Source organism: Tyto alba, unplaced genomic scaffold, assembly GCF_018691265.1.
Source record: "Tyto alba isolate M040663 unplaced genomic scaffold, T.alba_DEE_v4.0 Super-Scaffold_6, whole genome shotgun sequence".
Classification (NCBI taxonomy): domain Eukaryota; kingdom Metazoa; phylum Chordata; class Aves; order Strigiformes; family Tytonidae; genus Tyto; species Tyto alba.
In genome coordinates this window covers 17,169,082-17,241,170 of record NW_024881327.1, presented here as the reverse complement: position 1 = coordinate 17,241,170, position 72,089 = coordinate 17,169,082, and the positions used below count along the sequence as shown (strand labels likewise).

Sequence of the window (72,089 nt, the reverse complement as noted above, 5' to 3'; positions counted from 1 at the left end):
TCACAGATACTTAGCATTGCTAGTTGCCCTACATGCCATAAGCAATCTCATCATGGCAGAAGTGCCACCACCAAATGCCTTATACATTTGCATGCTGCTGTTCTCATCCTCCAGAGCCCTGAATCTTGTGCAGTCACAGGTGTGCAGAACAGCACTGCCTTCTACCAAATCACTTTCCACAGCTGACTAGGACTTGCTATTTATATCTTAGCAGCAGGATATTATCTTCACAGGAGCCTACATACAATTGCTGTAAGAGATAGATTATTATATGCATTATGCTACAATTATATTCTGTATATTAACTTTTTTTCCAGAGTAAATATATCCAAAGAGGAACATGTCATAGGCTTAGCCTATAGACGCATAAAACTGAGTATTCGTAGTAAATCCATTAATGTGAAAGTTTTATTATTAACACGCAGTAATTCTCAGTAAAACTTTCAGAAGAGCTCCACTTCTACCAGACTTGCACTGCATGCAGTTTATATTGTAAATCGTAACAGCACTGTTAACAGACTTGATTGATTAGGAAAATTGAGTGGCAGAGTTTAAGTAGATTCAGGAAGCATGGTATAGATCTGTATAAATTTTCATACTATTTTGTTTTCTCTTTCCTCAGCTGGTAATAGAAATTCTTTCAAGCGGAGTAGCCACAGCTGTTGTCCTTACATACTTGGCAGTTTTGCTTACAGTAAGATTAAGTTACCTTGAATCTGCAGTATTGGCTTTTACTTTGTACATTAGAAATAAGAAATGCTCTAGATACTGCAAATAATACAGTTAGTTTACTGAAAATCCTTAGGGCGTAGACATATGTTGTGAATGTAGCTGGAGCAGTTTGAGAAATTACCACCCCCAGCTGTTTACTACCACCCCACAGCTGGAAATTACACCCCACACACAGCTGGAGCACCCTAATTGTCCATATGGGCACTCTTAGTTAGTTCTCATGAAAAGCAGACAGCTTTGCTCCAGCCACCTTCAGCGAAACAGAAGAAATCCTGGCAATGGGATAGAATAATGTGGAGATGGTAAAATCCTTAATAATAGAGCAGAAAAGGCAAAAACTATCAACATTTTGTTGGAAACAGACAGGAGCCTAGTCTTCTCATTTGCTCGGGGGCTGTGTTTCAGCCAAGATCAGACCCTTTGTCCTCGCCTAAGCTATCTTGCCACTATGTCCATGTTTATATCCCAAAACTGTGGTAACAGTCCCAAAGCCCTAAAAATCCTATCCAAGGAGAAATCTGGCCTGCAGAACTGTGTGAAGTGAGAAGTAGAAAGTAAACATGGAAGGGCACTACAGCCACAGCCTGCAGGGAGCAGCACCCCTTCCAGCCTGGCTCACAGCCTTACTGCCCACTGTGGATTTCTTCCACTTGGAGTGGCATTTCCCCCTCCAGCTCCAGCCACCTCACAGAGATTTGTCAACTGTATTTCAAATGCTTACTGCCTGGGAGAGTTCACAGCCCTCACCCAGGCACTCTGGCTGAAAAAAATATAAAGCAGATGGAGAATTAGTCCTGTGGAGAGAGGGACTCACCAGAACTTTTACACTGGAAAGAGGGCTGCTCATACCAGTTCACGGGAAACATGGAGGTACTGGGAAAGGAGAGCAAGCTCTAAAAAAAATCTGGTAGAATAAACAGTTTTCTCCCCTTTATGTTCCACTGCCAGGAATACTTCTTGAATCAAATGCCCTAAGACATTGCTCTTCCAAAAACTTAGAAATAGGTGTAATACAGGCACTGCCATCCAATGCCTGAAAGTTACAACATTCATATAGGCTATAAAAGACATACATTGAAATAGAATCATAGAATGGTTTGGGTTGGAAGGGACCTTTAAAGGTCATCTGGTCCAACCCTCCTGCAATGAGCAGGGACATCACTGACATGGATGAAAACAAGTATCTACATTTCTCTTTTTCTGAGACAAGAAGATGTTCTGTAAATGAGATCCCTCAACCTCTGTTTCTGAGGCTGTTTCACTTCATTTAAAATACAGAAATAAATGTATGAGCCTGCAGAGTGAAAAGGATTCGAGAGTCTTGTGGGTACTATCTTCTCTTGGGAAACCTGCATTTCAGTCAGTGCTCCCATGAATATTTACATAGTGAGAAAAAGCTCCTAGAGGAGAGATTAAGAGACTCCACTGAGAATTCCCTGTTTGGGATTAAGCACCAGAAAGGCATTTACGCACTGTTCATTGCTGTCAAGAGTCTATAGTACATTGACTTCAGAGAGGAAGCCAACCGAAGACGTTCCCATGCTCTCTTCTTCCCCCTCTCATTCCCTCCCCCATTCACACATCCTTAGGTATGGGGCAATGTTACTGTGAGGCCATACTGCTATAAAACAATTCAATTATTACCACACAAGTAGAACAAGGACAACAATCACCCTCAAAGGTGGTGTTTTGACTGCAATCATTTCACTAACCTGACAAATAACATAATCCAAATCAGCTGTGAGAACATGAAGAAAGGCTCACAGATTTGCAGTACACAGGTGGGAACAAGTAGAAGGAGATCACTTTTTAGTACAGAAAAAGGTAGACAGGAGGGAAAAAAGAGAGAAGTGTTTATAGGTCTCCACTATAATGAGACTGAGCTGCCCCTGGGCAGCTCTGAGCCTAGATATCTGAAGACTATCAGAGGCAATTTAGACACTTGAGTGAAATGAATTTCATTTGTAGCTGCATAAGTGTTAGACACTCAATGTAGCAGTAAGTTACAGTATGTCTAGGTTCCCTCTACAGTCTATAGAGAGATGAAGAGCATTTCATTTCATGTACCTTAGACATCTGTTCAGGATAGAATGAATCATGCTCTGCAAGAGCATGACTGTCTACAATGGCTATAAGAGGAGATAAAATACAAATATTTACATTAGGCATTTGATATTTGTATTATTGAAGTTAGATGACTCCTAATCCTAGGAATTCACAGTAAATGGCAGTTTCATAGGCGCCAGGCTTGTTTACAGGATGGTCCCTCTCCTTTCAGGTGCCCTTTTCCTTTGTGTGTGTGCCCCCAGTCTTGCTTGTTATCAACTTCTAATGAAGATGATGGCAAAAATCATTGGTTTGCAATATTAGTACATGACTAGAGATACTGACTAGACCTCCTTTCTGAGTGGTAATAGCTACTATAAAACCCAACTTCATTGTGCACATATAGTTACAGTTGTTTTTCCCCATGTAAATCACATTGCACATAATTACACATATTGGACTTCAACTATCCTTTTACTGTTCAGTCACTTAATACAGGGGGAACACTCTGCAGCTCTCTGGCACTGCCTTTCATTTTTATTGCCTTACATATTGTAGTCTTGCCAGTAATTTTTTTCAACTCACTTCCTTCTCCTTTTCTTCATTGTTTATGGATATGTGAAATAGCAAAGGTGTCAGTAAAGGCTCCTATGGATCTCCACTGATAACCTTTTACCACTGTAGAACAGCTCATTTAGTCCTACCCTCTTGTTTCTCTATCGTTCAGGTAGCAATCCACAAAAGGACTCTTCCTTCTTGCCATAGGGATAGCTTTGATTCTGTACAAGCTTTCAGCACAGGGCCTTTGTTAAACACATTTTGAAAACCCAAGCACAGCACATATACTTGGATATAGCAAGTTGAATCACCCTTAGCTATAGTACATCTGTGAAATTACTCCCATGTTTTATAAACTCCATATTATCAGGGTGCCTAGGAGTGTTGTAGAGAGTGTATTTATGGTTAACTCATCTATAATGCAGATTTATTCATTCAGTAATACAACTTGGCACTCAGTATTTTCTTTTTTAATAAAAGTGTCCCATAATATTTCTTATATTTTAATAAAATAGAGATTGTGCAAGTAATCTTGTCTCTCCCAAAGTCAAAATGGGCCTCATAAAAACTGGCACTTAGATGTAGATTATACATTATACTGAAGATAACAGATGAGGTTATCAGTTGTTTTACAATTACAAAGGAAATGTATCGATAAAAACTAAACAATACAAATTAAACTGATTCTTGTCAATAACACTTGGCCATGATGGGTCCCTGCCTGCCCACCTGTTTATATTAATCTTTTAGGCAGTATGAAATTGACGGCCTGTGTTCCACTTGTAAAATAATTTTATTGATAGACTGTGCTCTAAAAGGTTTACATTTCTCTTTTGCTTCTATTTTTTAAAGAGCTCCTCCAAAGGATTAATTTTTTAGCAAAAATTCTCTCATCTTACAGTATGACCTTAGCAAACCATACAGCAACGTGTGCCTACTGTGCCATCTTCAGGATATTTCAGGAATAAAGTTATCCTGGATTTTGCAGTCTTTCTAAACTAAAGGAGGAGATACATATTTTTTTTTATTACTTATTTATTTATTTGTTTACTTGGATGACTCACGTCAAGACTAAGAAGTGCAATTAGGAAAGTTTATAAAAATAAAAAAATCTGGTTTTATCACAACATAAATCAGCTCCTTCTTCTTCATTCTGAGGAAAATGGCCTCAAGCCGCTACTCTTAGTTGAATTTTCATTCTGTTCCCTAACATGAGGAGGTGATTTGACTCTTGTATTTCTCTGTTTCAGTAGAATTTATTTGTTAGAAATACACAGTACTCTTTTCTGATCTGAAGTAGATAAAGCATTTGCTTTTGTTTTTTGTTCTCTCATTTTGCAGCACTGAGCATGGTGGAAAATGATATTGCACCACACTGCTTTGGTGAATGGCTTCAATTTTATCATTACTTTTTGATACTTCAGTGGAATATTGTTTGGGACTGAGCTGAAGCTTGCTATCTGCTGTTTGTGATTTGTGTACACTCTTTAATGCCAGCATCATCAAGTCTTGGCTGAAGCAAATGTGATTTCTGCAAAATGTATTTCTAAAGGTACCTTGACTACAGCAGGGAGTTTTTTCTTCTGATGTAGGAGTAAGGAGTATGAGCAGCCTGTACCTTAAGATTCAGCACAGCTCTCATGACCTGCAAACCCTGACCACATAGGACTGCCTTTCATTCTTGTGCAAACTCATGTGAATTAACAGCCTCTGTATGAATGGGAGCTATGAATACAGCAGGATCTAGCAAGTTGTAGCTGTAGCTTAGGGTGAGCCAGTTATTTTTACACTTACAAATTAATATTGTTAATGAACTACCACAAACCATATGCATTTAAATGCACTGACATTGTACTTGTCTGGCTCTCCCACATGCCGAAACACATCAAACGTGTCCTTTCTTGGAAAAGAAAATCTATTCCTCATGAAGAGGCTGCAGTCTTGGTAACTTGCAGCCTCACACCTGCTTATAGAGAAAAAATGTCAATTTTCTAATAAATGGTGAGAAAGCAAGACGCTCAGAAGGAACCACCAGGTTGTTAGTGGAGCTATGCCGTGACAACAAAAACATGGCATGACATGAATTTCACCTTATGCAGTTCAGGGAGATAAACAGAAACAAAATCCAGTCCATGTTGGAAAGGTCTATTTCTCAACCAACACATTAATGGTCACACCTGGAATTTCTATGTAACCTCTTTTAACATACAGCAAAGTAAGAGCATTTCTTCTGAGATGATCCTAAACCAGTTCTGTGATCAAACTCCACCACACCACCCTTTTCTACCTATGAAATAAACCATGAATTCACACTTTCTCTGAAGAAAACCCGTCATGCCTTCTGAGAAAAAAAGCTTTATATTAGACATGAAACCAGTTCAGCTGAAAATGGAGGTGCTCAGAAACATGAATAGTCAGGTACCACAGACCAATTTTGTTAATTTGATGAATTATGGGCATACTGCCAAATCACAGCTTTGTTTCAAAACACTGAAGGTAAAGTAGTCAAGCTACATTGACCTTCCTAGCTGTTTCAGTCAAATGAACAAAAAAGAGCAGGGAAAGTCAGAGAGAAGAAATGGTATTGTTCATTCCCAGATAGATGGCATCAGAGGTCTTCCAGCCTTCCTTTCTATTCCTCCCCCCACTACTAAATCTGCTTTCAGCAGATTATTAACTCCACAGTGCAGAAAAGAGCACTCTAGTTCAGTTACACAAAAATAAGACAGACATCTTGTGTCCGTAATCACTGTTTCACTTCCTCTCAAATATTTCCATAATTTATAGTATTCATTATGGATTTGCTTGAGAATTGGTTTGTCTGTGAAAACCTGAGTGATTTTTTGTCTGAACTCACATGTGACACCATAGGATGCTGATTATATTGTGTGGGATGCACTGGGAACAGCATATCATCCAACTGAGTCAATTGATAGTGCTTTAAAGTTCATGGGAAGGAAAAACTTATCACATCTCAAACATGAAGGTCTTCTGAACTGGATTTTACTAATATATCTGGTGTTACGTTTAAAGTGGTCCAGCTATAGATACATAGAGGTAGGGTTTCAAAGTCTTAAGAGATTCTAAGAAACTAGTTTGATGAAATAGAGAACTTTTCAAATCATCTTCCTATCTCATCCAGAAAATGTAGGGGATTATCTCCCTACTCTGTTTAACCCTGTTTTCTGAAGCTCATAATTAAAGAATCTCAGAATAGTTTGGGTTGGAAGCAACCTTAAAGATCATCTAGTTCCAACACCTCCCTGCCATGAGCAGGGACACCTTCCACCAGACCAGGTTGCTCCAAGCCCCGTCCAACCTGGCCTTGAACCCTTCCAGGGAGGGGGCAGCCACAGCTCCTCTGGGCAACCTGTGCCAGCGCCTCACCACCCTCAAAGTGAAGAATTTCTTCCTAATAGCTAACCCATATCTACCTCTCTCAATTTAAAGCCATTATCCCTTGTCCTATCACTACATACTCTTGTAAAACGTCCCTCTCCAGCTTTCTTGTAGGTCCCCTTTAAGTACTGGAGGGCTGCTATAACATCTCCCTGAAGCCTTCTCTTCTCCAAGCTAAACAACCCCAATTCTCTCATCCTGTCTTCATATGAGAGGTGCTCCAGCCCCGTGATCATCTTTGTGGCCCTCCTCTGGACTCATTCCAATACATCTATCCTTTTTATGCCAGGGGGCCCAGAAATGAACGCAATGCTCCAGGTGGGGTCCCACGAGAGTGGAATATAGGGGGAGAATCAACCCCCCTTGACCTTCTGGTCATGCTTATTTTGATACAGCCTAGGATACGGTTGGCTTCCTGGGCTGCAGACATTTCCAGGTCATGCTGGGCTTCTCATTAACCAACACGCCCAAGTCCTTCTCCACAAGGCTGCTCTCAATCCATTCTCCACCCAGACTGTATTTGTGCTTGTCATTGCCACAACCCACATGCAGGACCTTGCATTCAGTCTTGTTGAATTTCATGAGGTTTGCATAGGCCCAGCTTTCAAGCCTGTCAAGGTCCCTCTGGATGGCATCCCTTCCCTCCTGCATGTCAACTGCACCACACAGCTCGGTGTCATCAGTAAACGTGCTGAGGGTGCATTCAATCCCACTGTTCATGCCACCAACAAAGATGTTAAACAGCGCTGGTCTCAATGCCAGCCCCTGAGGAACGCCAGTCATCACTCGTGAAATGAGTCATGAGCAAAATGAAATGTAATGGACTTGATTCTCCAGTCACACCAACATAAATCTGGAATAAGTCCACTAAAAATACCTAAACTATCAAAATATAAAACTAAAAAAAAAGCAGTATCAGAACCCAATTGTTGTAAGTGAATCTTAAATCTCAGTTTTTCTGTAAAGAGAGAATACAACAATACTTAAAAACTTACTATTGTAAACAAGTAAATGGAGTGTTTTTGACAGGGACATTTATCTTCTACTTTTTATGTGTGAACAATACCAGTATTCTTATTATTACCCACTTATTCTACATTCTCAAGTGTACATGGACCACCTTTTGTTAAAAGCAATCGACACTTCATTAATTGTTACAGCCATCTTCCTTACAAAAAACATAGTATCTGCTTTACCTGTTTAACTTAAACTAACTACAATGAATCTGACTAGTCACTAAAAGTACTAAATTACCTGATCATACACTGGCCATCATATTTGTTACAAATCCCAGCTGTTAAAAAAAAACTTTATGAAAACAGTTGTCTACCTTCTACGTATTCAAACAGTTTAGACTTCTGACTGTAAGATTTGATTATCTGCATTTATAACGGACAACTTCATCTGCATGATGGATGCAATCAGGAACAGCTAAAACACCTCATCAACTCTTACCTTAAAAGAAGGAGTACTCACTTTATTACCCATATTCATAATGTTCATGAACTCCATAGATGAAAGAATAAAAATAGATGACTGTATAACATATGCACAATGGTTCAGGCTGAGAGCAAAGATGGGAAAGCTTTTCTCATGCCAGAAAAGTTCGTAAGTGTGTGTAAGAGCATGTGTACATAGACTGTACATTAATCAAAATATCCTCACATTAGTCACTGTCATCATTCACCAACCACTGTTTTTTGATTTATTATAGTGATTTGTTTTTCTTAAGTCTGAGAACATTGACAATTTACACACATTGATGCCGGTACAACTCCCACAGAACTTTGTTTCATATACATTATGTTCAGGTCTGCTTGCCTCTCAGACAGACACTGAAAAACATATGAAAAATCTTTATTAAACTAACTACTATTTCTTAAATTAATACATTCTGCAACCCCCCACTTCACATCTAAATACACATACTGTTCATAAACACATAGTGTTCATAAATACATTACTTTTTGAACAGTAAGAGAAAGGAAAATCTTGGAGGAATTTACACCCTAGACATCAAGAAAATAAAGTACAAAGTTGTATAGTAGATGACTGCTATAATACTGCTCCTAGATATCTCTTTCAAATGTAAAGGTCTGCCTACCAGAAAGTAGGCTAGGAAAACCTTCTTTTTAAATGGGCGACCCTGAACCTAGAAACTCAAATACTAAATGGTGAATGCAAAAGAACAGTACTTTGGGATAAAAAACTAAATTCTTATTTGCTTTCTGGTGGATCAAAACTATCTTAGGGAAATATATCATTAAGTTGCAGTCTCACATTTGGAACTGTTATTGAATGTCAGGAAACACTAATCTAATTTTGATTTTTTTTTTTTTTACTTCAGGATTTTATAGTTTTCAAATGAATAGCATCAAATAAATAATTATAGTTCTTTCAAATAAAAATTTATTTTTATTTTTAGCTAAATACAGTGACAATCTGGTACAGAACTATTATTTCCATATGTTTTGAAAATTCAAGTCAATATTAATGATAATCATGATGGCATTGATAGGAGAAGTCTATTGTACACATGAAATAATGATTAAACGTTATGAAGGGTTTTGCAAGTGTAAGTATAGGTCAGAATTGAAAAGTGCATGTTAATACCAAGCCTCAGATTATCTCAATATCTCTACAAAACAGTGGGAAAAAAGATAATTTACTTATTGTTCAGAGATGAAAAAACATTTTTTCTTCTTTTTGGCAGCATATTTGAGGTTAAAAAATTGCTCACAGTTCTGTTTTCCAAATATGTGTTTGTCCAAGTTTGGGATCTCCTGATGCTGTCCACTTCAGACATACAAAGGTAACATTAAAGTCATATCCCTTCTTTTGAGAATCAGGATACAGAGTGTTTGTTGAGAAGGTGCAATGTCGGAAAGGCAAAAATGTTGTGGCATGATTCTTTGCCAAGGAAATCATAAATTGGAACTAATATTCTGTCAGATGAAAGCAATCCCAGAAAAAAAAATGAAAGTCCTTATTTGGGCTTTGCATTCAGGGCTGAAAATGAAAACCTTCATGAAACAAAAAGAATGAAAACTCTGAGAGAAAGAGAAAAGCAGATTTTCTGATGCCTTTAACCCAGTAAAATAACAAAATCCTGTGCAAAGAGATTGCGAATTGATACTAGCCTGGGCTGTGGCGTTTCATCTGCCTTTTGTACTCACTTGGCAACTGCAAGGCAATAGAGCCTTCACACTCTGAGTTTTGTTCTCATCTTCAACACCAACACTTTTATCAGTGAACTTACCTTGCAAATCAGTTTTCTTAAACACTAAGCTTTGCAGTAGGTCTTAGAAGAGTGTGATAAGGTGTCATTTCTTTCAAGAACTGTCTGAAATCCTTCCATTAAGCATGATTATATTTTTGCAATTATTTAACGGTATGTAACTACTTTTCTCTAGCTCATATATTTTTTTTTCCAGAAAAGCCTAGTAATTTTCTGTAAGTTAGTATTCTGCATTCCCTGAATTTTTAAACACAAGGAGTCTAAGAGATGCTAACCTTGGAGACTAGCCCTGAAAACACCCAGTACCCTAAATCATATTTACAAACTCAGTACATGACTGCTACTTAAGAGCACTTACTTCAGAACAAATGAAAACTCAGATGAGCAACTGCATAACTTAAAATGTGCCACCTCTCCTCACTTAGCACAGAGAACTCAAGTTAACTAGGTGAAATTTATGTCATTACATTCTCAGTCGTAAGGTCCCTAGTATAGGGACTAATTTATGACCACTGATGATTTAAATGAATCCAGTTCTCACACAGCATGTTACATATTCCATGCTCTTCCAATTACTCATTTGCTCCAGTGTGTCTTTTCATCAATGTAAAAAAAAAAAAAAAAAAAAAAATCTGAAAAGCTCTCAAAAAAAAAAAAAAATCTCATCACATTCAGCAAATGATTTCTTTGAAAAGATTTCTCTGAACATCCTGCCAAAATAATTGCAGCTCATTTCAGTCCAGCATTACAAAAATAGAATTTCACAAGGACACATTTCCCTACTGAATATAACATTTATGTTTATAGGTCTACTCTGACCTAGATGATTGCTTACTCTCATATATTGTCCTGTGCTGCACTTTTTGCAGGTGAGGTCAAGGTTATGGTCAGATCCTGATCAGCTTTTCCGTATGTGAGGGATTAATGAGTTCTTACCATAGTTGTTTTACACAAAGGCAGTCCCTCCAGTTTTACTGGAGGCTCAGTTCTTGCTCCTTTCTCATACTTCCAGAGACAATACATGTCTGAAAGGGTCAGAGACAGATGGATGTTGGTGTGGTCAGGATTTTTTTGCCATTCTCCCCTGTGAGAACAAGGAGTTCTCACATTATGGAATGAAGCAGTGCAATGAGGGAAAGACAGATATCTAATTGGCAGTGATGTTATTCTACAAGCATACATCCGCACTGCATTTTTGTCACTACTAGATTTGCAGATGTTCATGGTCCGCAGCACCTATCACCCAGGTGTAAAGAGCTCGCTGCTGCCGGACCCCACACCCACGCTGCAAATGGAGTGTGCCAGGTGGCATCTCAATGTGCCGCCTCAACCTTGGTTCTGGCACTTGGGAAACTCCTTCCAGTGTACCACAGTAGCCCTTTTGGGGACTCATTTCAGCAAATTATACTGAGATGTTTACCTTTCCTTTTTCACCTATCACAGTTTCCAGCTTTAAACATGGATTACATAACTCTCAGGTGAAATCAATCTATCAGTTGCCATAGCTGCATAATTTGTAGTGTAATTAGTTAGGAAATTTATGTAGAAAAGACCTTTCCTAGTGTTTTCTAGTCTTGACTAATAGGAAGGGAGAGCCTGATAAATGGCAGCAGAGGAAGCTGAAGTTTTTATTTTCAAAAGGCTCAAAAAATAGGAGCTATTCATAAAAAACAGAATCCACACCTAAATCCTGTGCATCATTAAAGACACACTTAACCTCTAGCTTTATGGCTGACCTAGACATAACTGTGCACTCATTTTGGAAAGCTGAGTTTTACAGACATACAAATGAAAGGACATTGTCTGCACCTGCATGCCTGGACAGTCAGCAAGGCAGAATGAGTTGGTTTTCTTCATGTCCTCCTGTACGTTAAGGGTCTTGTTGGTTTTACATTTATCTAGAGACAACATAAAATACTGAAAGAATTGCACCACCATTCTTATACGTGAAGAAAGACATTTTGTTAAACCCTTAGTGGCCAAATTATAAACTCTTCTATCCAGCCCAGGTAAAGGTTCTTTCCTTCAGGAATTCACAATTTAAAAAAAATAGATGTAAGGTGTAAGGTTTATATGTAGGTTTCCCAGCTGAGCTAAAATAACATTTTATCAGTCGCAGAGAGTCACTTCCATCCTCTTGATATTTAATGTATGTCTAAACCTTTTTTCCATTATGTTCTATAATTTAATAAGTAATGGTATGTTTGCATTACACTTAAGCATATATTAAATGCTTTATAAATGCAGTCAAAAAATGTTTTAAAAATGGCAGGGCAGCCAAATGACTGCAATAATCTCATCTGCTGATTGATTTAGATCCCAAGCTGCTTTTATTGCAAGAGAATGAAGTACCATTACATCTGGGAATATATTTTCTCTAGAAATGTTTTGTTATATTTAATGAAAGACAGTGAATTGGGATATTTTTCTTAACTTCAAAAATGTCACTTTTCCTAACAAAAACACCATAAGAACTCCCAATTAATTTTTCCAAATATAGGCAGTGTATTACAAGGTAGTTCTATCTGTGTATAAGCAATGATGATAGTAACCAGTGGGGAAGGTCATTAGGAAGCCTTCCTGGGAATACTTGCCAGCTAGATATCCAACATTTTGGGGTTTGGAGCCAGGATAACAAGGCTGATAGGATAGTAGATCATGGACTATAGATTATTTACTCAGCATGGGATTGCTAGCTTCAGCAAATAGAAGGAAAGGGAAAAGAGTCTGAGTTCCAGTTAAAATATAGTTTGAAAAGTAGGCCAAAAAGATGAATCTAACAAAAAAGCAGAACATGCTGCTGAGTGTATGGCAAAAGCTTTTAAGAGAATATAGTTACAAGATCTAAAGACTTCTGAAAAGCAAAAAGGTACCAAACATTGTTCCATATATTTATTTCACCACTTGAACAGCTCAGAGGCATTTAATGTGCATTCTTCCACAAAGGCAACAATCTTCACAAACTTCACATTCAAGAGTCAAGACATTTTCTCACTGCAAGTTGGAAATGCAAGATTTTGAACACAATCGCAACAAACAATTACTAACTCAGGATTCTCAATTAGGAAATATGGAGATAAATGAGAAAGAAAACATTGGTTTTCATGAGACTATGAAAGAAAAGCCTTTGTTTCTAGGTGTCTTTGTCTTTACAAGCATAACGGATGCCCAGTCAATTAATTTCTAATATGCATACAATAATTTTGGTAGTAGTTTTTAATGTTTTCTTCTTCTTCTTCTTGAATATCTAATACAATACTAAATGAGTTTAATGGAATTCAGAAAATAACTTAAGAACATAAGAAATCTGAGACAGTCCTAAATTATTAAGATACTAAATGATCAACTTGTTCCAATTTTACAATCTCAAAGATATTTTCAACCTTTTCTTTATAATATGGCTAACTAAACCCAGCTGATAGTGATCTCTTTTTTTTTTTTAAATAGTACATCTGTCATTTCATAAAATGTTTTGGATTTTTTTCCTGATTCTGAGCTGATGTTTATAAAAGTCTTTCAGACAAGAAGAAATTGACTGTGGAGGAAACAGAGAAACTGTCTATACATTGAGGGATATGGAACATATTTTTGTAAAGCCGCTGTGGTCTACTGATGAAAAGTGCTGTATAAAAGGTAGGTATTATAATTATTACAGAGACCTGTCAAGTGCACAAAGTAAACCAATCAAAAAAGTAGAGGTTTTTTTTCATTAACATTTTTCAATTATATGATTCTTAGTTGTTACTTATAATTACACTCAGTAGTAATTTTTCAAAGAGCACTGCTATTTTCAAGTTGATTGTACCCCTTTAAATAAATCCCAACATGTGTCTAAAACAACCACATGGCAGAGAGCTGAAGCGGGTATTTAAAACCCCATGTGCACTGCAGATTCTGTGTTTGTGAGCTTTTCAGTCATTAACTCAGTTTGGGATTTTCTTGACAGAGATATAAAAGATATTCACTCATTGCAGTATTTTTTATTATATATACATATCATATTTCCCTAGATTCTTCTAATTTTGCATTTTAAAAGGTCAAATATGTTCCTCTGATACAAGAGAATGCTCACTTTATTCACTAAATGAATCGGGAAAAAAGAACAAATATATATATGCACACAAATATTAAGCAGAGGGAACAAGGCAAAGATCAAAATCAAAGTGGGGCTTGGATTCCTGAGACTTCTTATAGAAATTAACATGTCTGCCCAAAATAAATAAATGGAGATTTTAAGCTAGAATATGTTTCAGCAATAATTTAAATACCAGACAGTATTTGTCACAATGTGGGAAAAAAAGGTCAGACAATAGGCTAGAGGGTGACTAAAAGCAAACTAAAATGGTAATACAAAAGAGATCAAAGGTATCACACTGCAGTCAGAAATAAGATAGGCAGACCCAAGCTACAGATTTTAAAGCACAAAACTGCCTACGAGCTCCACTGGGGGTGCAAAGTCATGTTATCTTTACAGTTTCATATCATATAACATTGCTTTCATCTGCCATCAGAAAGTAAATTAGAAATGTTTTCCCATTCCACTAAACTTTCCCATCCTTTTGCATAAAACTGTGACATCCCTTGGAATTGGGACACACATTCTCCTAGTTTAAATCCTTTCTGCTGCTTGGAAACTGGTCCCACACTGAAATACTCTTCTATGTTTGGTCTCTGATTTCCTAACACAGTATTCAAGCTTGAAATTATGTGGGTGACTGGGTAACTCCACCTCTTAGGAGCCACACTGATTGTGTCTTCTCATTATATTTGATTACTGTTCTTGATAAATTAATCTCACAGAAGTGATAACAGAAGATGCCAAGGAAACTCCCTTATGCAATTACAGCCTTATCTGCAATCTCAGAAGCACCTGTTTAAAAGCTTGGTATTCTTATTTTACTTAATTTTTGAACATGACCTTCTGTTGCCTAATCATCTCTCCTGTATTCCAGGAAACAAAGATGCAGGAACAATCTGATGAAGGCATGGGCTAGAATTCAGACCTTGCCTCTGGAAATTGTCAAGACTTGCTCTAGAACAAGCATGTCCTCCACAGACTGTATTCTGATAAGAGTGGCACCAAAATTCATGTAAGGTTAAAGAATTGCACTACTGCTATCTATTACCTGCTGGTAATAAGGTAGACATGCCTTAATTAGTGATGAAGACAGCTGTAAACCTTGTAAGGCAGAAATAATGGAGATGCTCCTCATGTACTTCTTGTTACGGGTTTTATTTGAGGCTGCAGTCTGTATCTCATATCACCCTTTTCCCTCCCTCCTCTGCTTTTAAGAGGTTGTAAAATGATCTTGTTTGAGCAGAATTTACTAACCTTCTGTTCGACTATAGATTTTGATCCACATCACCACACCATTTAAATTCTCTGAGCCATGTTCTGTTAATTCTCTTTCAATCTGCTACAAGAAAAGGCCACATTCTGTTGGAGGACAGTATAATGCATTTCTCCAAGTCTATTCCTCTTTCATTCTCATTAGTAGATTCCTAGATCCACAGAGTCCTTCAGAAATCAAGAGCTCAAGAGAGATAGGAGTGCAAGTGCACAAAGTGCCATCAGCCTGCTTTCCTGTGGCCAGTGAAAGCTGTACACATAAAGAGTTTCTTTCCAAACCTTTGTATGATTGGCAATGATCTGGCTCTGCTTTATGCATTGCTTTCTAATTCTTCTTCTCACTTACATGCTAATGTGTAGGTGTTGTGGAAGTCAACCAAGGACTGGTAGTTTTGTTAAACTTTGATTCAAGTTATACTGGGGAAAATAGCTTATATATCAAACATTTCTAAATTTTTTATTCACAGGTTAGAGAACATAGGAAGCTACTTCTGGACCAAACAATGAGTCCTATGATGCTGCAATTTCCTCTTAGCAAATAAAATACAACATTCTTAATCAATGGATCAAGTTTTTAGCTTTTTGAGTTCAATTAAATGTACCTGTAATATCTGTGACACTAGGGCTTGTGTCACTGGAAAGAAAAAAAAAAAAAAAACTAAGGAAGACGGAGACCTATAACTGTGATGAACTTCTGCAAACAGTAATAACAAGGCTGGGAGAAAAAATGTCATTAAACTGACAATACAACATAGTCCAGTGCAGAGGTAAAGAGACTAAATCCTATTCCCATACATGCCAGTGGTATTATGTGTTTATGTCTTCATGGCAGAATTAGCACAAGTAACCACGTAGCAGCAGCCACAGCTGAATGCTGAGACCAGCTCAGCACACACTCTGCTGCAGCAGGGAGGCTGCCCAGCCATCTCTCCATACAGCCCAGCCACTTTCAGAACAAGAAGTGAAAGCATTGCATGAGCATGGCACTGAAGCCAGCTAGACATCTGCTACCCAGCCTAGGATCTTGAGAAGGTGCTGCCATCCATTGCATAGATATACCAGCAGCTCTGGAGCTAGTCTGGGAAGCTCTCCGTTGCATACTACAGAGATGTGTTTCATTCGAGCAACCGTTGCTATAATACCAAGGAGATAATCTTTTCCTATCAGTACAACACTTGCCCATATGTCTCACTAAATGTTTTAGGCTGTCCCCCATGGCTCTTTTCTTTGCAATGAGGTGACTACTCTAGAAACCTCCACAGTGAATTGCAGAGGAAATTGCACCATTTTCAGGAGATATTAATTATTATGGAAAAGTAGTGGAAAATCAGTCATCAGCAGAATGATTTATGCATCCTCATTCCAAGTGGGCACACTGAGATCTAGTGAAAATGAGCTCAAAGCTCTAGAGTAGACCTCCACCTACTGTAAGCGTCCTTAAAAGTGGAAGTGACTTTGGGAGAAAATCTAAGGCAAGCAAGCACTCAAGTTAACTCTGCAGTGCAGACAGACTCACTCCTAACGATTCCTAAATTATTAGGAAATTAATTATGTCATTTACCTGTCTCATCAATCTCCACTTACTTCAGTAACAGGTAACCCAACACGGAAGTGCTGACACTTTCATTCAGAGAAATAATTGTGCTTAACTTCCCTTTGTTGCCTGTTGATGTGAAGGCTTAGTCACCATTTATTTCATTGTTCCTCATTAAGAAATGTCAGGGATCTGTTACACAAATTATTGAGTAACAGGTAGGCTAAAGGATGAATATACTGTGTACCAGCTACTCTTCATTAAAGTGGATGCTCTTAATCCACTGAAGCAGTGCATTGCTGCAAGGTACAGGAAAGCAGCTCCTCACTAATCTCCCTGTATAGACCAAATGTTTCTAATTGCACCACACTGTTTCAGTGCAGAGACAAGCTGTGTGTTTGTCCTCGTGTGAATACTGAAGTCTGACCTGGCAAAACATAAAAACTGTAAGCGAAACAGTGTGTAAAACACTGCTTTTACAGTTGGATTTAATCAAATGGATGCAGCAGAAGGAGTGTTCAGAGCACGGCATGAATATTAGGACATTTGCCTGGAATGGAAAAGCCATCATCAGGCATTTGGAAAAGGAATAAGGCAGCAAGAAGCAAGCCCAATGGAGTATTAAAATTCCAGCTCAAACTTCTGGATAATGTTGACAAAGATCTGCCACTTCTGAACAGAAACTCTGCTGCTGGGGGGAAAAAAAAAAAAAAAAAAAAAATTTCAATATAAGCTAAAGAAGCAATGATGGGATCTTCTTTTTAATATTGAATACCACTTGGATGCAATTAGGAGCAGTCCACACTTACATAGTAAAAGTGAGCATAGAACGATTTGCAAAAAAATTAAAGACAAATAGTGAAAATTGCTGAGGGTAAGACAGAGTGCCTAGAAGCTGGGTGTCCAGACAGCATGACTCACGACACAAACTTTAGCTCTGACACATCTCAAGCCAGGAAATCACTCTAATTTGTGACATTGATTGCAATCAGTGAAGTGGCTACTGTACATAATAGCTGCTCTTCTGTGCAGTACATTTTGTGCTGTACTTGGCTGATGCAAGCCAATTTATAGACTCCTAGGTACTATTCCCCAAAAGGGAGGCAGTCTTACTGCCTTTCTCCTCTGAAGCAAGCTTTTACTTTGCTTCCTTTGTTTCAACCCCATTTGTAAGACCTATATTAACACTTCACTGTTCTCTTGTACCCCGGTGTACCCCAACATTACTTAGCTGGCAATCATAAAATGCCTTACGGGGTTGATCAAAGAGCAGTGAATCAGTGGAAGAATGCCTACTGAACCGAGGTTTGGGGGAATTGAGCAAAGAAGGTGGGTCGCACAATCTGTAAAGGTCTATTTTAGGTTTCTCAGAATCCAAAATATCTGTCAGTGTTAACAGGAATAGCATAAGAAAGGACATGATTTTTGCTTTACTTCCTCTACTTGTTCGCCTGTTATATTCAGTGTTTGACAGGCACATAGCTATATATAAAACATAATAGATGAATGTATCTAATATACCAAAATCAGGCTCTTAACATTAATAGTAACAAAGTAGAAATTATAATGGAATGACAATCAGTCTTTCTAACAGGGAGAAAATGAAAAATGGCAAGATGCTTTCAGAAAGGCGTACACAGCCTTGCAGATTCTTTTTATTTTTTAAAAAATATAGACTTATATCTCTCAGATTGGAAAAGATGTTTCCTAGATGTGTAAGTTTTAAGCTCAGAATGGACTATTATCACCATCTAGTCACCTCAGCCTCCTTTATTGCAAGCCATAGAATTTCACCAAGTAACTCCTACATCATGACAGAAACTCATTGATCTAAGGTAGATGCTACATTTAACAAAACAAAATAAAACACAACAAAAGTTATTCCTGGTGCATTGTTATTGGCATAACTTCTTTCAGTTCCACTATTCATGATACCAACAGGTAGACTCTTTTTCAACATACAGCCTCAGAAAATCTACCTACCAGCAGATGAGTAGCTTACGGTGACCTGATTTTTAAGTTCATTTTACATAGCCCATGACAGCCTGGCACAGCAACCTCAGTGTATTCTGACTGACACCAAGGCTCTGCAGAGTTGTAGTGTCTATACCACAAACACTTTTTATGTGAGAAGAGAGAAAGACCTCTTGAGATAATGAAATAAAGTTACCAAACCTGAGTAGACTGGATGAATGACTGCTCTGGGCAGTAGTTGATTGTCCAGCATGCTAAGGAGCAGATCTAGCATTCCCAAGACATTTCTGACTCATTCAATTTCTTCATGATGCAGGTAGAATCAAAGCACGGTCACTTTTGTGTCTCTTTTCATCCTAGTCCTCACCACCTCAAACTCAGCTGCCGAGTGCGTAGCAGCCTGCTCCATCACAGCTGCTATTGCCGTGGCTTCAGCGGGTGAAATCAGCCTCTCTTATGCAGGTTATGCTCCACACTGCGGCATTACACCAGCTGCAACACTTAGCAGGGTGTCTTCAAAGGTTCATTCGGAGTTTAAACCCCAGATATCAGGATCCGAAAGTATGCATCTCAGAGGGCTAAGCTGAGAGTCCCCATATGTTAAGCTTCCAGATTGCTGCAGCTCTCTCCAGCTGACAACAGGGGATGAGAAATCATAAGATACGAATCTCTCTCAAGTCCTGGGCCACACTCTAGTTTCAGTGATTCCAGGAGGAAAGGGGATGAAGAGACAGCCAGCCTTCACTGTGCTGTACCCCCTTTCCCTCCACTTGTACCACACTCGTGCTTTTTCACTTTGTCCATTCGCTCCCCTCTTCTCAGTAACTATGACCAGCAGCTAAAATAATATGCTTTGACACATATTAGAGAATCTGTCAAATGTAGCTCCTTCATGGTGAGTTTCCTTCCCGTGGCCGTCTCTTTCCTGAAGCATGTTTTGGTCTCTCAGATGGAGGTGAGTAGCCTATCCAGTTCAGGAAGTGCCCAAGCCCCGGCCTTCTGATGTTGCCTTCTGATGGCAAGACGAAAGGCAGCCTAGCAGAGTTTTGCCACAGCTAATTCTTGTAATTATACCTGGTAAGTACTTCTTGTGAGCTCTGTATTGCCTACAGAACCTGTGGGGTTTTTCTGTGACAAGGTGCTAAATTGCAATTGGTGGCAGACCTCTTAAATTATCCCCAAGGGCTTTAGCATTGTAAAGCCTGAAGGGGGAAAAAAAAAAATTAAAAGATAAAAAAATTCAAGACTTCAAAACAAAAGAATGAAAATAAGAAAAAAAAAAAAAAGTCTATGAGGTGAAATTATATATACTACAAAGAAATGAGACTGTCTTCCATTTGCCACAGTTGAAAAAAAAAAGTGCCATTTATTACAAGACAGGAAAAAGAAGTGTATTTACAAAGTCCTTAAGAATGGGGTTACTCCAGCTGTTCAGTCCAATGTGAGGTTTATTTTGAAATACCCTTTTAGCAGCATTAGGAAGGACAAGAGCTGTCATAGGAATACATGTATTATAATTACCAAAAAGAAAGCACAACTCTCTTAAGGTAGAATATAATAGGCATTTCATAATGTATGCTTCCTTCAGTGTGAACACATTGATGCTGTGTCTGCAAAGTGACTGATTCAGTAAGTACAAATATAACACTAATTTTTTTAAATTCAGAAACATCTTTGTCCTTTTTTTTATCTCTAATCTTCCCTTTCACCCTCTCATAAGTAAAAAGCAATCTATTAGTTAAAAACAACCACGCTTATTTTAGATGTTATCCTCCTATAATTTTCCACTACAGAAAATTTATCCAGATTCATTTGACATATGCAATAAAAATCTGAACTTGTAAATTCAATTAACACTATACAGTACCCCATTAAAGCACACAAATTTATTAAATCTTATCAGATACTAATTACGCTCAATTAGTGTTAATCTCAGTATATCCCTCAGGGAAAAAAAACATGTTATCAACCAGGAATAACAATAATCTCAAACCAGATAAATGGTTATGGAACATTCATGTATTTAGGGCTCTGTGATGGTAACTTTGAAAATGACTGGCAACAGAGACATTAACCAGTATTTTGGTATATTCAGAATTATGAGACTAATGCCTAACTTTTAACATACTCACTCTCATTTATTCAACAAGATAATACAAGAAGCATGACAGTCTGTTCATATAAGGGGGATGCCAGAGCATCAGTTTTTATGCTGTACCACAGTACATCATTCTTCCCACAGATGACTTCTTACATGGTAATTTATTTTAGAATATATATATATATATACCTAAAAATATATATATACACAAATATATATATATTTGAATATATACCTAAAAATACTTATATACACAAAAATTTAACATTTACAAGTTAGTCATTCAAACTTTATTGTGAATGGGATTGTTTAAGAGAAACCACTGTTATCAGTTGTCTGCTCAACTAACAGGTGTTTATACTAACCATGTTACTGCTCCTCATTAAAAACAGAGTTGGGATTTACAGTATATTTTGTGTACTTAATGTGATAATTGGGCAGGATTCTTCAGAAACACTTCATGATTCTAGGGACTTCAATTTTTCAGATATTCAGTGGAGGCAGAAGATGTTTTTTATTTAAACAAATGCATTTCTTAAAGTATTGATGGACAGGCACTTCAGACTCTGGTGTCATTAATCACTTGGGGAAAACCTTGGCTAACCGGTCATATGCTATAAATGGAGCGAGTGTCCAGCTGGTTGTGTGTTTCATGCCTGTTGAGAGGAGCAGGAGTAACTGTACACTAGGGATTTTTAAAGTGTGTATGTGAGTTACAGGCAAGCAAACGAGTTACAATAGGGAAAGGTAATACAGGGTAGGCATTAGAATCCAATTAAATTAAATCAGTATATTTCATTGTTGATGGGCATTGGTTCTGTTTCCTCTCCTGTAAACTGGGTTTTGGGGTGTCAGACTCTGAAGCATAACTCATAGGATTTGAGCTGCTTTTTCAGAGAAATAAGCAACCAGATGATTTCATGGTGTCTGTACCTCTGCAGAGTTGTCAGGGAAACACTCATATTTCCAAGGAGAAGAGAGACAGTTCCTTCAACAGATGTTCTGCACTTACCAGACCTATGAACTAAGCATCTCTGAGTACTGTTGGGGTTTTTTTTCCTCATCTTTCACTGAGCACCTGCCTATTTGCTCTTGAGTACAAGGCACCAGCACCGCATCCGGCAGGATCCTGATGAGCAAGATTAGGCACGTCAGGGAGCTCTGCATTTTGAGGAGACCCGCAGGCTCCCGGTGGAGATCAGCGGTCTTTGCCCTTCAGAGCACCACAATGAGGGGAGAGGAACACCACCTTGTCAAGTCTTTTGTCCACGAGGAACTGTTGTGTCTACCAGCAACATACCAGTTGGGAGACAGCCCAGATGGTATTCAAGAAATCACAGACTTTGAACTACAGAAAGGAGCTCAACTCTCAGTTTCCTTAGCACCAAATTCTTACCTGTCTTTCGCCATACAGTGAAAAATAAAAAGTGTGCTGGAAGCCAATCTTGCAGAGCAAGGAAAGAAGTAGATTTGTTATCAGCAGACTCCTGACAATACATGGTCTAAGAAGGCTCAGCTGTGTTATCCATCTTAGCTTACCTGGGATAATCCCCCCTTACTGCATTTCATATGCCTATTGTGTTATATAAAGCAATTCTAAAATGAATAAAAACAGTAAAGAAGACAATAGAACCCTGTACACATTAATATTGTACTAGTTATGAAAAAAAAGATTGGGCTGGGGGGATCCAAAGAGAAAAGGGAAAAGGGTAAATTTTCTCTAACTAGCCTGCTAGCTTGTTTCTTTTACACTGAATTCAGGGAAATTAATTACTTTGTATACTGATAAAATGTTTCTACAAAGTCTATAAAAGCTGACAGCAGAAACTCTGAAAATATCTCCTACTTCTACAGATAAAACAGACCCCTGGATTGGAATAAGAAGTCCAGAGAAGGAATATTTTAAGATCTGTGTACAAGTCTTTAAAGTTAGAACTATGGATGTGTGTATGAAAAGGGAATATTTAGGTAGTGGGTTAGTTCAAAATTTGACAAAAGAGAAAAGTATTGTGAGGTTAATGAGCAGTTTACATGAAAGGAAATAGAGAGCAATTGTACTTAATGACAGAGAACCAAATCCTGTTTGCTTTACTCAAGTTCAATATCAAGATGAAGGAAACACATTATGAACAAAACCAGAAGAATTTGATCTAAGATAATAGTCCTCCTCTCCTCCCCCTGATGGAAGCAAGGTGAGATCTGACATGAGCAATTCAAGTGAGTAATGTTACAAAGCATTTAAGAGAGAAAAAGAGTATATCTGTGTGCAAAATCATGGCCTGAAATTCAGTTTTACAAAAGGAAGCTAAATATTAAGAGACAAGTAACAAGATATGGCAATATAAAATACATGTAATAGGGTTGCTAAAAGGGAGAACCCCTACAGGCAATGTAGATTGCAAGCAGCTACCCAAACTATGAAGCAGCGAACATTGAGCAGAAGGAAAAATCAGAGAAAACAAACTGAGATAAAATACTGAAAGAGTAATAGATTACACACAAAACATGAAAGAGAAAATTGTGAAAGAAGTAATGTATGGTTTTGAAAAAGCAGAGACATGCTTAGGGATGTACAGCACAGGTGGAGGAGTAGCTAGACAACTACAAAAAGTAATCATAGACAATTTATGTTTGTAAGTAGGATCGTGGACATACATAGGTGGATATAAAGAGACCACAACTATTCAGAACAAATCTTGTAGTGACATGGAAAACACAGGGGGAGGTGGATGGGATAGAGTAATAGAGTAGAAGGGCACGGGGGGGAAATTGAGAATGCAGAATAATTAGTATATGCCCAAATGCTCTGTGGCTTTTCCCACAATGAATGAACTTTTAGAGAAAACTAGACTGATGAGCAGGCAAGCACAAAAAGTAACAGAATAAAAAAAAAAAAAAAAAAAAAAAAAAAAAGAGATTAAAGAAGGATTATAAAGCTAAATTTACAAACAAGCTTCAAGGAAAAAATCAGAAGACAAGAATGAAAGTTAAATTGCACAAGAGGTTAAAACATACAATACAAGATTTTCAGAAATTGAAGAAGGAACCACTGAAGGTAATTGTAACTAGAAGTGTTTATTCAGTCCAGCTTCTCTTTGTCATTAGCAGATGTTGAAATCAATGAGATCAATGGGTTCAGCTGAAGCATTTGAGTCATTCTTATTCTCTAATAATAGATGAAAGCTGTTTTAAGCTGAGTGCTAGATGACTAGTGTAATGCTTGAAAGCAACATCATATGAAAAAATAAAAGGCTTTCTTTACAATGTGTTTATTTTGTGTATTTGTCAGCACTTGAGAATTATCCATATCACTGGTTTGCTGAAAGTTTGCCCCCTTTCTTCATCTCATCAAAACAAAAGTGTATGCCAATAAAAGCAGTAGCAAATCTGGAAGTGAAAAGGTAGCAGGAAAGTTATATAATACAGCAAAGTGTAAATAATTTATGTTAAGAAAAGTTAGGCATGCTGCAAATGCAGGTTCCCCTCAAATCTAAGACCTGCAGAAGAATTGAATGACACAGCATGACTTTGTGTGGTGTAGGTATGTCATATCCCAGTAAGTTGCAACCCTGAAATATTAGCTCTCCTGAATAGTCAAAAGTAAGATGGCAAATACCACCAAAACACTGATAGAATCAGAAAATGACTGAATTATCTCAGAAGGAACTACACTTGTACCCCATTTCTAACATATTGTTTGTGCCTACCTTCATTAATTTTGGTAAGATTTGCACACACCACCGAGTCCTTTAAGAAAGAACACAGAAGCATATCCTGCTTGAAGGATTTCGAGTCTTCCTCATTCTCTCAGCCACCTAATAATGACTCATTTTTTCCTTAATGATGGCAGGAAGTGTTCAGCTCTTGAGTGTTCAAGAATAAAAACCATTTCAGCTTTTTGATCCTGTGGCTATTTACTCTAAAAGCTATCAATTTAATAGGTTCTGAGTTTTGTTCATATATACAGATAGGACATAGTAGGATATTTCAAACAGTGATTTGGGAGTGAAACCTTCATGTAGAAAGGTTGAGAGGTATAAAGCTTGAGAAAAGACAACATCCATAAAATTTTGCCCAGATCCAGGGTGCAGAGGGGAAACCTTATAAAGTCATAGCATACAGCTTAATAGAGTTTAAAATATTCTATAACCCACAAAACAGGGAATCAAATATAAAATGGAGAAAATAGATCCAGCACTAGGCAAGTAATAGAGAATAAGATCATATTTGGAATAATGGGCATCGTTCTGGTCACCTTATTATGGAAGTGTTGAAACCTCATTGGCTGACATCTGATATGAGGTGTTTTTCGATGTCGTCCTGTTTCTTCCATTATTAATTTTGTGCTTGAGGGCAAATGCCAGCAGTGCTCATTTTAGTTTTTACCTCCTGCTGCAACTTCAACTGTCAGAAAGACAGCAGGAGTCAAAAATGAAAGGAGCCACCTTATAGAAATGCTGTGCCACTATGTCATTTTTAAACTGACAGCTTTTTACAGTCCAATTTCTCAGGGAAAGAAAAAAAGGACTTTCATTTTCACCTCCCACTGCTGCTTTGACAGAGAAAGACATTCACCCAGGTTTGAATGCTGGTAGGAGGCAAAAATGTAAAACAGCAGCGGAGTGTTTGTAAGTGGGCTTTGACTACCCCGTAGAAGGATAAGCTGATTTGGGACAAGTTGAACTCTAACCTTTGCTTACCAGGTGGCAAAAGAGAAAAATGTGTCCACCTGCCCTTAATGCAATAGATAGAGACTATTCTGAAGGATATACATGAATACATAAGAGCCATATACACCTAAGCATTGCAGTTCATCTGAGAACATAAAAATGACTGGTTTAATAGTATTTGGCCGTCAAGAATTTGGCAATAGAGAAGATTCTTCAATGAGAACAACCACTGAGGAAGGTAGAAATGACTAAAAGGAGGAATTAAGGAAAAAGATGGCATGCTCTTTATATTAGCAGTATATAGTAAGGAAATTCCCCCCCAATCAAAGGACTCATAAGAAGCAGCTAAGGAAAAACTGAACGTTGAAGAACCACATGTAGTAATTTTTCTACAGTTATTAACATAATAGGTACCAAAGCAAAATATTTATGATGGTGAAGGGAAAGTAATAATGAACAGTGACATTAAAGTACACCTATGAGGGATCCCTCTAGCATCCTAATCTATCTAGATTCCATGACATGTATGGTATTTAGAAAGCTCAGAATCTAACGTAATAATATTATGTAGTGATAGAATATAAAAGTAGAAATAGCACCTAAAAACATCCAGTTTTTAATTTTCAAGGTACGCTTTACATACTATTCTGAGCTCAGAGTTAAAATTAATTGCAAGTGACAATGTTATTCAGGCTAAAGAAATTAATCTCCTATCATTTAAAACTGTCTGTTGTTAATCTTGTATTTCTTGGTTTGGGTCTCTGCTTCTGACAATGTCCATGACCTTGTCAGACTTAGAAGGATGCACTTTGCTAGAACAGGCAAAACATTTGGCTATCAAGGACAAGAATGCTGAATATCTCCAAATGCATTGTTTAGTAAGACTATCTAGAAGAGCAACAAAGCTGTGGTACCTGGAAAACATGCATACTTTTCAAGAAAAATAGCATATACATATATGGGGTATACACTTACATATACATATATTTATATATATATTTTTAAATATAAAATAGTGTGCATTAAACATACAAGCTGTACCTGGGGTTTTCTAATGAAATCCTGGAAATCTAAACCTTGTAATGAAAATACATCATTGATTTTAATGATATCTTGAGTTATAATTAATGACATGGGCCTGGCTCCAAACATGCTTTCAAGTACATGGGACAGCAGACGGCATTCTGTATTCTGTATCTTTTACACATTTTATTTTCTACTTTTTCATTAAGAATGATTTTGAAATCCTATTTCATTCATCTAAGCTCACTGATAAAAATCTTTTTTTATTATATATTTCTTACCTTCTGATAATTTTACTTGAAGAAAGTTACTTTCAAGTCCCCACCGCCATTTTCCAAGATATGCAGCTACTACCAAGAAACCACATTCCTCTTCTTCCTATCTCTTTCATTTTCACGTGACACATCCTGATCTACAATTTTCCTTTACAAGTGGGCTTGCACACACAGATTCTATCCTGTACAGTTTATTCTGTGGTGAAAGGTATTGAAAGAGTTTTCAGTAAAATTGCCTTAAGTGTTTTTAGGCCTTATTGCTACAAAAGAAAGGTTGAACACATGAATTGGTCAAAAAGTGACACAAATAATGTCTGCATAAGTGCCCTTGCTATATGAAACATTATCAGCTGTATTTTTGAAAGGTGTGTTGATGGAAACATAAGAAACATAAGAATAAGCGATACACAAAAAGAATGGGAAAAGTAGAACATTGTCAAATACATAAAGTAAGCAGCATTGTAGTGGCTGAACTGGAGCTTCTGAACTGACTACATAATCACTTCCCAAGGCAATTCAATAATATTTTTAAACTATTATTTATTCTGAATTGTAACATGAGTTTCAAACTTCCAATCAGAGCAGTTTACAGCAATCTGAGAGCAGAATTTGAATCCAGCTTCACTGGATAAAGCCAATAAGACGTAAATCAAGGAGCACAGAGAATTTATATGTTATATTTTAGCTACCCATACAGCCTTCTGAGAGCATAATTTTATGTAGGTGGAGCTTATTTTGTAGTTGTGACTGAAGAGGGTAAACTTGTCCTTTCCTGGCTAGCTAGTACTCCAGAGAAACAGAGGCAGGTAGCTAGAGCAGAGGCAGAGGTAGCATGGGAACAGGATTTGAGGAAATGGGGAGGGAAGAAGTATTCAGGACAAAAGGAGCAGTTGTCTCAGAGATGTGACCCTCAGAAACAGAGTAAAAGAGCCTAGGTGTGTTCAGGGTTAATTGTGTGGAATAACATAGAGAGGTTTCTCCTAAGTAACCACCTTAGGGAAGAGAGTATTTTTACCACTGATAGCAAAAGCAACTCAGGCTGCAGAAAAATTACATAAAGAAGGGGTTTGGGTTTTTCTTTTCCTCTCCTGCATTTAATCCAAACTTTTCTCAGTTTCTATCTGAATTCAGGGTAGCTCACTATGCCTCAATGCCTCCCCCACTTACTGTGTGATTGGGTTGTTTTTTCACTGCCCTTCAGTGGTATATTTGGTCCTGAGTCAATTTTGAATGTCAGACTCAGAAAGAAGCACATATGTGAAAGCATCTCTGTACCCGGTGATTCAGAGGAGGGCCCAGTGGAATTTCACCTGTTTTCCAAGAAAATCCCATCAAGCACTACAGATTCAGGTGTTTCTGAAAATTTCTGCTATGTACACTTTTCAGTTCAGAGTTTTAAAAACTCTGGTTCTTAGCAAGCCAGAGGCCAAGTCAACCAAGTCAAACTGAGTATGCTGGCTGTACACTGTAAGTAAAAATGGGGGGCGAGGGAAGGGGACGAGAAAGGAAAAAGAATAAAAAGAAAAAAAAAAAAGAAGAAAAAACTTGAAACAATATTGGTTTTGACTTTGCATAGACACCTCCTGATAAGAATTTTAATACAACATATATGAAGTCCAAATTCCTCTCTTATTTGCACTGATAGCTAGAGGAAATGTTTTGACTGACAGGAAGTCAGTTCATGTTCTGATATACAGCTTTTCATTACTACAGTGTTATATAGGTTCAGCATGAATCCCCGAGAGCAAATCCCTAGTATATCCTAGCACATTGTTCTTTTCACTCCTGACGGCTGAAATCCTAATTGAAATCTTATGTTTATTTATTTATTTTCTAAATCTTTCTTTCTCTCATTCAAACCTCAAGTGATTTCATTATGATTTCTATCTTTTAATGACTACTTGACCAGCTCTGGGTCTTACCTTGTCCACACTAATGCAAACACTCTGATGAGTTTTATGGGGCCAACTATACAAGTAGCAAAGACTCACTTCAGTATGCTCGCACAATTGGACTTTTGGTTGGTAAATTATTCAGGTACAAATACTAAAGAAACTGGGTTTTAACTGGCAGATTAGTTGAATGATATAAATGCAAGGAGATACATTTATTTCTAGTGTAAATCCCATGATGAAATGGCTAAGCAATGAAAATCATCAGGATATGGCTAGGATATTGTTAAAGGTGAATCAACAGCTACAGAGTTCACTTGACAAAGGAATTGCAGTGAGCCAGCAAGAGAAAGGTTCAATTGTACGGCAGGAAAGTGGATGCCAGGCAGCCAGCAAAGCATAATAATGAGAGCTCTTTCTATCAACCCCCCTCTCTGCACCTCCCCCCCCGCCCCCCCACCAAACCAAAAACAAACAAACCAACAATAACAACAAAACAATAATTAAACTCCCTATTTTTACCAAATGGGGAAATCAGCTTTTTCCAGCCAATCCACCAAGGCATCCCTGGAGTGCTAACCATTTAGAAATGTGTTAGGAAGAACCACACCTAAAAAGAAACCTGCACTCTCATTTCTACAAGTGGAAGAAAGCTCCAGATGTAAACGATCCCCTCTGCATCATCAGAGGCAGAATGTTTGAGAATTTTTGCTATGGATTATGGAGCCGCACATAAAATCCTCTGTCTCCTCAAGGCTAAACAGAAGAGAGTCTGAACCCAAGTTGAGCCTCATGATTGACTGTTAGGCAAAAGGGAAAAAAAAAAGTCCTTTAATTATATTGTTATACTTCTGACTTGCGCAGGAGTTATAAAATAATACAAAAAAAACCCAGAACTTTAAAAGGGTGTATGGGGGGCTGTTCTGATGGAAAGAGAGAGAGAAAATAAGACCTCATGAAAAAGCCTCTTCTCATACTGCAGTCTTCTATAACCAAGGGGTTCAAAGGTTTGGATAAAGACTGACATTTTTACTCTTTCGTAATGAGAAATTTTTAAAAAAACTATCTTATTTTAATTTCATGACCACCCTGCTGCTATTATAATTAATACATATTATTATACTGATATTCTAAGGCACAGATCTACTAGTTATTAAGCAAATCTAAGTATCTCACAGGAACAGATTATACTGTTGTATGAGTTACTGAGCTATTGGTATCTGAAACAGCATTACCAGGGAATATTGAAACAATAATAATGAAGGCCTTAAATTAAAACAGAACCTTTTTATTCCAGATGACCACAGCTACAAGTTTCTTCAGTCATATGTACACATGCATATAAACATATACAGACATATATATAAATGTATTTGGATACAGAAGCTTTTTAAACAGAGCACAAAATTCTTAACACATGGACAGGCAACCACATCACTGCTGTAATGATGAGGAACTGCATCAGAGTTAAATCATAATATTTTTAAATTTTCAAAATAAGAAAAAAAATTCTTTAAAAGTATGTCTCGATTCACCAATCTCTGTTTTGAAAATCTTGCCCAGCAGATAAGAGAAGGGAGCCCAGACACATAGAGAGATTATTAATTTAACTCCTCTGGTAATACAGTTACTTTCTGATTCTGACAGAGTAATGTACACAAAAAAGCTGTAAAACTGGCCTACAGTTCTGTAACATTTAAAGGAAAATTTCTACTACAGTTTCTGGAAAAATCACACTATTGTCACATCGAGGAGGAGCTTGTTCATCATTTTACAAAAACGTACAATGTGCCAAAAATGCTGAATGTCTTCTAAAATAATCTTGATCTTAGAATAGGTATCTATATTACATTGGAAAGAATCTTGGGGGCACCTCTCTCTATTTAAAAGAACGTTAATTACACAGAGCACCCAACATTTATATACTCTGACTTGAGCAGTTCACTTGCTATTAGTATTTTAAAACCTCAATAATAGCATGAAATGTAATGTTTTTGTACCAAACACAGTACTTAATTTGTGCACTTACTTTCATTCAGATCTGTAAAGATAAGATATGAAGAAAATTGAGGCAAAGTTCAGTTGCTATCCCTCACTGCCTAAAAAACACAGAAAAAGGAATGTAACATTGTCAGTGTTTTCTGACTTAAACTCAGTTGGGAGGCATCAGTGGTAAGTTTCAACTGCCGAGATGCATTTGATGAAAATCTTAAAAGCAATTGAGTAGTCTAAACTGTTGACTTTTATGAATTTGTATTGCGAATTACTCTTTGATGGCTCTTTACCTGGGAGGCTTTGAACTGCCATTGTTGTGCTAAGCTTCCTGTATTTGGAGATAACAAAAATTAACTTTTCAAAGATTCAGTGGTCTGGAAACTGGGAAGTTATTTAAAAGGTTTACTTCCAAGAGTACAGCAACACCCTGAACCCTTAATTATTGGAGACAATCTTTAATTCTTATAATCCAGATAAGAACAGGTCTATTCATTATTTTTTAAAACAGATAATCTGACCTTTTTAATTTGTGGATTAGTTGGACATTTTTTTTCACAGAATTTTATGGATGATTTGATATTACCTTTGAAAGGTGGCAGGGCACTGCTGTATTTATCTCATTTTCTTTTTATCCCTGTAGCTTTTTTTACACAGTCACAGCACAAAAGTAGCTTCATGGTAAGTTTATCCCTTTCATTTTGTAAGGCATTCCTTAAAGGTAAGATTTTTTTTTTTATTTATTTCTAAACATAAAGGGCCTGATCCTGCATGGTAACAAGTGCTTTTAGCTCCCTTCGAAGCCAACAGGCAGCAAGTTTGTTCAGCGTACTGAAAATACCCAGCAGGATGCAAGTCTGGGCTCAGAGTGATTTAAAAAGACAGTATGTATTTCAAGTCCCATTCAAACCATATTTCTGCACAATAAATTTATTTTGACATGACTGAGGAACAAATCAGCCATTCACCTTCTTTCCTGTGGCAACCACAGATTTAATAAACTCAGGAAAGTCATTGTTTACTGCAGCAAGATGGCCACTGCAGTGCTATGCCATTCAATGTACCTAGTGAGAAATCATGTTAATTACAGCACCACGTTAATTACAGCAAGGAGATGTGGGGGATAAACCTCACTACTACCACAAGCTTGCTTGAACTTGAAGAAATGCAATTGTTTTTAACATTTGAAATATAGTTGTTTGAGATTTCTCCTTGTCTTCATCATCCAGTACTAAGTTTGGAAAGAATATAGATGTTTGTTGTTATGATTAAGGCTCTTCATATAGTACCTCAGAGGAAACTTTAATTGTCAGCTTTGCATAATAGAGGGCTCATAGAAACTAGCAGACAAGCCAAAGTGTATCACTCAAATCCAGGATGAAACTTTTTGCCATGAAATATCAATATGATATAAAGATAGGGTCATCTCAGAAAAAAAAAAAAAACATTTGCAAGATACTTGTTTTAAAAATATAAGCTACCAAAAATGGACTCTAACTTTTCTGAGAAAAACTGACAGTTTGAAGCTGCAGAAAGAATTCGAGAAAAAAAAAAAAAAAAAAAAAAAAAAAGAATTATTTTCTTTACAGACACTCCAAAGTCTGAAAATATGAAGGAAATGTTTTGGTTATTCGCAGCCTACCTGCATTACTGAGAAGCCTTAGTACCCTCAGCAGCCATAATACAAGTCTGTTCTCAGGTCACTAACGGAGTCAGCAGAGCAAAGCTGAAAATTGCTAAATCAAACATCAGAACAGCTCCAGTTAACACCCAATTTGAGTAGGACAACATTTGTAATCTCTAATACTTTTCTAAATCACCTAATCTACAGAGCCAATGTGGTATAACATGCACCAAGAAGGACAGAAGTCCACAAAGCAGAGCGAAATGAGTGGAAATCCTCTCCTCTCCAATTGACAGGACCTAATGCCAGATGGCCTTGTCCTTTAAACAACTCTACAAACACACGTGCTCAGTCCGGGAGGTGAGGAATGCACAGCATGGAGCATTCCTACTGATTTCCAGAGTTGTTGATGGGGGGAAATAAGATCATCTGAATTTCCCCTTCCATTCCCCATCCCCTACCTCCCCCTCAGCTCAGCTGTAAACCTACTTGCCTCATACTTTGCCTCTCAGAAGGGCTTGCACTGGCTGTCAGAAAGCATAAGAAGTGCAGCCCAATACATGGCTATTCTGAACTACTGTCTCACTCTGTAATTATGTCTTAACCAAAAGAGAAAGAAGTATGAAAGATGTTTAACACACAAAGACTTAGGAATTTAGCTAGGTTTTAGCATACCTTTAAAATAACAAGTAAAAATCCAGGTCATGATTCTGACAAGCTGGCTCAGCACCATAATTGTTAGATGTCCACACACCTTAACTCCTGGACTCCCAGAGTCTCCCTGACCAGGGGTATTTCTGTATCCACCAAAGCATTACACTAAGCAAAGCAGACTAGCAGAAGGAAAAGCTGGAATGGACTAAAGTAGAGATAGTCTAAAACCCATTTAAAGTCCACACACCAACCAGGCAGAAATATATTCAGGCAATACCATGACAGTAAAAGAAATGAGAGGGTTTTTTTCTATTCCTCCACACATCTGCAAAATACTGTCAGGGATCAATATCAATTCACTGGATGAAACGATGGATTCACCAAACCCAGGAAGATGAAAATGACAATGATAAGAGTGAAAATGTGCTTCAGAAAACTACTGGAACACTATTGTTCTTTTCTGTTGAAGACAATTGCCCTTTGTTCATCAAATGTCAATCTAACGCGCTACAGCTTTCATAATAAGGACTCATGAGTAGGTGTAAATGAAATAAGAGTTTCTGTTATTTAAAATGAAATCCTCTTGCAATTCCTTGGTATATAAATTGCAGATTATGTTATACACTGATAGAGATGGTATAAATAGATCTGGCAGAGTCTAAGGGGGCCTTCTGAATAGTTCTAAGTAACATGCACCACTTCTGAATTTGGCCTTGAATGCAGACACAGAGGCAAACACAGAAAGGAGTATTTAACTGTTAGTGGAGAAACTGAATGTGTCTATACACAGTGCAGAAATGAACAGGCACAGCGAGGAAGATGATACATCCTCCCTTACATTCAGGGTCAAACAAGAATATCAGTAAAGAAAGATATTACACTTTCTGTGGAAAAGAAAGTTTCACCGAACTGCTTAAGATCCAACAGGACTATTAGCAGTAAAATGTCTCCAAATGACAGGAAGACCTAACACCTTGTGAAGTCCAGCCCTGCTTAGTACCACTGGAGATATAAAGCACAAGAATCCATGAAGCTGACATGACACAGGAAACCTTTAAGCCTATAATGGTGATAAGGATTTTTTTATCAAAAAATCTTCCACAGAAGTATAAGCTTGTTAGTCTTTGGGGACATAACGTATGGCCTAGCCTTTTACGACATACTTGTTTTTTAACTGAGAAACCAAGTGCTTTAGACTCGGAAGCTGGAAACTTCAGCAGGTCTGCTAACAACAGTATACTGAACTTGTGCAAAAGTTTAATACTCTGGCCTTTCTTCGCCTAGTGTAGATGATATACGCTATGTTGGAGGATGACATTTTTTATATTGTCAGAGTCATCAAAACTGCAACTGAAGGGAGGAAACTAGAGGGTGGGCTAAATAAAAAGGGTATGCATCACCCTGGCTTTGAAAGGAATATTACATATGCACGTAACAGAATACCTGTATTGAAAGTTAAATGCTAGAAAATAACAGAAAAGTAATCTACAGTATCCTGGCTGTGAGCAAGGATGACAGAATGATAATGCACTTAAGGACCATTCCGTAAGGTTATTTAGGTACCAAGCTGCCTATATTGATTCATTTCAATGGAAAATAAGATACTAAATAGGATTTAAGTAACTAGAAGCCAGTGTGGATACCAAACTTATTTTCTTTTCCTTTTTTTTTTTTCTTTTTCTTTTATCATGCTTTTTTTATTGGAGCCTAAATATGTAGATGATGTTTTCCATTAATCACGCTTAGCAGTAGGAACGTGATGTTTCAAAATGTAGGCTCAGTACTAAAGATGCAAATATATACATAGAAAGAGCAGCATATAATGGTCAAATGAAGGAAGGATAGGGACAGAAAAAAGACGGAACTATAGCAGCCCATAAGCCTGTGTAATAATTTTCAAAGCAAAACTATTTTTATAACCTGTTTTAGATAAAAAGGTCTTGTTTTCACAGCAAATTCTGTAGGCATTTCTGTGAAGTACACAATTAATATAAACAAATTGGTTTTTATCCTAGTACAAAATACAGAAAGAAGAGCACAACTGCATGACTAAAGATGTCTTTCCTATCCTATCTGGTATATATAAAATGTGTAGGTAAGGGAGGTGTATCCTTTTGATAGAGAGCAACATCTCTATGAGAAACACTTCTGTTATCTTGTTAAATTTCTTTGTATAAAAATCTTCTCATGACTCTTAAAAAAAAAACAGAAATGTCATCGCTATTGCTGCCATTTGAATAGCTCTCTTGTGAAGTACAGGGATGCTGCAACTCTGAAACAGTTTTTTAAAAAAGGAAGCCTTAGAATGTTCTATTAAATGTATCCTGACACAAACAGAGATGCTGCTGCCAGAAAGAAAAGTTAAGCAACCTACCACAGTCTTGACCTCAAGTCAATTACAAGACTGACACTCCAAATCTGTTCTGGTAAAGTTCATTCCATAGCTGCAAGAAGAAGCTATGGGACACAGTGATTTATAATTCTTGCTCTGAATGAATGAAAGCCCAACATTTTTACACTTGAGTAAAATTGGGCCTGGACAATAGGGAACCAAAAACTCATTTGGATACATGTGGTGTTTTAAAACACATCACCAGGATCTTCAAATCGATCCAGTACCTAATGGCAGACAGCACTGAGATCTCAGTACAGAGACATATGATGACCAGCTATTGTGCATGCTTAAAATCTCAGTGGTTGCATTATTGTACAAGTTCTTGTTTTGTGAAAGGAGGGCTGAGTGAGATCTGCAAGCAGGGAATTACAGTAATCCAGACAAGATGTCACAGAAGCATGAATTAACATTTCAGTATCTCTATGTGACAACGCTCTCAAACTTGTTATATTTCTAAGTTGATAATAGGAGTTTTGTTCCCCCTCAACGCACATGATCCCCAAAGAAAAGCCCTCAATTAAAGTTTACCTCTACATTTTGCACAGATGAAGACCAAGCAGTATTTATGTGTGGTACAGTGAAGGAACAAATCTTCAGACACAGTGCTAAGAGCATTATTAAGCACAGTGGTCTCATCTTTTTCATGTTTAAAGCAATTTTGGGCCAGTCAGAACTACACTTCATAAGAAATGGGGATCAGATGCTCCTATTGAGTCTGTAGCAAAATAATGTAAGTCTTCTTTGCAATAGCTGTGCAAGCTTTTTACTTCTACTCTTCTCATCTTCCCCTGGATCTTATTATCCTCTTTTGTCTACGATGCTTAATCAGAGACACAGCAGTTTAAACTGCTATATGACCTGAGAGATGACTTCTGTATCACCTCTGCACTTTTATAACATAAGTGAGTGATGGATAAATTATATAAGAAAGCCTAAACTGTGACCTAAGCTAATAATTTTTGTGGGCTAAGTCCTGGCATTGTAAGTCTTGCACAGTGCTTGTTCAGGAAAAATCCACACAGGAGTAAGAAAGAACTTTATTAGAGTCAAGCCCAAATAAAAGCAGAGTAGGGACCTTAAGATTTGGCCCTTTTTGACCTTCTACTTCGAATTTCTTGCAAGTATATTGGGTCACATTTTCAAAAGCATTCAGAAGAGTGAAAGTCCTCTCTATGTTATTTTATAAAACACTACAGTTCTGCACCTACATTACTGGGGTATTTTCCAACAAATTTCCAAATAAATCCAATATGTTACATAACAGCACTTCAAGTTTGCCAATAAAATAATCAAAACCTCCAGCTTCACAAGTTACTTTGGTTAGAAGAGACCGTGTTAATACTGAAATACCTCTAAAGCTTCTTGTCATTTTATAAGGGCTATGCTTTGCAAATAAGCTTGTTGGAGTTTACAGTATCAAAAAAAAAACACATATGTTCAGAGCTACAGTCACCAGTCAAGAGGCTTCACTGACAAAGCTAAAAATGAGCACACACTTTTTATTTCACATCATCGTAATATCCCAGGAAAAAGGGCTGAGGGTGCTCTCTCCCAGGAGATCCTCAGCCCATATCCTTGTGTAAAACCCATCAAAGTAAGTCATTGGGAGCAGCTCTCTGGTTCACTGTTCTGATTAACGGGTGTCATTGTGTAGGGGAGTGGGACACACTATGCAGAGAAGAACATTTTGGAAAGCAACTTGGCAGGAGGAGACCTGGTTCTGGTATGCAGCAAGCTGAACATCTGCCAACAATGTGCCCTTGCAGCAGAGGTGGCTAAGAATACATGCTGGGATCCAGCTTTGGGAGGAGTGCTTCCAGCCGGTCAAGGGAGGTGATCCTTCCCGTCTACTCAACACTGGGGAGGTCACATCTGGAGTACTGTGTCCAGTTCTGGGCTACCCAGGACAAGAGACACATGGACATACTGGAGGAGTCCAGTGACGGGCCACAAAGACGAGCAAGGGACTGGAACATCTCTCCTAAGAGGAAAAGTTGAGAAAGCTGGCTCTGTGAGAAGGCTCCAGGGAGATCTCATCAATGTATATAAATACCTGAAGAGAGGAGGTAAGGAGGACAGAGCCAGGCCCTTTGCAGCGGTGCTCAGAGACAGAACAAGCGGCAACAGGTATAAACTGAAACAGGAGGTTCCCTCTGAACAGCAGGAAACACTTTTTCATTCTGAGGGTGATCGAGCACTGTCACTGGTTGTGCACTGAGAAGTTGTGCATAGAGAGGCTGTGGAGTCTCCATCTCTGGAGATAATTCAGAAGCCGTCTGGACATGGTCCTGGGCTACTGGCTGTAGGTGGCCCTGCTCAAGCAAGGGGGGTTGAACCAGATGACCTTCAGAGGTCCCTCCCAACCTCAACCATTTTGTGATTCTGTGCACTGGATCAGGGCTGCAGCCTTGGGAGTTTCTATATCCAGGTCCTCACAACTGGAAAGACTGGGATCCAGAAGCAGCTACTGGGCAGACTAAGCATCTGAGCCTTGATACTGTAGGTATCCACACTGCTTATATATATATATACACCTATATATATAGATATATATATATGTATATTCCCACAAATAGACCTAATTCTGCTCAGCCAGAGAGAAGCAGGATGAAATCGTTGGAGCTGTCTGTGTTCATGAGAGTGCTCTCTGTGTCTGTCTGTGCTCTGAGTGGCTGGCCATGTGTACATGTAGATATGTGGTCTATCCAGGTGCTCCGTGTGCTTGTGCATACTGGGCAGACATTCTCAGACTCACTATTTGTTGGATGTAGGGGCACTGAAGTAGCCTCGCCTGCCTCGGGCTGTCAGATCCAGCACAATATATTTTCCCCTAACAGAACCCGTTAAGGTAAATTCAGAACTGTTAATTTTGTAGCTTCCCTTTATCTTCTGTGACTTTGAGCCAAGTCAGATTTTTTTTCCATTCTACTTCATCTTTTTCTGCAAAGTCATAAAGCTGGTAAAACGTAACAACAGCTCTGCTCAGCTCAATAAATATGGATCCAAATGTATAAAAAACAAGTGGTAGTTATTGTTTGTTATTACCAGTTACACACTTCATCAAGAACTTCTGTTGTCAATGTTCAAAAGCCCTGAGAAACCTGGCAGTAGACTCTGACCAGTCTCATTCCCCAGTATGCATAATGTAAATACCATTGCTGCTATATTCTAGGAGTGGTAGTTATTCTTAGGGGCATATGTAATGTTCGTACAGATTGCACAGGGCACTAATTCTATCATTACAAGAAAGCAGCTGTTTTCTTATCAGCAACTTGGAAGGTCAGCTTCATTGAAATCAACAATGCACAGGATAATTTTGTGTGCTAGTATTTTTGAATGCTTTTCCTCTGCTTAAAAGCTCTTTTGTCTGCCTCCTGAATGTCCAGGATTCAGCAATCACCTGCAACCCAAAACAGACAGCTTTTCTTAAACATCATAATTTAAAAATAAATTTATCTTTCTCTTTTGCCTGCTGTCTTTAAAAGCCTTTTGGTATATTCAAGTCATATTTTCAAACTTCGCTCTCCTATTTGGAAGATAAAGATTGATATTTTTGTTTAGCTGAAAGCTGAGATTCTTTCTTGATGACATGATTCACAAAGCGAGCTTTTAAGAGAAACAACAAATATTGCAAGGCTCACAATGCAATAATGATGGATGGTGTCAGTCATGGTGCAGGCTTTAAATTAAGTAAATATATACACATATCATGGCATAAGTAAGGCTGCAGTCACTACAGTTTGGTGTGTCCACTTCATCCACGTACAGAATGAATGCAAAGGAAGCTGAGAACAGACAGTAAATTCTTAGCAGGCGTACTAACCTTCTAATTGAAACCAGGGAATACAGGGAAAACAAACCAAAACAAAAACCCCAAAACATTTAAGTCAAATCAGGAGCAGAACTGAGAAATATATGTTCTTCCTGTAAAAAAACAAAGTTTTGCACATATGTTCCTCCCATTAAAAAAGTTTTGCACTTCTGTTGGCCAGTATAAAGCTAAGAAAATCCTACTCTTCAATTACCCAGTTAAAAACTTTGTAAACTCAATCTAGAAAAGACTAATCCATGTATGTATCTAAAAGCTATGGGAAGAAATGCTTTGCTGAAGAAAAAAAAAAAAAAAAAAAAAAAAAAAAAAAAAAAAAAAAACAACTAATAAATCCATATCGGAAAATCCTTTCCTGTTCTTCAGTGCAATGTACCAATATTTATATCCAGGTCAACTGCTCAGAGATAAAGGGTTAATAATCAGTTCCTGTGTAATTAAATTGCTTCTAATTACTCATTTTGTGTTCAAAGTAGGGAAGACTTCAGAACAAATATATTTTAAGGATTCAGACTTCATTCAGGTAAATAATCCAAGTTTCTGCTTGGCTTTCCAAAGGAAGTTACTGGCTATGTGACTGAATTTTTACATGAAAGTGAGCAAAAATGCTACAAGCAACAGTTCCATGATATTCTGAGTTTGAATTTGGCCATCTATATGAGTTATTTTTACTGGGTGATACACAGAAACTATGAGGTAATCTACATAGATGTTAAAACCAGAAAGAATTCCCCACTGCATAACGTTCTGGATGAAATGCTGTTGTAACGGCCATGCTGTAAACTGGCATTTTGTAACAACAGATTCTTCCTTGGATCCCTGGTCTTGAATGAAGCTGGAGAAGACTGTGGGATATGAACAAGACCTCATAAGTCAAAGACATGTTTCACAGATACTGCAAGTAGTGGCAGCTTTAAAGCTTCTTGGCTGGTAGGAATCTCAAAAGAAAAACTTCTAGTAATCTTCTTTGCAACTGTGTGTGTATGTTTGCATGCCTATAACTCAACAGACCTCACTCAGGGCTACTGGGCAGGCTCAGGTGTGTCCTAAAACTGTGCATTCACACTTCACATATATAGAGATAAAGATAGAAATTTATCACCTATTTTTAACAAGCTGTTACATGTTAGCAACTTCATTGGTCATCTCCATTCTTGCAGAGTCTGTAGCAACTCAGAAAACACAAAAAGGCTGTTCAGAGGTGTAACAAAAAAAGTCGTAAAAGTTTTGCAGTTTTTACAAGTGAGTGACCATTTTTTTGTTTGTTTGTTTTCCAGTACTTAATGAGTAAATGTTCTTGTTTTATTACTTTTGCCCTGATAATGAACAACCTATATTGTTCTTAAACTTTGGTTGCATTATGATGCCACTGGACATCTCTATTAACAGAATGGTGAAGAAAGGTTTTAGCAGGTTTTATAATGTTCTGGTGGGGTTGGACCCCGCTATCCCCAAGGTGAGAGCCGCCTCTGGTTGCAAAAGATTTCTGACGTTTCTTTACTTTTAATATGGATGGAAAAAAAAAAAAAAAAAAAAAAAAAAATGTAAAATATAGTGCAAATTCTCCTGAACTGCAGCACACATTTTAATAATAGCTAATAGCTATTTCTTCGCTGGTTCCCTAAAAACACAAATCATAAGCATTGAAAACTCTGAGATATTTGACAGGCCTAGTCAAAAAATAATTAAATGTCCCAAATAATTATTGTCTACTTGACAATTACAGCAGGGGTACAATCTATCAAAGGAATGGAGGGATAATTGAGACAATTTGACACAAAGTGCTCAGGACAAAAGAGTGCTGGGTCAGACAGACTAAACCATCAGTGTTATAATGTATCAGGGCCGCAAAACCTTCTAAATATAAACATTGCCCCTTGCCCTAGAGTAAAAACTATGGACAGCATGGACAGCTTAAAAGACAACAAATTAACCAGTCAAGTCACATAATGAAATTTGAGAAAGCAAAAGGCTGCCTACAGAGAACTGGGCAGACAGGTAGCCTCCCATGAGGTCATTCCAAAAAACAGCGAAGATTGAATTGGCCTGACATAAAGTATTTCATTAATTCACAAGGCAAATGAGAAAAAGAACATCTTGGCTCTGTGTAATATAGTAACTGTATTTTAACGCTTCACATTTTATGTCTATAAAATGAAGATTTAACATTGAGGTGATCAAATCGGGCAGACTGTCCACTGCATGCATCGTGAATCTTAAAAGGGGAATTGCAAGCGATCCTGCTGGTGGTCTCCACCTCTGCAGCGGCTTCTTCTGGCCCCGCAGTGCAGACCTCATTATGCCGTACGTCTCCAGGAGAGAGCTGACAGCTCCAACCAGCTCCCCTGGGCTGGTGCACCTACTACTTCTATACCACATCTCTGAGACTCCACTGGGCATTTTCTAAAGCATCAGTGTTATGAGAAAAAAACAGAAAAAAACAAAGGAATCATAGATGAAGCTATCCACATTCTTTTCTGACTCTGAAGCAGCCTTCACATCAGTGCTGAGAGCTCCGCTACAAGCAGAGCCGATATACTTCAGAAATTCATTCTAATAAAATATTTCTAATTCCTGGCTGTAATCAGGTTTCTCTCACTGACTGAAATTAACTCTTCCCACTGAGGTGACTGAGCTGCCTGTGCTCCGTTTTGCAGCACACTCCATACCCACCCAACACTTCAGACTTAAGTATTAGAGGTGAGGGGGTCCACTGGCTTTCCTGAGCTACCTCTAAAATACCTCATGTGACTCTTGTGGGCTTTGCAATCTACTGCAACCTCATCTATTTTCTACTTAAGATGTAGATAGTGTTTGAATTCTCAGGACCATAAAATTTAACAAAATAAGACTATGAATTAATCAACATTTATTCATTGCAATCCAGTGTAAAACATTTATCTAGTGCAGTTATTTCTGATCAGTACAGCTCTGCTGTAAATTTGCTACAAATTACGTACTACATTGCCACCTAGCGAATAAATTTGGAAATTCAACTAAAATAAAATGGGAGTATACAGCAGTATTTTTATGACACAGATATCCTTAAAAATTCACATCTGTGGCTCCCTTGTAATAGTTACATGGTGTGTAAGTAGGTTTTCGCTGAACATCTTAATCCTTGTGCCTGTGTGCATGTTTGTGCATGTGTATATTGCCTTGCCTAATCACGATGTACATACGCATAATTATGCATGCATTTGTAATATATCCACTTTGATGGATGTAAATTTTACCCTGTAAACATACGTATGCTGACACCAATGTCAAGGAAGTACAGAAACCGTATGAGGTGCAGTCTGTCATGCTTGTCATCAAATCACCTATGCCTAGGTGACATTAGATCTGATTTGTTCAGAGTGATGAGGCAGTCCAAATTCTGCTTAGATAAAAACATAGCACTCATCAGACAGTGCTGGTTTATTTGGACTCTGCTACCAATAACCTGACCTACTAGAAGATTTTCTATGGTTTCTAAGATCAAGTGCAGGCATAAAAGATCTGTGGTGGAGCTCCTAGACTGACAAACTGCAAGTGATATTTTGACAACCACCATATGAGCTTTTATGTCATGCTCAAGGCAGTTTAAGGACTTACATGGGACACGGCAATGCCAGACAAGAGTAGACAAGATGAAAATGTGCTGATCAGAGATTATGAAGGCATAAGGCAGTGCTGTACTGAAAACTTCTGAATGTACTCAATCACCCTGACTGGGAACAGAGTTGTTTCAGATGACATCTTCCTCACCACCACTCTCCACCAAGCAGGAAAGGTCATGACCAGAGAAGTTTAAAGACCAATTTGTCATTATTTTTTTCAGCAGGAAACATCCAGTTCCTAAGCAAAAGATGACAAAATTACATGACAGGGATTGCCTGTTTGGGAAAACTCTGGATCACTACAGAGAAAGACTAATTTAACTTTATAGCTGTTGGCTTATTTTGTGTGTCTATACAGAAGGATACATCCATACAAAAATAGCATTCCTAATAAAGATGAAACAAGTGTAAATTATTAATGGCATATATGTCATCCCAGATTTTTTTTCTAGTATTGCTGAATTTGTAATTAGGATTTTACATTACTGGAGTAGTAAAAAGCAAAGTATGCTTCACTAGCAGCTGGAAATAGATGAAATTCTTTGCAGTGACATCCTTCATTTTAAGTAAATACATACAGGCATTAGGGTGCAATTAAGTGGTAACCGATAATTTAACATTTTTTGGCTTCAAAGTCTGTTTGCTTGCATGCATGTACATATTTACAATCTTTATTGCCTTCTAGAACAGCAGTGGACAATAGTCAAATGTAGCTGATCCATCTGTGTACCTAAGTCGTTTGCTGATCAAGGGTCATTTTCAGCAGCCTACTTCCTCAGCTGGGTTCATTCTTGTTCGTATAAAATAATCAGAATGCAGTCAAATACATACAGTATATGAAATCAGACACTGCTTAAGTTCCATAGGTTAAACAATGAAAAATGCTGCTTGAAAGTCCACACGTATCTTACAACGTTGAATGGAGAAGAAGTTCCACATCCCATCTAGTTTTCAAAGGAATTTTATTGTATCTTTTAGATATATTTTTCAGCTTCTGGTTATTATATTTATTACATGGATTGATTTGTAATCTGCTTTTTTCCTTGACTGAAACCCATTTTTATGAGTGAAACACTGAAATAATATGCTTTTTCATCTGCTAGTTCTTAGAGACTGTAGATAGAATCATAATTTCATACTGTCTGTAGACTAGCAGGAGTCTGTATTTGCTACTTCAAAGCTAAATATATGCAAACTTAATGAGTGTAAGTTCTTTAAACACAAGCAGAGGCACTGCTTATAACTAATGCTTGTATAGTTCGAGGAGTAAATACTAGTCAAAGAATACACTTTTATTGGAATATCTTTTAATGAACAAAAAATAAATTGCAGGAAAAAAAACATGCCAAACTTTAAAAACTACAGTCTTACTCAATACACGTTATCTGATCTGTTTAATACCTGATTAATACTCCAGGTTATATACCAAATTGATGAACAGACTTAGTCTTGATGTATTTTTACATACTTGTGTAGAAATAGACACGTCACAGACCATACGACAGTATAGCAGTACACACATCACTATGGAGAAATTGTAGAAAAAATGGAGTGATAAAAGTAGTAACAGATTAACTTCGAATACATACATTACAAGAAAGAAAACTGAAACTGCTGAGGTGATAAATAAACTGAATTGACACAGCCATCATTTAAAGGAGGTGAATCCTTTGCCAGAGTAAGCACCTGAAAGAACAGCACACCACTATTATACATTGATGGAGCCATTTCTAGCAAAGCACTGGATGGCATTTTTGGTATTAGAAAATAATACAGTTCCTGATTCTGTGCACTTTTGTGTATAGTAAACACAATTCTTACATCTGGTAGGAAATTATACACTATTATAATGCATGTTTGATCAGAACAAACTCTGATAAGAACAATGAACATAATACACAATTTTAGAAATCATGTTAGAGAAAAGTGATGGCACTGTTTCAGTCATAGCTCAGATGACAGCAACCATCTTTGTTCCCAGAATGGTTTTACTGATTAAAGCACTTCCCAGGAGGTACATTACTTAGCCATGATTATATTTTCAATTCAAGGATTACTGAAATTAACAAATGTTAGAAAAGATTTAAAAAAAAAAAAAAAAAAAAAAAAAGTAATATATATTTTCTCTTGAAATTTGTAAGTAGTTTAATCTTAAATAATATTTGCTGGGATAGGTCTTTTGGACAAAATTTCATTAAAGAATGTGTCACAGATTAAGTTAAAACTTCAAATTCACTGTTTATGGGAAATTCTGACAATTTGAGGAAGAAATTAACAAAATAAATGATGTAGAAAAATCAGCCACATTTTGTTCAATTTGTTATAATACAAGGCAAGGACAACTCCTCTGGTCTCCCTGCTCCTCTGCCCTGATGCCATATTCCCAGCAATTTGTGGTTTGATGAACACATTAAATGGGTACATATTCAAAAGCATTTTAATTGTCATGTGTTTTTTTTTCCGAAGAAACTATGCTTTATCAGTTAATTATGCCCTTTTATCATTTATTATTATTTCAATAGCAATGCATATAATTCTTCAACAGTGTACAAAAGATTGTTAACACATTTTTTTCACTGAGATCATACTGTTTAAAATAGCCATAGAAAAGAGAGATAGGTACAATAGAAAAGAAAAAAAAATATTTCAAAGAAGTTCATTTGAGATTACTTTGGTAGATAGAAAAGAAAAATACTAGACTTTTAAGAAACAGGGTGGAGGCACTTCAGTCATCCTGTCTATATAGCTCTGTTCATTGTCTCCTCTAACGTGTGCTGCTCCTCCTCAGTGACTCTCACAGCCACACTAAATCTCAAACCTTCATTTGTCTTCCCTAGAGATGCTCTGTACTGTGCAGGCACTGTTGGATGCCAGGAGGTAGAGTACTATGAATATACTTACATGGGGGTCTTGCTGATGTGAAAGAGACATGGGCTGTAGCTTGTTTTGTACATCTCTCCAATGTAGATGCAGATCTAGAGCCAGTGTGTCCAGACAGCTCTAGATTTAAGTCCAGGCTGTTCAGTTTAGAATCATAGAACCATTAATCTAACACTACCAAGTCCACCACTAAATCATGTCCCTAAGCACCACGTCAATTATATTTAATAAAAAAATCTTGAGATTTAAGTCAGTTGTTCAGAAATTAGCCGCACCTGCAAAGGGTGTTGGATTCCTACCTCCTATTGAGTCCAAATAGTTTGGGAACCTAAGCATGAGTCAGGAGCTTAAAATAGTTTTGTGGACCTAGGTCCGTGACTCTACTGCAAGCTATCATGTATTTGAAAAAGTCATATGGTGCTCCCTCTAAATATAAATTTGTAAATATAAACTATTTTTTTTTTTGCACTACATCTCTCGTAATTCTGCTTACAGAGGTGTCAGACATGATCAGTTAGTTCTATTGTGTGAAACAACATCAGCCTGCAAACCCTGGGTGGTTTTTGGTGAGTGAATTGTCAGTATGAGGGTTAATCTGAGCATCAAAACACCATCTATTAGTCTTACAACAGATTTCATGAAAACAAGCTAATGAAGTAATTCCAGCAGAATAAGAGGCATCCCTGCATTTGTATTGCTTGTGATTATGAATTTGAATCTTCAGCTGACATAGAGTCAGCTAGCCAGGTACCATATGGTTATCCATATTATAGCTCAACAGATGTCCCCCAAGCTATACAGCTTCCGTCATATATATGAATGCAAAGAACACACAGTGGAACATATAATAGTACAAACATCTTTGTATATAGGATAAACAGGGGGAAAGCTGTTAACATAGTTCCTCTCAGTACGAAATGTGTAGTGTTTATGCATATATATATTCTGGTAAATTTTCTTCACACCCAAATCCAAAAAGTATGAGTTCTATTTAGATGCTTGATATTTTTATTGAGCCACATAGAGGCATCTGGTACAAGAGCAGCTCAAAATTAAGACCTGTTTGGATGGAAGTCTGTACAGTAAAACCATAGTTTCACTATGACATTATCCAGCTTTTCATCAAGTCTTACAGCTCCTTTAAGTAAAGTCTAAGTGATGCTATTGCTATAGTGATTGACAAGGTTGACAAATTTCAAATTGTGGAGCAAAACTAGATTTGCTTCTAAATAAAGAGTAGCTAGAAGGCTGTTTGGAAAAATGAACAGATAATAAAGACAGCGGACTTGAACAATTTTAGCAATTTAGTGATGCTTTTAATATTTTAGAAAATGTTTTTCTGAAAATGCATCTATGAATGTTTTTATGAAAGCCAAGACAACATAAAGATGACCACAGACTATCACAAATGAACTCAGTAATTGCTGTCTCACACACCATTACATGTGTTGTTAGACTGAGAGAGCCCCAGGTCAGAAGGTTAGATATGTGTCCCCTTTTTTCTCAGATGATCACCTAAGGCAGCTAGGCATGTCCTTGCATGGCACACAGCTCCAGGCAGTTGCCCTGTGTGCCTCCTAGGTGAACTATGTCTGCTGATGAGGGAGTAGTCATTTACCAGACAGTTCTCCAATGAAGCCAATGGGGCCATCCACCACTGTAAAGGTCTGAAGAAAAATTCTGTTGGTGGAAGCAGCGGTAGGGGTCTGAAAGGTCAGTTTAACTATTCACAATCTGAATTTGTATTGATGTTACAAAAGCAATGTAGCTTCCCCTTTCAATGTGACTCTAAAGTCTAAGCCTAAAAAGTAATTCTGAAATCACAACCCTGGAGCAAAGTAAACATAGGAAGAAATCTATTTTATTGAGATTTATCTAGGGTATGTGGTGAGTCTAGCTCATAATCTTATTCCAAAAGTGAGTATCAAAGATGACAGCAAATGCACAATACAACTCCTTTCTCTCAACTTCTAGAATTTGAGAAACATTTATCTAGAATGAAAACACACAAAATCTGAAGCAAAATTCTGCTGTTGTTTCAATCTACACAGTCTCCTTTGCATTCTGTGGTGTTGCACTTGTGTGGCCAGGAAAAGTTGAGATTATTATACTCAAATGATCAGCCTAAATCCTCACAAAGTAAGTAAATTCAGACTCACACCTGCTGCTTAACCACTGGCTTGCCCCCTTCTCTCTAGGCATCATATCTTACAATTTAATCAGTACAGAAGGTCAATTTCTGGCACAAAAACGAACTTAAAAATGTAGTGGAAGCTCATAACTTTGTATTTCTGTGCTTTGTATCTCAGCCATTTCATCTTAAAATACAGTTGGTAAAATGCTATCAAGAGGGTTTTTGTTAGAGATTCTAGTTTGTCAGTCTGAAGCCAAAAAAGATGTATTTCCCACTTAATAACCCCCATGGTTAGTATCAGAGTCCAGTGGAACTTGCAAAGGACAGTAATTGAATGGTTGGTACATTGCTGAAACAGATGCTCAAAACGACTTTGACCTGATTTGTACACTTCTTCAGTGGTTTAGAAACGCTGCAGAGCAGTGGATACATCCAGTTCAGACATCATGGAGTACAAACTAGCTCTTTACCACTTCTCAGCCCCATTCTTAAAATCTCTCTTCAAAGGTTTTCAACCATCTTTACACTGAACACTACAGGACTGATACCTCAGCAAGCTTTATGCAGATGAACCTGAGTACGAGACGCAGAAGCCAGTATAAAACAAGGGGCTTCGTTTGTACAGTCTATATGTGGAAAAACACAGAATGGCATTAGTGTCTCCTAACAAAGACTACAGAGAGAACAACTTGGGCGGAGCACTACGCACAGACATCACAAAATTTTCTTTTCGAAGTTGGGGCTTACACACTGTAAATTACCTCCCAAAGCAATTATTTATCACTTTAGGGCATTCTAACCATGAACACATCAGAGTGCTGCACATGTTGATACATCCACTCGTCTTAGATAATCCTAACTTGGTGAGGATCCTGTTTAAAAATGTTGGTAGGCATAAACAAACCACATGAAATAGATGCAGACATTGTAAATTGCCGTATTTCTAAAATAATATTTGTATAACACAAGTTTCTGGTTACCTTCCTTTCAACATTCAAAACTTTAAGTATGCTCATTTAACAATGTCAAGATAACTTTCAGACTTGGGGAAAGCAAACAGTAATTTTCTATATTTGTCCAACAACTTTTATTATTGCCATGGATCACATTTATGAAGACATCATAAAGTTACAAGGAGTTGTAATAAAAAAAGCAGTTCCAACAATGTAAAGTGGTCCATTACATGTTCCATATGACAACTTTATTATGGCAGTGGACCAGTACAGCAATTACACATAGGAAATATATTACACATAACTTGGTTTGAGACAGAATGCTACAATAGGCCGAAATAATACTGTAAGAACATAATATTCTGTGACAGGTAATAATTATTCCGAGGTTACAAAGAAAGAAAGATACTGTAATTTAGCAATCTGATAAAAACAAGAGTGGTAACAGAAGCAAATTTAGCAATGGAAAGATGAGTTTATTATTGTTTAATTATTATTGATGGCTGCTTATTATAATTAGCACCTGCATTTTTTTTCATTAGATATATTATGCTCATTAACATATTGTCAGGGATCAAGGAGAGCTAAGCTAGGACATAGCAGTGCTATACGCTGTACAAACTTAAAATGAAACGACAACCCATACCCAAAAGACCTTACAGTGTAAATAAAAGTGAACACGTAACACATGGAAAAAGATTGTTGGGGAAGACATGAGAACATGAAAACTGTATGGGAAGCAGAGGTCTGGATAATCATGTGATCTAAATGTCACACACTTTGACATACCTCACACTGATGCTGAGTTTTATGGAGGATTCAGGTGTGAATAACTAAGTAACTTGAAAATGATTATACATAGCTTTTCTCAAGTGTGAGAGAGGGCACAAGGGTCTTTCCTAGAAGATATAAGAGGCAGATGATGGAGACATTCACCATGAATAAATCTTTATTAGAAACACGATGGATTCAAATTCCTAGATGTCAAAAAAATACACACTTAATAAGTTTCCATAGCAAATGCTAATCAAACAGGTGATTATTTTTATTAAGAAAATTATTCTCAGATCTGCTTTTTGTGTGTGCATGTTAATATTAGAAAGTGCAAGTAAAATCAAGAATGAAATATAAACAAATTACAGCTATAACTACAATACTTAATTAGATTTCAAAGCACACTTACAGAAAATCTGAGACGGCAAAAAGGAGCTAGGCATGCATTTTTGAACAGATGGTGCTAGATAAGGTCACACAGATATAATTGAGGTCAGAATTTGGTCACTGTAGGAACAGACCCTCTCAGTGAAAGAGGTCAATTTCCTCCTGTGTTTTTCATTAATTACTCAGTGTCATTCAGTCACAGTGTTGTCTGTTGTAGATCCTCAGTAATCCCTTGTCCATACAAGTCTTTCTCTAGATTATTCTTTCAATATCATGCATTTGAAGAAAAATTGTGTTTGTGGAAACACTGATTTGCTTTTTAGCTGCAGAGAGAAAAATCTGCCAGTATCACCATTTATCTTACCCTTGGTCTCCAAAATAAATACTGGGGGACAAGGAGATTAAGGTGGATTTGCACTGCTGATGTAGGAAGAACTGACCTAAAACAACAGCTAATTTTTATGAAAACACAAACAAGTTTTAAAATCAGAGATTAATTTTAGAATACCTTATATCAGAGACAGAAGGCAAATCAAGAGCCCAGATGGATGTAGCAGAACTGACTTGCAGAGTTGTCTTGGACAGATACTGCTCAAATTCTCCTCAGCTTTCAGCACATAAAACCAGAGTTTTATCAACCTCGCTGTTGCTTTTACACACTGTATATGAGTGTTCGTGAGTTTCTTCACACTTACCATAAATATATGTGATATTAAATAACATTGTATACAGTAAAGCATAGATTCATTATTGCATTTATTTCCAGCAGGAATTCATTCACATTTGAATGCCGGTTAGAAAGCACACCACAGAAATTAAACCTACTGAGTTTCCACGTGGACCTCAAAGCATAACGTTATGCTGTTTCAAGTCGTACAAAATATTCTCTCCACAGCTGTGCAGACTGAGCCTGCAGATGCAACCATTACAGTCAATACTTTTATTTGAATGACACTCATATCAAAGTGTTTTTCTTTCATAATGGTCCATTTTATCTGGCTCAAAGAAAACAGTATTTGAAAAATATAATTAATGTATCAATTTTAGGAAAATGTTTGACAATATTTTCCTTTTCACTTCTTACTAAATTGCTTTCCTGAAAATATTTTCCTGTTTTCCTTCAGCTAACATACAGATCTGTATTTTGGCCCTTTTCCCCTCTCTAACAGCTTTACACAGAAATACGTGACGGAGAACACTAATACCAGAAATAAATCCGCTAACAGTATTTACCTGAGTAAAGGTTTCTCTAGACTACTTGTAGTTTTGCTTTTGGGAACCGGCTGACAGCAAGGCCATGCTATTACTAATGTCAAACCCAGTACTGTATTTTATTACTTTGTGACTTCTGTAATAAAGGATAATACTTTTATTTTGTGATAATCATTTAATTCCAAAGTCTGTGGATTGTTTCGCTATGATAAAAATAATATTGCTTCAGGTTTTTTAAAGTAGCTTGGTTACACTTACAATTTATGCATGCCTACAAGCTTAAGCTTGTCAGATGGGGTCCAAGTACCTCTTCTTACCACAAATACAAGACCAGTGACGTTGCTGGTAAAGTGCAATTGAGTTTGGCCCATCATATCTTGAAAAGGAATAATGGGAATGAACTGGAAAAAAAAAAAAAAAAGTGTATTTCATATCTACTTCCTCTGGTACAAGCAGAATCCACCTTTTTTTTATGTTGTTCAGAAATAATAGCTGCTTCATGATCAGTGACTCCCTGAACATAACCAACACGGAGCACGAACTGGTGCGCTATGCTGACAGCAGGTGAGCCTACAGGCCTAGAAACAGACTGCTACTGCAACATGTCAAATGACATTAAACTATTACTAATGGTTTATAATGAAAAGCTTGAACTGCAGGGGCAGGATTAAGAAATCACCTGCTATATGTTCCATGATTTCTGCAAAGCAAGGCCTTTTACAAAGTCTTCTGTAAGCTACTTGCTACAGATCCCAAAACAGACCCTTCGCCAGGACGCCTCTGTGCCATTAAGGGACTTTTGACAAAAACCAGGCGTGGCAACGAGGCAGCGTGTAAAGATGCTGCGTGCGAACCTCACGAGCATACGTGGGGCCGACTTTTGAGCACGCTTTATCGCTTTACCTGCCTTTGGCCCACGCCGCCGGCCCCACGCCGCCGGGCCGGGCCTGCCCGGCTCAGGCAGTGCGCCCCGCCCGCGGCCGTTGGGTCGTGTGCGCATGCGCTGGCGTAGCCGCCCAGTTCGTGGTGGGGCTGTGGGGGGGGCCGGGCCGCGCGGCCATGGCGGCGGGGCGGGGGGGTCGGCGGAGGAGGAGGAGGATGGTGGCGCTTCTCTTGCTCGTCGTGTTGCAGGTGGCGGGCGCCGCCTCAGCCGCCGCCCTGCCCGTGGCCATCAACACCTGGGCGTTTAGGAAGGCTGCAGAGACAGGTGTCCCGGCGGCGGGGACGGGGCAGTGCCGAGCGCCCGCCCTGCTGAGGGGCCGGCTGGGGGGGGGCTCTGGCTGCTGGCTTAAAAACGAGTCACTTCGGCGTGGGCGCGCTGATGCGTGGCAAGAAGAAGGGGCCGGCGGGGACGCGGCGTGCGGTGCCGCTGCCTGCTCGGACAGGGCCTGCGGCGGGGCGGGGGGGGGCTCGGTCGCGCGTGGGGCCTGCGGGGGGTCAGGCAGAGCTGGTGAGGAGTTAGGAGCTGTGGGAAAGCTAGATTAAAAACAGCCTTTTGCCACTAATGTGGTTTAAACTCTTGTGGCTGCAGGCAGCGGTGACTTGTTTTTAATGGTGTCCTTCCAAAATTCATTCTTGTCCCTGAAAAGATGTAGATCTGAATACTGTATTTTTGGAGCTCTGTGTTGTGTAGTGATGCCTTATTGACAAAGCAGGTTTGTCCCATGGCAACATAAATTAGTTGTGGATACTGATTTTAAAAGGCTCATAGGCTGTATTAACATAGTGGGGTTGTAAATAACCCCTTATTAGGAAAGCTTTGCTAGTGTCATGAGTTACCTATAAAGCCTTGTATAGGTCAGAAGTGAAATGCAGTCATGAAAACTAGAAGGCCCTTGTTTCGCAGCTTTGAAAGCTCGTGTTAATGCTACTCACAGCAGTAAAGGCAATGGAAATGGGAGCAGTTTACACTGAAGTTTATAATAGACAAGCGTATGTAGACTTGGATGCTATGGATTAAGTTTCACTTTTTCCTTGGTGCAGGCAGTTTCATCCAGCTGCCTGCAGCATTTGACGAAGATGAGATTTCTTGAGATGGTTGAGACAGTGTAATAGTTCTGCCAAAAGGAGCTGGGCTGTATGCTTCTGGTGCCTCCCCTGTGCTGGGTCTGGCTGGCGATGGAGCACCAGAGCCAGCACAAGGAGGAGGAAGCAGGACTGACACCGTCACTGGCAGCAAGCTCAGCCATCTTGGAAAATATTGCCTGAGGCCCAACCTTGTGAAATGTCATATGTGCAAAAAGCCTTCAGGCCCAGTTTATTCAAGTAGTTTGGCACATTTGTAATGTCTTACGAAACTGTACTGTGAGCTAGATCCTAAAGAATGGAAGACTAAGGGTTGGAACTGGAGAAAGTGGAGACTGTAGTTTCTTGTATATCATTACCACTTTCTTATTGTTCTTATGAAGTTGCTGATCTAGGTTTAGATCTTTTAAATCATTCTATGTTTTAGATCTGTTTGTTCTGCAGCTGGACACTTAGTATTCTCATATGAAGCTTTTGAGTTCCATTTGTTATAACTTGCAGGATATTTTGAGAAAAAAGTTTTGCTTCCCTCTCTCCCATACCCCAGAAGGCTTTAAATAGTGATAGAGCAGTGGTTGGTTCTGGGCATAGGAGGTTTATATGTAAAGTTATGATGATAGTAAAGAATACCTTCCCAATCAGAAAAAAAGCTTAATTTTTCAGAAACACTAATCAGACATGCAAGAAAAACAGTATTTAGAAAAGTAATGCTTTGCATTCCTTTGAATATATTTATATTTTGACTTTATTTCGCCTATAAGTTACAGGGTTTTTCAAACCACTTATATAATGCATTTTCATCTTGTCCATCTTTAAAACATCATGTAAAGCAGTAGTGGAGACTACTTTCACCGGTGACATTTAATTATTTGTGTTGATTACAGCTTGGAGAGTGTTACAATTGGGAGGTTCTGAGCTGGATGCAGTTGAGAAAGGCTGTGGTCAGTGTGAGATTGACCAGTGTGATGGGAGTGTGGGATATGGAGGAAGCCCAGATGAAAGTGGAGAAACAACGCTGGACGCAATGATTATGAATGGGTAAGAAAACTACATGGAGAAAAAAACAATCCCTCTAATTTTTAGCACACTTCAATGTAAGGGTTGTTACAGAGATCTTGTTTAGGGCTTACTGTGGGACAAGTTATATGCTAACTTTTGGAACTAGGAAAAATACTTCTCTAATTGCTGGAAGGGTAGCTAAGTATGTTTGTTACTGAATCTTACATGTAGCACAGTAGTCCAGCTCTAGATATAGCACTTGCAAAGCAGATGGCTTGTAGCATTGTAAGCTTTCCCTTTACATTCATTACACAAATATCTTGCTTCTGGAGCAATTGTCTTCTATACTTTATTTACCATTTAAAGGTGTCCTGATTTAAAAGTTATTGCAAGTGTGTTGTTCATGTTACGAGTTTATGCAACAAAATAGTTACTTTACTGAAAATACTACTGGGTATGTAGTTACTGTTACTTGAGCAACATCCCCCTGCCTGTGAAAGGAAATGATGCCTATATGAAGTTTTTCCCTACTGGTGTGATGCCATCTGTCTATGGCATAGAACAATTAAAGCAATATGTTTGAGGAGCAAGCTTTCTAATTTACATGAGAACAGATTTTGTCTAATAAAAAAATGTACAATTATTCTTATATTTTTAATAACTTTCAAATATTTATTGTTTCCAGCAACACTATGGAAGTTGGGGCAGTTGCAGATCTCAGGCATGTAAAGAATGCAATTGGTGTAGCACGAAAGGTCATGGAATACACTAAACATACATTATTAGTGGGAGAGTCAGGTAATTATTCCTTTAACTGTTTCCAAGTCATACCCTCTTCTTAAAACACTTCCTGTTAAAATTACCATATGTTAATCTTGGTAATATAGGTGGAGGGATTCCCCAACAATCAAATTAATCTAGTCAAATAATTCAGAAGTGTTTACTGTCTTACTACATGTGTATGAATTAAGTTTTAGTCCATTATTTGGACATGAAAAAAAAATGTATTGTATTTACACCAATTTAACTGCAAATATTAACTTGTAATCCAAAGGCTTCACTAATATCACAGCTATCAAAGATATCAGAGATTGTTTGATATGAGACACTACAGAAGCTGTTAGACATAAACATTTAATTAAAACCATGGAGTAACTTTTTCTAATGAATGACAGCATTACTAGATATTACACTTGTATTTTACTGTTTCAGTATATATTGAACATGATTACAATATTTCATAGTTTAAAAATAATAGAACTTGAATGTAAAAAATTACATTAGGAGCTGTACTCCTAGGCACAACAAAAGAGCGATAGTAAACTGGAGGAATAGTTAAGGCTTTTAAAATATGAGCTGCTGCTGTTAGAGTAATACTAGTTTCAACACAGATGTACGTTCCAGGGCAGTATACGAGTACTGAGTGGAAGGTTACTTGGCTCACAGTTAAGGACTTTTAAAATGTATGTGCCTGATCGGAAAGAAGTGTGGAGATAAGTGTGGAAATTGACATCTGAGCATTAAGGCCAAGTCAAGTGCTTTGAAACTGATAAGAAAAGATAAAAGATTCTTGAAGGAATTAATGTGTACAGAATGATAGGGAAATAAGTGTAAGAACAGTTTTTTGATAAAGTAAGGAAGTAGAGGGGGAGGTGAGGACAGTGTTTGACAGAAGGTTTGAAAAGAGAGAGGCAGATTTGCAGATTCTATTTCATTTGAGCAGTTGTCCATGATCAGGTTACAGGTGTATTTGGTAAGAGATTTCACAGGTGATGCTGAAAAAGAAATTGGTCAAGTGTTAAATAGAGGAAGAAGAAATGCTCATAATACTCATTTCCCTATTATTGGTAATCAAAATATTTTTAACTTTTAATCAGTAGAATGAGCAGAAGAGATAAGAAAGATAAGAAACAGAAGAATTGAAGTGCTGATTTAAAATATATTTTCCAGCTTAAGAAGATCACTCTGCATAATGGGAGTCACATGGACAAGGCTGTTCTGCCGAGTCCTCGCTGTCAGTGAGAACTTCCTCAGAAGAAACTATCTAGCAGTAGTTGCAAAAGAAAGACAGGAAGGTTGAAGATTTATCTGAGTAAAAATTGGAGATGGTGATACATGTTAGTGAATGAATCAAAGCAGCGGAGAAATTGGGAAGGAATCTTGTGGAGGAATGTATTTTCTGTGGAAATAGGAATTTGGATAAAGGAAACAAGTATAGTTGTCTTTACCAGGTGAAGATTGGTAAAGAGAAAATAGAGCTTCAGAAGAATACACTTGAAACTTTAAATCAGCATGTGAGAGAACCAACAGTTTCTTTTCTAAATAAAAATATTCACATTTTCACATTTTTACATTTTCAGATCTAGCTGGAATAGTCAAACCTTTCCATATAAAAATATGTAATGTCTGTAGGCCTTTTTCAGTCAAGATGTAAAATAGCTGAAGTTATTCATTATTTTTTCCCAATAACTAAACTGCACTTTTAACATATTTAGTGATATAATCCAAGAAAGTCTGAATGTCTGCTAAAATTTAATTTCTGTGTGTGGTTGACACTAGAGAGGAGGAGGCAAGCTGTGGCACGCATTAATTTTGTTTTATAGAATCATAGAATAACAGGTTGGAAGGAACCTCAAGGATCATCTGGTCCAACCTTTCTGGCAAAAGCATGGTCTAGAAAAGATGACCCAGCACCCTGTCCAGCTGAATCTTAACTGTCCGATGTTTGGAATCCACCGTTTCCCTGGGGAGCTTATTCCAGTGGCTGTTTGTTCTCACTTTGAGAAATTTTACTCGCGTCCAATTGGAATCTCCCCAGGAGTAACTTGTACCCCTTAGCACTCATCTTTTCCATGTGACTTCTTGTAAAAAAGGAGTTTCCATCTTCTTTGTAGCCACCTTTTAAATACCAGAACATGGTGCTGAGGTATCCCCTATGCCTTCTCTTCTCAAGGCTGAACAAACCCAATTCTCTCAGCGTTTCCTTACATGGCAGGCTTCCTAGATTCTTGATCATCTTTGTGGCCCTCCTCTGAACACTCTCCAGCCTGTCCATGTCTCTCTTGTATAGTGAGGACTAAAACTGAACACTATATTCCAGGTGTTTAGTTGATCACTTTTAAATTTGTGACCAATACATTGTTCCTGACAGTAAAGTTTTAATGAAAGTATCACAAAATTTTTGGTTTTAGTGTTAAAAACACTGATGGAATCTGTTAGAGTGCCATGACACTTGAATAGTCTAATAGTCTTCACAGTTCTGTTTACTGGGACTCAAAAAAAAAAAAAAAAATCAGGTATTTTAAAGATTTTGGTATACAGAGAACTTAAGAGCATATATTACAGAATCACAGAATGATTGAAGTTGGCAGAGACTTGAGGTCTTCTGGTTCAACCCCTCCCTGCTTAAGCAGGGCCACCTAGAGCTGGTTGCCCAGGATCATGCCCAGATGGCTTTTTAAGATCTCTAAGGAAGGAAACTGCACAACATCTGGGCAAGTTGGTCGCCCTCATAGTGAAAAATTGCTTTCTGCTGTTCAGAGAGAACCTCTTGTGTTTATGTTTATGCCTGTTGCCTCTTGTCCTGTCACTGGGCACCACCGAAAAGGGCCTGGCTCTGTCCTCTTTACGTTCGCCAGGTATTTATACGCATGGTGAGATCCCCCTGGAGCCTTCTCCAGGCTGAACAGTCCCAGCTCTCTCAACCTTTCCTGTTAGGAGAGGTGCTCCAGTCCCTTAATCATCTTTCTGGCCCTTTGCATGAAGAGTATGTCCATGTCTCTCTTGTACTGAGAAGTCCAGAACTGGACACATTAGGTGTGGCCTATCCAGTGCTGAGCAGAGGGGACAGATCACCTCCTTTAACCTGCTGATGTATCTCCTAAGGGTGGAGCTCAGCCTGCACTGTTAGCTCCCTTTGCTGCAAGGGCACATTGACTGACATTCAGCTTGCTGCCCACCAGAACCAGGTCTTCTCCTCCCAAGCTACTTTCCCCCTGGGTGGTCCCAGCATGTACTGGTGCATGGGGTTGTTCTTCCTTGGGTGCAGGGCTTCGCACTTCTCTGTTGAACTCCACAAAGTTCTTATCAGCCCATTTCTCCAGCCTGTCGAGATCACTCTGGAAGCCAGCAGAACCTGCTGATGCTTCAGCCACTCCTCCCAGTTTTGTATCATTTGTAAAATTTGCTGGGGGTATGTACATTCTGCCCCATCATCCAGATCATTAATGAAGATATTAATGAAGATGCTACTTGACCTTATATTGACCCTAGTGGTACACTGCTAGTTACTGGTTCCAACTGGACTTCATACCACTGATCGCCCTCTGAGGCGAATCCTGAAACCTTTCAGCCAGTTTTCAGTCCACATCACTGTCTGCTCATCCAGCCAATGCTTCATCACCTTCTCTTTGAGGATCTTACAGGAGACGCTGTCAAAAACATTATGAAAGTCAAGATAGACAATATCTACTGCTCTCCTCTCGTTGACCAAGCCAGTTGTTTCATCATAGATGGTTAGCAGGTTAAAGAAGCATGACTTCCCTTTTGTGAAGCCATGCTAACTACTCCCAATCAACTTCTTGTTCTTAATGTGCTTGGAAATGGTTTCCACAGTTAGTTGTTCCATCATCTCCTCTGTGATCAAGGTGAGTCTGACCAGCCTCTAATTGCCTGCTTCTTGCCCTTGCTGTAGCTTTTGTTGGACAGATACAGATAACCACACTGATCAGTTCTTGCACTGTTAAAAGAACTGCTTTCTCCATTTGTTACCTAGTTTCTTTGGGGCAAGTCATAGAAAACTAGCAATAAAGGCCACCTAGGCCAATGTAGAACTGAGTCTGGTGAGAGACATTCAGTGCAGAACGATTACAAGTGAGTAAAAAACTAATTATTTTGGTTAGCATCCGCCAAGAAATTTTTAGGTTTGTCTCCAACAGGTAGGAAAGTTTCATAATCACAGTGTCCCTGAACTTTTCCCTTTTTGTCTAGCAATACTTAGACCAATAATCCAAGTAAAAGATTCAGAGAGTAAAAATTACCAATTCTGCTTCCTAGAAAAGAAATAAGGTTTCAAAAGTCATAAAAAAATGACTGACAAACAGACACAAGCACAATTTTACCTGAGAAACACAAGAAAAACCACCACAAAACTCCTGCCTGTTGGTTCTAGAGATGGTAAAATAAGAATCCGTTTAATTGAAGCTGTCAGTTGTCTTTTCCTCTGAGTGCAGAGACTTTAATTGTGTCAGTTTTTAAGAAAAACACAGAAAAGCTGTACAGAAATAATTGAAGGCTTTTCATAATTCTTGGACCGGAGAAGCTTGTTCAGCTGTGACAGCAGTGGCATTATTATCAAGGATTGGTAATATAAATTGTTTAAGCATCTGAATCTAGCAACAATATATGGTACTAGGTAGTATCAAAGGTATCTACAACTAAAAAATGAGAGAACAGTTGAATCTTTTTTCTTTTCTCTTTCCTCAACTATAAAAACCATGTTTAGAAGTGCAGCATTCTTCCATTATTTGTGTTGGCATTTCTTTTGCTCTCTCAGCACATGCTATATTAGTTTTGAAAACAAGGAAGCAGTCACTTTTAAAGCTGCAAGGAAGAAGTGTAATATGATGCAAGCTGGTGGGTTGATTTCTGCAAATATGAGTGATTTAGTGCCAAATGTTGTGCCACTATGTTACTTAAGTTTCATAGAAAACTAGCTTTTTAAGAAAAATACGGTATTACTTGTATCACTTAAATTTTTCTGTGACACACACAGCCCAGACCACTCTTGTTCCAGGTTATTTGTGTCCAGGTGATTAACACAGTTGAATTTGTTTCTCTTTCAATGGTAAAACTTACATGTGTTAGCATATAGTGAATTGAGGAGATTTTATACTGCCCATGAAAGGAGAGTTACAGCAGTTGTGTGTCACTATAATGGCTGATACTGCTCTGTGAAGAAATATTCTTCATCTTTGTGAAGAATGTAGAATTTCTTGATTTCTAGATAACATTACATGAATGCATTATCATAAAATGTATAAAAATGAATAAATCAGTAATTTTGTTGTTGCTTTTAAAGCCTCCCTGTTTGCTGTAAGAATGGGGTTTCCATATGAAGATTTAACTACCCAAAAATCTCTTTCGATGTATTCGAGGTGGCTTAATCAAAGCTGTCAGCCAAACTACTGGAAGGTACAGTACAGTGGTGGTGGTGGTGGTGAAGTGGGGGTTTAGAAAGTCAGTAATGCAGCATTGCCACTTCGTTCCAGCTTCTGTTGAAGTTGTGCTTTACATGTGAAGAAAAAAAAGTTTCTCTTATTAAACAGAACAAATTTGGAATTACCAAGCATTTGGTAGACTCGGGAAAAGTGTGTGTCTAGCTCTTACTTCTTAGATCCTGCTGGTTTTGACATCACTGCAGTAGTGGTTTAGTGGGGGAAATTTTTTTAAGCTCTAAATTTGGGCAGGAATTCTCAAACCAAACAAACTAATGCATGTCTTTGTTGATGTATATGTAAATTTCTGAAAGAAAAATATTACAGTAGCAATTAACGTCCTTAAATCGTTAGAGTGGCTTTATGCAGACCTGTGAACACATCATGTTAGTGCAGCTGTTTTGTGTTCAATTTGCCCATTGTGGTAAGGGTAGTTTTGTCTTTTTTTTTATTTTGGGATTGGTGTTGCAGGTTTCTACATGTTCATACACTGTCTTCGTTGTTTCTTGGATATGAAATGCTGCATTACTGAACCACTTTAATTCAATACATAATCTGTTTCTCAGTTGGGAGACTATCTTGACTATGATACTGACTTGATGTAATATCTTGACTTGACATTAGTAAAACAAGCTCAGTTCATCTGGTTGGTTTTTCAGATTGAAAATTTTCTTTGTTTTGCTGAGGAATGCTGCTTTTTTTGACCAGTCAGTTGAGCAAAGGAGATTCTTTAATTTGAATAACATAATTTTCTAGTAGGAAAAACTTTTTACCGTATATTACTAGAAGTCAGTCTTTATTATTTAAGCAAAACAACTTGCGGAAATTCAGTACAGTTGTGCATTTTAAGTATTGGGCATCTGATATAAATGTAGTAAATGATAGGTATTGATTGTAGTATTTAGAAGTATATCTGTAATGAAGCACAATGTTATTCATGCAAATAACAAAATAATTACAGAATGTGGTACCAGACTCTTCAAAATCCTGTGGACCATACAAACGGCCTCAAAAAGTAACTTATAAAGAAGAACAGACCATCTCACAAAGAAGTGTTCATAATCATGATACTATTGGTAACAACCTTTGGTAACTCTGATGTTATTTTTTTTTCCTCATTCCCCTACAGATTAAATCATACTGAGTTTAAAGAATAGTATTTCATGTAGGCATTATTTCCTATCTATAGTGGTTTCAAGATTGTGTTATTTATTTGTTAGGATGGAGTGCCTAAAAGCAGGAGCTTTTTATGTTGTTGGTTTTTTTGGTTTTTTGTTTTTTTCCCCAGTGCACTGGCTACACAGCCACTTGCTTCATTTTTAACCCTTAGCTATTTCATTGCCCTACTGCTTTTCTGTCAGAAATCTTGGCATAATTGCTTGGGCAGATACGGATGCTTAGAAAACTGATCAAGGCTAAAAATAATTATCTTGATTATGGTTAACTTAGGTCAAGTCTCCCCTGTAGCTGCCAAACCAATTTAAAAGGCCTTGTAGTGGTGTAAACAGTTAATCCTGTTGCCAACCAAAAGTGTTGTTTGTCAAACAGTCCTTAAGCTTATAAAATCAAGCTTATTTATTTTTTCTTCTATTCTGGCTTTCAACTAAATCCACAAATTTCTACAGAAACTACTGTGCTTAAAACAGGTTAGCAGTAGTAGTCCCCAAAGACTTCTAAGAGTTTACTGATTGAGGACTGTTAATTGCTAAGCCTATAAGCTGATTAATGAGCAGATCAGACAGAGGACTGAAGCAGTTACAGATTCATGTCTTTCAAAGCTTTGTATTCTTGAAACTTACACTTTTTGTTTTAGTCTAGATTTTTCTCAGTTTAGCAATTCAGAACTTTTTGCCTGACAGTATTTGCAATACCAAGAATTAGCAGGTTGTTTCAAGAGTGCATCTTTCTTCTTTGCTTCCAGTCCACGCTAATAATAACCAATTAATGTTCTACAGAAGTCAGGCAACCTACCAAACTCTTAAGTTGGTAGGTAGCTTTCTTTACTGGGATATAGAGTATTCAGTATGTTCTAGAAAACTCAGAAATTGTGGAGTGTCAGGATGAGAGGGGGATTTGCTAAATGCAATTCAGGAATTGATACATCATTAAGTAGTCCTAAGATGTTTTGTAGTATATGATGGTGCTTATATTTGTACTTCAAGTTCTCCCACCCCATTGTTTGCTTTGTATATGAAATGTCTCCTTGACTAACACTTTTTGAGGAGAGTCTTCATTCAGAATGCATTTATGAACTTGGTAGGAACTGATGCCCTACCAGTCTTTTTGTAGAGGCTAATGGTGGCCATAGAATCAGTGCCTCTATGCTTTTAACTTCTACTGGTCAGGACACATTTCTATATCAAGGAGGTACTGCTTAATGAAATCACAGAATTTTAATTCTGCTTCTTGGCTCTCAGTTTGTACTGGAATTTGATACCTGCAGCAATTTTTGCCGTCTCTTAAAGAGATGAAGTCTTGCTTTGTGAAGAAGCAGGTGATTCCAAATCCTGTTCTAAGTGCCAATTGAAGCTTCTCTGATGAGGCAGTGGCTTCCGTATCAGCACAAAAGTAGCAACTGGTAGGCTCGTCCACACATTTGATTGCCTGTCATGTAATTCTTGTAACATTGGTAGGCAGTATTTCACCTTCTGCCAAATTTAAGCTTGTCCTTCTGACTTTTTTGTAATCTTCCTTGAACACCGCTTATAACGTCCAGACTTTGTTGTTCTGATAGTACTGGTGCAGGATGTGATGACACCAGGTACTTGTCTACAGATTAATGTAGGTGTACATCAGGATACAGTGGCTGCATGGGCAGCAGGAGCATGCAGCTCTGAACGGTATGGCACTCATTGCTCTAGGTTCCAATCTGAGCTTTTATAATACACCCAAAAATTTTCCAAATGTGTTTTACAAAGAACTTGTTTTCTTTTAAGAGTATGACTTTTCTGTTGTTTCGGGATAACAGTAATTTGAATAGTCTGTGTATCATGGTTCTGTTTGATAACCATAGTGCCAGTTTAACAAATTTGTTAGGAGTGTTTCTAAATATGTTTCATCCCTATTGAAAATTTTAGGTATGGTTGTAATTGGTGAGAGCGGAACCACTGCTTCTGGCACATCTACTAATGGGGCAGCCCACAAAATTCCAGGGTTAGTATATCTGGTTTTACAAAAAAGCTTTTCTCCCTATCTCATTTTCTATGGTAAACTTATCTAAAGGTTATGTGTTTTAGATTGTGATGATCACAAAATGGCCTGGCTGATTTCTGCTGTAAATCCTAATACTGAGAAACTGATTCAGTTGCAGAATAATTTGTGTGTGTTTGATGGAGTTCATGGTTTTTGGCTGGCTTAATTCGCCATACAGAGACACAAACAACTGGCACAGTTGTGAGGCAACTTGTAAGGCAAGGCACCGGAGACAAATGAGCATTCCAGAGAGGTGCACAGTCTCCAAAGCAGTATACATAGCATCAGAGCCCCAGGCTTGTATTTTGTCTTTGAGATTTTTTTTCTACCCAGTTAGGAATCTTGTCTGTCAACCAAGTCAGACAGCTTCTGGATTTAGCAACAAGTTATTGAACATACTGATGTCTCCAGCTGCTTACTGTTTCCCACTGGCTAAACCTTACTGCCCTAACTGTAGTCAGTATAGTAACAAACAGTTGTGCATTGGAGGTGGATTAAGCCTTAGGTCAGTCGGGTTATCACGGATCGCTTTTATCTGTAGTTTCAAAAGCAGACTTCTGACTGCAGTGGGGTGACCTCTTTACCTGTTCAGTTCTCCTGTGGGTTTAACATTAACCCAGCTGGAGGCAGTAAAGTTGACAGTTAAAAGTGTGCCCAAGTCATAAGGACTTGCCAATATCAGGCCAAGAGCTATTCCATTAATGCAATCCCACTAGACTTAGTAAATTATAGTTTTTCTGTAGTTTCAATTTTTTGTTTTTTGTTGTTTTTTTTTTTTGTTGTTGTTGTTGTTTTTGTTGTTGTTGGTTTTTTTTTTTTTTTTTTTTCATTGTTCACTACAGTCGTGTAGGAGATTCTCCAATAGCTGGAGCAGGATCCTATGCGGACAGTACAGCTGGAGGAGCTGCAGCCACTGGGGATGGTGATATCATGATGCGCTTCTTACCCAGGTTTGTCCTTAGGGCACACTTTGCTAGCTTTCCCTGGCAAAATGCGAATTCAGCAAATAGAGTAATTGATTAAAAAGACACTATGACTTAATGGCTGCTGAAGTGGGAGTAAAGGAAGAAATAGAAGAGGAAAGAACAGTAGCAGAATCAAGTCATCCTTATGATCTGTGTTAAAAGAAGTGACTTGTTAAATATCTTGATGACAAATCCCTTAATACTGTCAAGCTGTGAGCAAACAGGCAGCAGGTAATGAGTATATTCCCAACCTGCATGCTTTTTAACAGAACTGATTAGCTTTCTCCTCCAAAGTGTTTTGTTGTGTGGGAAATAAGCATTAGAAATTGTAGAAGGGATGAGGGGTGAGTCTCAGATGACTCAGGAGGGTAGGGAGGTGTCACTGTAACAGTCCTATGTAATTCCATCAAATTGGAAACTGGAAGAGGTGTTTTGGTGCTGTTGTCATGGTTGAATAACCTGTGTAAAATATGGCTGTTTTCATCGCTGAGTCTTGACAGTCGTTCTTGTGGGTCGGTCTCAGCAGGAATGAGTTATGGAAGTCCATGCTGAACATAATGGGCGCTGGTGCTTGGAGGAATATGTAGCAGTGGCCTTCATATTACTCGGGTGCTTTTTTTGAAACTCTGGCAGTTACAAATGCCTACTAGCTGTTGAGTATTTACAGATGTCCTCAATGAGTTTCAAGCTGTTCAGAGCCAGTCTTCAAATACAAGGCAATTGACAACTTCATTAATTACCCTGAAATATCAGATACCAACGGTAGTAGTGAGTTGAGCTCCACTATGAGGTTAATCAATAAAAGCTTACATTACAGTTTAGCATCCTGAAGGATTTGGCTGTAATGCTTAAAACACTGTGTTGGCATCAATGGGTTTTAGAAAACAACTCAGACTAGATGGTTAATCACAGGTTCCTTTTAGATACAGATCTTCCCTAATTCCATGTTATTTAGATATTTCCACATGAAAACAGAGAATAGAATTGACCTGCCAGAAGTGAAGGAAGTATTAAATAAAGGGCAAAGTTGCTAATATTTTCTGTCTTCCTTCTTTGAGTTAGTAACATTTTACTGAGTTTTTTAATAAGTGAAGAGACCCCTGTGAAATATAGCTTTATATTCAGATAGTTATCTTTAGATAACTTGAACCTACTTGATTGTTAGAATAAATCAAAGGTAATAGGGAGTCTCAAAATGCAAGGAAAGTTCGCTTCTGTGGTACTTTGATAACATCTATAGTTAATGCTATGTGTAGATGAATCTTAATATAACAATAGTTGGTCTTGGTATATGCATCTTTCATCAAAACAAAATATAGTGCTGTTTGCTTGTAAGTTATATTATGTGCTGTCTTTTAATCTTCTGGTTCTGAAAGAAAACAACAACAAAAGTAACTTTTGCCTCTGAGGACATTTTGGAAACGCAAGTGATTGATCTCAAGCAATGCCCACATAGCCATTTGTCTAATGATACTGTAGATACAGAGGCAGTTCATTTTGATTATTCTTTCATTTAGAGCAAGAATGTTTTTTTTTTTTAAAATGAGCTTGCAAAGAATTTGAAGGTGGCTCAAAGTCTTGATCAAAACATTGTACCTTCATATTCATGACATAAAGAAAATGTGTCATTTTTGAGGTTTTCAGAAACAAGGCTTTTTTGAAAAGTTTTTTTATGCTTACTGAAATCAATTTATCAGTAATATAATACTGGAGGTCAGTTTTCTTCAAAAACTGGTCTTGACATTGGCCTTTTGGAAAACTAGTAATACCTTTTAATGCCAAACTTAATCATGCAATGAAAAATAAAAGCCACTAGCTCTTTAACTGGTTCTTTGCAGTTCTTTAACTGATCCATTGCTTATCCTCTTCTACTGCAAATGATCAGAGAGTTAGTCCAGGCTTGGTCCTGCCTTAGAATGATAGATGTCATAGATGACATCTTGCAGTCCCTTTTAGCCCTGTTTCTAATTACTTTTCATGTAAAACTTGAGCAATAATTACCAATATGAAGTTTGGATAAAAATTATTTATCATGTGATTCCATTATTCAAAGAAACGAAGGCCTTTCAATGGTATTTTAAAATATATAACCTGAGTATCCTAACTGTCTGGGTGTGGGATTTGTTGTTTTCTAGTTACCAAGCTGTGGAGTATATGAGGACGGGAACAGACCCAACAGTAGCCTGTCAGAAAGTTATTTCCAGAATCCAGAAGTATGCTCCAAAGTTCTTTGGTGCTGTTATATGTGCCAATACAACTGGAAGCTATGGTATGTATTTTGCTTAACAGACAAAGCTTGTTGCCCCTAACTGGGTCACAGAAGTACAAAACCAAAGGTGGATTTTAAAGCAAAACTCTATATTCTTTGAACACTGCATCAATACTGGCCATTCATAATATCAAATGCCGGTTAATAAGGCAGCTGTGGCCTAGCATGGACTTGAGATATTTTAATTTTTCCTCTGCGTTTTGATGTCTTGGACTTTTACAAAATTTATGCAAGTCTTAGTCACAAAAATATTTACAGCCTTCATGTGTTTTCCTGGACTGTGTGTGATTAATTTGAAGGTTTTAAAAAAGAATGCTTACGTCTCCCCTAGATATGGCATCAGGCAGGGGAGAATGTGAATGTTAAAGCATAGGTTCAAAGCAATCCAAGATCAGTCACTGTGCCAGGCATCTCATTAGCGAACTCTTAGATCAGTAGGAAATACAATTTGCTAATCAACATGGCTTATTTAGTTAGACTGCTTATTGGTGTTCTTTGATCTCTTATTTCCCATAGTTCTGTGTTTAAGAGATTAGTGTTGGAGGAACTCATTAAGTTAATCAGGATTGAAAAAGAGAGAGAGAGATTTTCCTAACTTACGTTACTGTTTTGAATTGAATTATAAGGGCATTAATTGCACTACAGCAGTGAGTAGCACTGTATTTTACTTAAAAATTAAATACTTTCAAGATATCTTGGGTTAAACAGATTATAAAAGAATAATTACACCACTGTAGTAGAATTAGTAACTGGGTCTTTAGATGATAAAGTACAATGACAAAGACACTAATCCTAAATGTAGCAAATTAGACTTTTTTTTTTCTTTCTTTCCTAGGTGCTGCATGTAATAAAATTCCAGGATTCACTCAGTTTCACTTCATGGTTTCTAGCCCTTTGCTAAGTCAGCCAACTGAGCAAGTAGTAGATTGCATTTAATTTCTTTTGTCCTATTAGCACCTAAATTTAGAGGAGGAAAGTGCAAAGGTTCTCCAGGTGTTACTTTTTAAAATGGTTGTTCACTTTCACTGTTGCATAATCATGTGAACAAGTACAAAGGTATGTTGATGGTACAGCTACTACTTCACTGGTTTTGATATCTTCTACTTTATTATGGCCTTGTGTAGTGCAGCTAAGCTTCATCTGTAGTTTCCGAATATAATTATCTTGGTAACTTATTTCTAAATGATTGTAGACTGGTACTATTAATCTAGAGTGATGTTTAAAAAACTGACTGTGTAGTTTGAGGGAAGTGAACATAGTTGCAAAATTATAGTTAGTGCTGAGACTTTCACAGTTAGCATAGGCAATTCATCTCTGTTTAAAAATCTACATCTAAGTGAAATGGCTGAAATTGATGTGCTTTGCTACTGAGGTCTCAAGTCATGAATTTAGTAGGCATTACCTTACATCCCATCTCGATTTTTAAACTTTTGCAATCCTGACAATCAAACTGTGGTTCTCAATGCCACAAAAAGTTACCTGTTACATATTTACTTCCGAGTAATGCCAAGTTTCACCTGCTTTTTGGGGAAAGTTGAGCATTGGTCACTGGAAAACAGACAGCTCATGAAGTGTGCAGGTGGTCCTACACATGCGAAGAGATGAAGTGTCCAATGGCTCTTGTAGTCTGTCTGTTTTCATAAGAAATAAGTAGCCAAAAGTGATCAATAGTAAACATTGAACTAGACCTTCACTTTGCCATTTTAAAACATATTTGGCAGAAATCTGGAATAAAGGGCAGGGAGCACGAGGGTCTCGGCCTCTACACGAGACTTATTTTGAGAATATTTAATGGTCTTGCTAAGATTTAGTCCACATTTTCTTTTCTCATGAAAATCACATGGAAATGCTGACAAGCAGGGACAGGGGGTTGAAGAGTAGTGGAGAAGATTTCAAAGCTTTAATTAAGAAATAAAGAGCATCTCCTTGTGGACCTTTCTAACTTGTATTCCCAGCTGTTGTGAAACGTTTGAATAGAGAGGACATCCAAACATCCCTGGCAGTACAAGCCTTCAAGGAGTATTGCGTTGACTAACTGGATGTGAAGACGTGGAAATATTCCTGTCCCCTTCTTTTGTAGTGGAAGTTAAGTTTTGAATCTTAATCACAGTGATTTCCTTGTCACTAATATGCTGTGTGCTTGCCCTTCCCTGTAGTACATCTAGCCCTGCAAAGGAGCAGTTGCATACCTACAGCTGACAGAGCTGGGTTTGTCACTTTCTGTGTCTAGTGATACCAGGATTCATTTGTAATAGAACTTCAGCATCTCGCAGATTGTTCCATAGGTATTTGAAGATCTGTTTGATGGTTTTCTTAACTTGGTGGCTTGCTGATTGTTTGATTGAAACTTTGTTAAACTCGAGCTAGGAAAAGTTAAAAGGGGGGAGCAAGTAAAATGAACGTGTCTTGTCATAAACACTTTAATTATTCTTTGTCTACTTGAATAAAATAATGGGGTAATAAAAACACACCTTAATGTATTGTTTATAAGTAAGGTTGTTTAGATGCTTGTGTACTGTGCTTTAGAATGATTGTTGCCTTATGTTCCGAGTTGGTATCTTTGAAAGTTGGAAAAAACCATTCAAACTGGAATAGCCATCTTTAATGACCTGCTGTTCAGCTTGGTTAGCAAAGTAATCTGTCTGGAGATTCACTTCTGTCACTGGATCTTTAGAGCATACTGTAGCACAGAGTTCACTGTAGGCCACAACAAGCTTTAGTCAAAGCTCTTACAGAATATATTAGCAGCGGTCTAAGATAAGTTTTCTACCTGTCCCACTTACAACCTTTCTACAATGGCTGCTGTATCTTCAGGTAACTCAGGCAACCCAGTGAAAATAGATGAATAAAATCCCAATGATTGTTACTTTGGAGATAGCGTTGTGGATTGTGAACACAGAAGGTTCAGTATTGGCAGCTGAGTGGTAATGTCTCAAACTGCTGCAGCTGAATCCACCAGGATTCATTTTTGAGAGAAGGTGGGAACATCCATGGCTTGCTTTCTAGTGTGCTTGTGCCACTCTGTGCTAGCTAGTGTACTCCTCCAGAGGCTGTGAGTGCCCATGCTGAAAGATCATGAGTGCTCTATAACAGTGTACTTGAAGTTATCAAGGTACAATTATAGCTTACTGCATAGTCAGCTCATCTATACATAAACTTGTCTCCATGAGACATATGCACTAATACATGTGGCTTTACAGTGTAGGTTGCTTTGTCATGCTGAATTAGTTATCATAAATGAAAGGGTTGGTTTGTGTAAACCGTTTTAATAGATTGCTAATTTGACAGTATGTTAAATTATAATATTTATACATGTGCCGTTCTGATGTTATGGACAGAATTCTGAATTTAAAAAGTAATTTGCTTAATGTTTTGTATTAAAAATATTTATTTAAAGGTTATTAATAGTAGGGCTGTTCTCTTACGCTTAGCAGACACATGAGGTTTTTTAAGAATTTTACAGGTACAAACCCTTGCCAAAAGTAAGCAAAAAACTATATGACAGTTTCTGCTTTGGGTGGGAGGGAAATAAAAAACCTTCCTGTTTCTGATTCCAAGGAATTTTGTATTCTTAGGTTTTTACTCTTAAACTTTTACTACAAAACACAGGAAAAACCTACACAGAATGTGAGTACTTGTACGCTAGTGGTACACTTGAATGCATCCTGTCTGTAAAGTTGTGGGGGTGCTGTAATTCCAAATGTGTTTTAAGTTCCTTGGCTTCTAGCTAACCTGCTTTTTTCTGTTTCTAAAACTTCTTACCAAATTATCACTTCATCCAGTGTAGACAGAAAAAGAATCTTAGCTCAGTGGTCTGACTAATAAAGCCAACTACGCCATGTTTTTGCATGCCACTGAATTGTGCTTTAATAAAACCATCTGTATGAACCCTGACAATGTTTTGTATTTATTGAAGGAAACTTCCCTGTCATTTCACTTTTTGTAGGTTACCACTGGAATGTGTCTTTTCATCTGTAAGTGCCTCAGACAAGAATAATTCAGATTTTTAGAGAATCCAAGGTTGGTCTTTCAGATGGAATCTACAAGTAATACTATATAAACTGGAGTGAATCTGTTATCTTTTCACAGGGTAAAAACAACAGTGGTGCTGATTGCTTTTTAACTTAGAAATTCTTTTAGTGTTTAATGTTTGGGTTTAGTTATTGCATGACTGCTGTAACTCATTAACAACTCTGTTCATCCTCATTTTGAAACAGAGAATACATGTAGGATTTCAGTTCTATTATTTGTAGTCTGTGTGAGGAAACATCAGTGATACAGTTAAATTTACTTTAGCCCTAATATACAAGCAGTATGTTACACATTAAGCACTGAACTACAGATGTTCTCACTGGGGCGTCTGTTCATTCCTCCACATCAGTTCCATCAAATTTACAGCAAAAGAACATTACTGAAATGTCTGTGGAGCAGATACGTCAGAATCTCAGGATTTTATGACTAGCTCTGTTATTGTTTATGCTGCTGAGTCAGGCAGCAAACATTTCTAGATGTTTGTGCATTTAACAATATTTGCTGCATTTTCATTCTTTTATTTTTTTGGCCCTGACAGTTGAAATCAAAATAGGTAAATATACCTGCTGGTGCAGTGCTCTCTTGGCATGATTAGCTGATAAGTTTACATTGACAGGTGATGGTCTGTGAAATAAAAGCAATAGCAACTTCAAAGTATGCCAGTTATTCCTGTTACAGGTGATTTTTATTTTTTTTTTCTAGCAGGATAGAGAAAAATCTTTGAAAGAAAAGTTTTTGATTATACTTTTCAAGTAGAGTTTTACAGAAACAATTGTGTTGTCAGGGGTTTTTATTGGTTAGAAATAGTGATTTCAGAACTATGCATGGAAAAAACTTTCTTGTGGTAGGTGAAGAGGAATTTTCTTGTTTTCACCCTTTCCATACTTGCCAGGCTGACTCCAAAATACATTTCAGCTCTAATTCTGTTTGTTGCTAAATTATTTTGATTGGTGGTATATAAAATACAAAAGAAGTGAGCTCTGGAACTCAAATGTAGTTGTGAAATTGGGTTGCATTTTTTACTTCTACTTTATTAGCATTTGTAATGTAAAGATCCTAAGGAATAAGAAATACAGTTTAGCAAGAATTCCAGTGGCCTTAGCTTATATGAATGCTCTTACATACATGGGAAGAACCTGAAGTTGATAATTTTCCAAAACAAGC

General features: G+C 37.7%; 1 protein-coding gene across 1 annotated transcript; it reads left to right on the top strand.

Moving 5' to 3' along the window:
- Window positions 1–52,286: 52,286 nt before the first annotated feature.
- AGA (aspartylglucosaminidase) lies at window positions 52,287–70,787 on the top strand. The gene is made up of 9 exons (XM_042808136.1): window positions 52,287–52,435; window positions 54,138–54,291; window positions 54,938–55,050; window positions 60,332–60,444; window positions 61,429–61,543; window positions 63,545–63,620; window positions 64,502–64,609; window positions 66,760–66,893; window positions 67,729–70,787. Exons 1-9 carry the CDS (start codon window positions 52,288–52,290, stop codon window positions 67,827–67,829), a joined length of 1,062 nt encoding a protein of 353 aa, XP_042664070.1. The 5' UTR covers window position 52,287; the 3' UTR covers window positions 67,830–70,787.
- The last annotated feature ends 1,302 nt before the right edge of the window (window positions 70,788–72,089 follow it).

What these genes read in the sequence shown, in the direction of transcription:
- AGA (XM_042808136.1), top strand. Translation starts at nt 52,288, where the DNA reads ATGGCGGCGGGGCGGGGGGGTCGGCGGAGGAGGAGGAGGATGGTGGCG. An exon ending in TAGGAAGGCTGCAGAGACAG is followed by an intron (nt 52,436 to 54,137) that starts GTGTCCCGGCGG and finishes TGTTGATTACAG; the next exon opens with CTTGGAGAGTGTTACAATTG. An exon ending in GCAGCCCACAAAATTCCAGG is followed by an intron (nt 63,621 to 64,501) that starts GTTAGTATATCT and finishes TGTTCACTACAG; the next exon opens with TCGTGTAGGAGATTCTCCAA.